Source organism: Cryptomeria japonica, chromosome 3 (genome assembly GCF_030272615.1).
Source record: "Cryptomeria japonica chromosome 3, Sugi_1.0, whole genome shotgun sequence".
Lineage (NCBI taxonomy): Eukaryota > Viridiplantae > Streptophyta > Pinopsida > Cupressales > Cupressaceae > Cryptomeria > Cryptomeria japonica.
Window position 1 is genome coordinate 801,303,907 of NC_081407.1, and position 72,089 is coordinate 801,375,995.

The following is a 72,089-nucleotide window of genomic DNA, read 5'->3' on the forward strand; positions in this document are numbered from 1 at the left end:
GAATAAAAGTGATGTTATTCTGAGTATATAGAATTATCTTTGAAGTCTGGATACACTCATCCAAGGGGGCCCACTTGGTGAGTATTCATGTGTGTTTGTTAGTTTAATTTTTCCTTTTGCTGTAGGAGATGTTCTAGTGATTGACTGTTCTTGCAGCCACTGGAACCAGATCTTGTGACTGTTCCTGCAGCCAAAGCAAATAGAGTAATTCATGTTTGTCAGCTCTAAACTTAGTTAATAATTATTTAATTAGAATCTTCTATTAATGTTAAGTTTTTCTATAGCCATTCAGATGTTATGTTTTCATTTATTTATTTTGAATAGATTTAGTTGTTGTAGTAGTGCAGAATAACTATCACGGGAACTTAGTGCATATATAGTGCAGACCCATTTCAAGTAATACGTCCCTAGGTTAACAAGTAAATGAACTTCAGTTCTGGAGATAATAGCTACACAAAATGAATGACCAATCTTTGGGTTAAGATGTTAGCTCTAGTTATTGTTCCTATTGGCGAGGCAAATATATATGAGTTAATGCTTAAAAGGAAAGGTTGATAGATAGGATTAGACAAGCTTGTGAAATGTGTCTTAATCTAATGGTGTGAGACAGCCAACTTAACAAGTATTAAGTGACCCAAGACTCAATACTTAAATGCAAAAAGATAAGATAAGGTATAATGATAAATAACACTTTCTAAAAAGATTCCTAAGACCTTTAAGTTAACTTTAGCGTATGAATAAGACCTAATTGTAAAATAGATAGGTAAAATACCTTATTCACACCAACACTCCCCCTCAGGTAAAACTAAACAGTAGTAGCTTATTATGTAAATGATAGAAAATATGAACATGATTATGGGTCCCAACTACTAGGACATGTAATGTACGCATTTATAATATAGTGTCTCACAAAAGATGAAAAGGAGAAAACCCACTCGGACAAAACTTCTATCCAAAAGAGAAAAGATACAAACAAGTATAAAAGTGATGAAAGAATGATGTTCATTGAGGACTCAATAATATCCTCAAAGACTACATCCATCACAAATATACAATCAATTATCCCTACATATGAAGGAAAGAGAGAGACTATGTAGCCCCCCATAATGTATAACATCTGATAGTAATGGTGAATGCTTTAGAAAATACGATTCAATACCTAAAATAATACTTCTCCCTTTGGGAAGAAGATATATCAAGAAAAAATGTAGGAATGAATTGCATTCTGGATAGGAATTGGTAGGAAGAAGAATCCAAATTTATGAAGATATCTCTAAAAATATTCTTAGGTGTTGCCAAGTCCTTGGTAGATAATGATGCCACAATCCAATTAGGTGCATGCCCAATCAATATAGGTGACAAACTAGGATCAAGTGCTAATTGATGTTGAAATAGATATACATAAAAATATGATGTGACAATATTTGTTCCATGACTATCACCGATAAGGAGAGATAACCCCTCAAATGTTTCCTCTATTTTTTATATGTGAGACTCCAAATATAAGTTTGAATACCTATTAAGTAATTTATCTCACAAGATTGAACCCGAAATAATCTAATTTACCTATCGTAAAGAATCATTACAAGATTTTAATGAAGCATCTATAGAATCTAATGAACTAGTAGAAGATGGATTTATGATCTCAATTAGAAAAGTGGGAGCTACAAGTGAGGTATCTTGATCATCAAGACACAAAAGTGATACATCATATTCAAGCTCCTCTAAGGTATCATCATCAAAGGGTAGATTATCAACATCATCAAGTGAAATGAATAAATTTGATATGGGATCATTTAGGAATGGAGGATTATGTGAATCTATATAGATCTCCCAAATGTCGGTCTAAATTACGCTTGGGCACCTGATTCTTGAGATACGATTGTAGCTCTATCTAAACATTCTAGCACCAATACTTGTACCAATCAATCCTATGGTATGATAATTTTTATTATTAAAAATTGATTTCTTCCATTTTATCTCTCACCTAGAGATGAGTTCATAAAGAGAAGAAAATATATTGAGTCACTTGCAATGTGTCAAGATGCCATTTTTTGAAGACTCATAATTTTCCTTAGTGAGAATGATTATAAAAGGGTGAGTTGCATAACCCATTATTATTACAATTATGTAATCCTCAAATGATAAAATTGGATATAAAAATATGAAATAGGGTTGAAATGAAGTGATTTGATAAAACCAACATCTTCCCAAGTGCTAGCATATCTAAGTAATCATCCAAAATGTAAATATGGTAAAAATCAAATAAAATATATTTGTGGCTAAATCTTAAAAAAATGCATAGATGGCTTCATAGAGCTCCTTAATACCTTTCCAACAATGCAAGCATTATAAAATTGAAGACTGTCATAAAATTCAATGAGCTTGGAAGCCAAAAATAAGATTTGACTTCAATCAACATTTGATTGCATATGCAAAAAAATAGAAAAAATAGCGTGCACCATTGTGAAGTGCTCAAATCTAGCTTTTTATTGATTTTTTGCTTGTGAAACTTTGACACTTAGGTAAAAGTTATAGAAAAAATAAAAAAGGGACCTATTCAGACACTTCAAGAGCTAAAATTAGCACCTAGGGATAAAACTTTGCTTGCCCATACAATCACTCTACACACCCAAGGGTTCAAAAATATCACTACATCCTTGGTTTGTGGGTTGTTGGAGCCCTAGTGGTAGCAATGTGTGTGCTGCCCACTAGCCACTCGAGATAAAACCCCCACCTTCACTTGTATAGAACCTTCACTAGCATTGGAAAGGAATCAAGGGCCAAAGAATAAAATTAAACCAACATAATTTATAAGAATTATTTTTAAACATTGGATTTATATATATATATATATATATATATATATATCATTTGACACAACATTGATGTAGAAGGGGATTATATATATATATATATATATATATATATATATCAATATCATTTGACACAACATTGATGTAGAAGGGGATTTCAGGCTATGCAATGATGACAAAATGTTGGTTGAGGGACAACATATGTAGAAAATATGTCAATGATGTATTTTTAATTATTTAATCAAGATAACATTTCCTCTTTTCATCTATAATAATTAAATAATTTTTAATTATTTAATTAATCTATCACTTTTCCTCCATAATTATTTTAATTATTTAATTAGTTCACCCATTATTTCTTTTGATCTGATATAATTAAATAATTTTTCAAATTATTTAATATAACTAAAAAAATAAATTAATTTATCTAATTTATTTTTTCTAATTTGATTCCCTCAAAATTAAAAAAAAATAATAATATTTTATTTTATATTTTTTTGCAATTATGGATTTGAATTAAATAAATTTATTTAATTCTTCCAACTACCCCACCTCATCAATCCATTCTCTCCTCGGTTGTTCTCATATGTTGATTCTTCTAATTAATTGTCATTATTGATCAAATATCAAGTGAATCATATAAATAAAATCCTTCATCAACACATTAGATCCCTAGGCTATCTATTACTCAATCAAGAACTCTTATCTACTATCTCATATCTTATCATTTAGCTTTCATGTTTATCTATTATCTTTAAGCATATATCATTATCATTTCAATCTCATGTTTTTCCTACTATCATTGTGCTATCGTAGTTATGCTATTTTGAAGAAAAGTCTGCATATCAAGCTGTCCAAGAAGTATCAAAGAAAAAATAAAGTAAAACAAAATCTTTGCAATGGTATAATTGTTAATTACTAAATTTCATACATAGATTTTTACTTAATGATATAAATGATTATTATAATAATATAAAAAATTGCATCCATAGAAGAAAGACAACTAATACTTATTGATTTGAACCAAATTACTTAAAGTGTGGCTCAATTAGAAAATAATGGGAATGAACCAAAACAAACCCTAATAAAATGGAGCAAAGTTTAGAATTATACCCCTTAACAAAGGCACAAATTAACTTTATTCTTGGCCAGACTATTTTTAGGTTTACTTGAAAAAGGGGAGCATGGCTCACCCACTACCAAAAACATTGCTAAAGTGTTGTATTTAAATCCAGCTAATGGGGAGCATTGCTTGACCTATAAAGAGACCGAAATGGCTATTCAGTCGATATGATGGTCATTTTATTAGTGTTAAAAGTGTTTGAATATTAAAAAAAAATCGTTCTGAAGAGATAGCCCCAATGCCACAAATACAGATATTTTCAAAGTTTATACAAAACATGGAGAGAAATCCTCAACCCAAGAAGAGATAGACCAGTTGCTAACAAACAAGGGAGAATGTACAGAACCAACTTGATATACAAAGGAATAGATCAAAGCAAACAAAAGGTGTTACAGACCTAGATAAAACCAGTTCAAAATATTTTCATAATAGTGTTCCTCCATGATTTTGATATGAGGGGATTGGAAGGAGGCTTGTCCATCACTTGCCAACAACTCGTTCAAGTCCACTGCATCCTTCAAAAAATTATTACACCTTGTGATTTCTAGAACTGCATCTACAAATTGGAAATAATTGAGTAAAAGTTGTTGATGATGGTGGTGAAATATAATTTACAAAGTGTGTGGATCTTGTGGATGGCCCGAAGGCAGAAGTTTCTCTTGTGGCACACCACTAGAAATGATTTTCCAAAGTCGGAGGCAATGGATGTTGCATAAGTGGCTGATGTTGCAGCTGCTATCTCTGGAGCTACAATGAAAACCCAGATTAAAGTAGACTGAATCATTGTAGATGGTGCATATTTACCTGAACTTGTTGAGGAATATCTAAGCCACCACAGCCAAGAGTGCCCTGAGATTGTATATCTTCACAATTTGTCCATAGATTTACCATTTTGTTCATAGGTGAAGCAAGCAATAGTATCTTAAACACCCTGCAGAATAGACATAACATCACCATGATGATTGCCATGAGATATGCTATGAGAAAAAACTAATGTCATAGCAGTGAATTAAGTAAATGACTTTCCAAAATCACTAATAGGGTGACTATTAACTGCTAAGGAAGATGTATCTCATGGCAATTAGACATAAGGAAAATATTTTGGGAGAGACTCTTGTCAATCCACAGAATGGTATGGAGACAACCTTCGGCCAAATCAATAATTCATGTCTAATCCAATTTCTTTTGCAATAGATGATGTTCTGATAGGACTGAACCCTTGGAGTCCAAGCAACGCTCCTTCTACATGTTCAACTGGCTGAGAATTTTGGAAGTTCCATTCACAAGTGATTCCCTAAAACGTTTCTCAGCTTCTAAAGAATCCATATTTCCTTTCTGATCATACTAGGAAAGCTCAAAGCCACTGCCAATAATATTGTCTTGCCCCTTTGAATGGATGCCAAATTTATTGGCAAGTGTTACAATATTAGCCTCCCCTATCTTGGTTATGATCTTTGTATGCTCCTGACCTTTATCAGACTGCATTCATAGCATCAGATTCCTTAGATGGGATTTCAAATTTGATGTCCTACCGATAATACAAGGGTCCCTATATCTCTTATGTAGCACCACCTGACCTCCATGACCCACTAAAGTGATCAATAGAACCCTAACTTGAATCAACTCTATACTAGTGATGTAATTCTTCATTCTTGGAGACTTCAGTGTCCAAGTCATTATCATCTAAAGGCAACTGTTCAATACCATACTCTTTAAAGGTCAAAGCCACTAAAACATTTCACTTCATATGTGATATTATCATCATAACTTTTACCAATGTTTCAGTGATCTGCTTTTTTTCATGATTTTGGATAGCCATACGCATATCCTCTCTAGGTACCAACTACCAAAACAACTAACTATCTTGCCACTGTCCATATTTTATGCATAAGACTGATAGAAAATTGCTTGCATTCTTGAATTCTATTGAGCTTGTCTCACTGTCTCATATTCCTTAAACCAAGCATTTACTAGTGCTTGCACCTGGGTAAGGTGCAATGTGTAACACTGATGGTAGTTTATATTATTTGCAATTTGTGATTAAGATGTACAAATCCAAAACATTTAAGAAAAACATGTGGCAGGAGTGTTTGTGTGGAACATGTCTCTCAACTAATGTACATGAGTACATTGAATATTGAATAACGAATTGAACTGCGATTATTTTAGGGGAGCCAATCTAAAACAATAAAAAAAGGGGAAATTATAATATCAACATGTATTGAAGATAATGAATGTCTCACATTTGAGAGTCTCCACATATGATGTGAATGTATAGTATGTTGGATATTGTTGTGGCTCCTCATGTGCTTGGTGTGGCCCACACGTTTACACCATCCCGTCCAACCTCGGTAGCAGTCAACACCTGCTCTACAGATCGTTCAGCACCATCATACATTTACCTTTTATTAGTGTAGAAAAGTGACATGATCAAGATAAAGGTCAACAAAAAACAATACCAAGCTCCTTGAAGTTTCCTTTTAATTTATTTGGCTATGGCTTCTGCAACTTTTCCTGTGATTGGAATTATTAAGGGATTATTTTACAGGTTTCTAATGCATAGATGTAGTATTACCATACAACAGATTTAAGAAATCATTCAAATAGGTTATGGATATCCATCAAAGCATGATGGAAGATTTTTGTTAGGAAAAAATTTTGCCTGCAAGCAAGAACTAAAAATAGTATTGTTGCCTATACCGTAAGCAGCTATTTTCCCCCTTATTTCTCGCCAGTTGGGGTTTTTTTTGCCCACAAAACGTTGTTGGGTTTTTCTGTTTTGGTCTTTCTGGTATGACAAAAACATGTATGTAAACCATTCTCACAAATTAACAGGTCTGATTTACAAACAGATTCACCAACATCAACAAGTTCTTACCTTGATTCACTGTTAATGAATAACCATTTGGACTTCGTCCATTGATAAGAGCACCATCAGGATTGCCCAAAGCTTTACCGTATTTAAGCCTTCTCCTAAGCGTCTGCACACAAGTTTCAAATGCTCAGACAGATTAAACCAACTTAGGCATTGTCTTGCAATTAAATGTTCCCCATTGTTATATCTTGACTACCCATGTAAGAAGGGCATAATCTATCAACCATTCACAATCAACGAGATATATTTTCTAGATCATTAGAAAGTCTGAATAAAACAACATCCCCTGTATGTACTTATTTTCCCCTGTATTTTCCTATTTTTCATAAAGTTTAATGATAATGAAACCTATACAATAGCGCCTTACAAAAACAAAAATTTCTTCCATATTTTCTTTGAGCTAAATCTTTGCCATCGTATGATCTAAAAAGTCTCTTTCATGAGGTAAAACGTATGCAATCATTGGTTTTAATAGTCAGTTTCCTGGAGCTGAGATTATTCCTTTCACACTTTTTGGGTTTACTCCTTGAATGAAGAACAACATAGACAATATTTGTTTCTTTGACCTAGATGGTGAAAAGAGATCCTTGGTTAGCCCTTTACATAGGAAGCAGAGCTCTTTATAATGTCTGAAACAATGATTTTTTGCATAATTTAGTTAGAGTATTTAGTATTTCTTTATTAATCTTATTTTTTCAATGAAGGAAGACTACATGGGTCTACTGATATATCTTCTACTCATTATTAGTTCCTGCCTGCAGGAAACTATAGCGGAGGCTTCAGCAGTAAACGGTGATTAATCTTTCCCTTCTCAGCCAATGAACTTGTGAGACAGTTTTGTATAATTTTATTTTCAACTATGTAGCATCAAGAAAGTTGCTCAATTTTTAGTAGAAATTTTGGTGCCTGATATTTTGGCAATCGCTGATTTGCATTGCACACGGTTGGTAGAGGCTTTCAGAGTGGTTCACAGTTTCCTATAAGAGAGAACGCACAATTAACAAAGTGAAACAGGAATCCTCGGGTATAGCTTCTGAAAATTGCAGATTGTCATTGGAAGATGCGTGGCCTGCATGCAAAACAACACGCCCCTTATCTATGTTTCAAAGAAAGATGTGTGGCATGCATGCAAAACAACACACACCTCTTATCTATGTTTCCACATTTTCCATTATATCTTACATCTATTAAAATTCCTTTGAGACACATTGATTGAATTTCCTTCACGTTTTTTTAGCAGCAGGAGTGCCTGTGGATATGGAGATTTATATAGGCAAATCTATAGAATCAATACAGCGGCTCTTAGCAGTGATCTATTTTCAAGCGGGCAGTCCTGTAGTGCCTATTTTGTACTAAAATGTGTAGATGATATAGTTTATTACCACCATGGAACATCAATTACAGTGACTAACTTCTGTCCACCCAGGAGATGCAGGAGGGTGGTGTAATCCGCCGTTAAAGAACTTCATATTGCATGTTTCTTCCTTTAAAAAGATAGTTGTGTGGAAGATAGGGAACATGCATGTCCAATACAGAAGGTAACCGATGGAAAACTATCAAATGTTTTAGGTTCTTATTTCTGGTAAGGTCTTTTTTTGGCAACTGTATCATTTTTAATATATTATTTTTCATTGGAGAACAAATTAACCATGAACCTTACTTATAAAGGTGGGCAACTGTACATTATTTGCATGAAAATTATTTGACAGAATGCGTCCACAAGAGGTTGCGTCATGGATGGCAATGATAGCAGGATATGATATTCATGTCCGTAACAAGGAAGCCCTTAAAGTATTTGATCATGTTGGCCATGATGGTTGCTCAACATCTTGTAACAATCATGTGATTCAACAGGTGATCATTTTTTGTGCATTTTCTGTCTGGTTTCCCTTTTCTTGCTCATTTGAAGAAACAAGCCTTGTTTTTCTTGAGGGATAAGCTGTAAACAACAAGGCTTGCTCTGACTGATGTTATAGAATTGTAAGACCCCTCAAGGTCCCATAATGTCCTAAAATTGTCAACCAAGTTGATAAAATTTCAATTTCAACATAGATTTTATCGAATTTTTAATAGTTTTGATTTTTCTAAAATTCAGTTTTCATTTTTCATCAAATTTAATATGCCCAATAAACAAATTAGTTTTTAACCTGGAATTTTGGTTAAATTTTGCCCACCAATACATTTCTATCATTGTTCAGATTTGGTAACAGAGTTTTATTTGTATTGTCTACATGCAGGATGGCAGAGGAAGTAACAAACAGTGACACATGGGGCCCAGAAATCCATACAATGGCTACAATTTCTCAATCTGCATTCGATGTAGACAACTATTGTAAAATTGTTGATAGTTTACATGAGAGGTAAGAATTATCTAACATATATTCCTGTAGACATATGTTTTAGTTCATGATGTTAATATACACTAGTTTAGTCAAAATTAATTTAGATTTGACTGTGATTTTTTTCTCCCATGTTTGGATCAAATCCCTGATGATGCTCAAGAAGTAAGAGATAGAACCGAATCATTTTTGTTTCATGATAATGAATTAAATTTTCAAATTTGTGGAAAAACTATTTAAATTTTTCTTAAATCAAAAGTGATTTTCTGAGTCACGTCTTGTGATCCATGATTAGAGATTTTGATTCCAAAAACAATTTTTTTTCCAGAATTTGTGTTTAAACAATCAAAGTGATCTTGTAAACTAATCTATAAATTACTTCTATTTGGAATCTTAGGTCCCTCACCTGTGTATACATATTGTAAGTTCTAATTTGATCATGTAGCTCGAATTCTTGACATATTTTACTCGTACAAAATACGCCTTACTCTACCCATGATTCAAGTTCTGATCTAATCATATGGGTCATATTTGTCTTTTATGCTTTACTTAATATATATTTTGAAGATTCCTAATTAATGGTCTTTGCAAGGTGGGTAGGGAAGATGAAGCTTTAAGGTTAGTATCTGGAATGAGACATGCTCTTTGTTCTCCAAATATTGTTACATATACTACATTGATTGGTAGTCTCTGCAAAGTAGAAAGAGTAGATGAAGCTCTAGAATTAGTTGCTAAAATAATTTACAAGATGGCTATTTTCTTGGCACCTACACTTATACTAGCCTGATAGATGGCTTTTGCAAGTCTGGAAAAGCAGACGAAGCCTACAATCTGTTTTTAAAAATGATAAAGTTTGGCCCTTTTCCCAATCAAGTGGCATTTAATTCAGTCATAAATGGATTGTGTAAGGATAGTAGGATGGGCGTGGCTTGACATTGTTTTCATAACATTTCTGAAAGGGCTTTGAAGCCAAATGTCATTACTTATAATTCTTTTATTCTCAGCCCATGTGAATCGCATGAGGTGGAAAGGGCTCAAAAGTTGTTTAAATATATGATGAGGCAAGGCTGCTCCCCATGTGTTGTTACCTACAACATTCTGATTGCTAGTTTATTTCATAGTAATAAGGGAAAAATAGGTATTTAGCCTTCTTTCTGAGATGGAAAACAGGGGACATCTTCCTAATGTAATTAGATATAATACTATAATGCGTGCATTCTCTAGAACGAGAGGCATGATTAGGGTAGGAAAGATGTGAGAAGACATGGCAACAAGCGATTTGAAACCTGATGAAGTGACATACAACACAATAATTGATGGTTTGTGGAAGGCAATAGATATTTCTAGAGCATATTCACTTATGAATAAAATAATAGATGAAGGCTTGACTCGTGATGCAATCACTTATAACCGTCTGATTGATGCCCATTGCAAAATTGGTGAAATAAAAGTTGTCAGATGTTTGCAGACGAAAATAGTTCATAATTTTGAAAACATAATTCATATTACTATTCCATCTTCAATTAGTGCAAATCAACCAACCTCAAAGTTACAAAACTATGCATATAACAAAAACAAGCAAAGACTCCTGGCAGGAACTTCGTTGCTTGCAGCTCTTGTTGGAAATGGATTATCCCACCTTATCTTCTAGCATTTCTCGGGCTTGTTAACAATCACAAAGTGTTATAATTATCTTAAGATTGAAAATAATAGTGAGGTTTCTCCTTCCACAATGAACCAATCTTCAGAAATTAGTTGTTGGGCATGCTATATTTAGGGATTTTTGGCATGAGAGGTTTGTGATTTTGTCTAAGTGTTGAGTTGGCATTGTTTTCTATACACGCCATGAAGGAGAAACTACCAGGAAACTTTCAATAAATGTGTCTATTTTACAAAGTTGAGAACAAGACACAAATTTTGGCCTACACCACATATGATAAGTTGAACTATGCAGAAGAAGCTATAAGCATACCTCTATTGCATTATGTTTCTTTGAAAATTGCCTGCAAGTTTTCTGATTTGTTCTATTTGCTATCTTGAATTTAAGATTTCTGATTTGTTCTGTCTGCTATCCTTGATTCACTTTCTCTACTAATAGTGCTCTTAAATGATTGTTTTTTAACCTTCTAAAAGCTTGTATTTATATTGCAATTGGAGGTGGTTCTGCGTGACTTTCAGTATGCCTAATATAATCTCACTTGGGGCTGTGTATTTGAGGCGGTGTCTAATGCATCGTAGTAACAAGATGCACATAAAGTGATAATTGTAGCATCCATAAGAATGACATTTCCTTTCCCGACAACCACAGTAAACCAGTGGCTTACTTTTACAAACAATTATTATTCTGCCCTTGCATAACAATTCCCATGGCCCGGTTCATTATACCCTTCATTCTCCAGGAGACAAAAAAAAAATAAGGCAACTATCTTCAATGAAATCCAATAGACATATTAATAAAAGCATATAAAATGGTAGAATAGCACAGTTCACCTATCCATTTAACAAAAAATAATTCTCAAAAGCCTCAAAATGCTACCGGGTGTAATCAAAGATTCAAAAGAACATCTAGATGTCTGAAATTATAAATGTGAGTTTGTTTTCTTCTTCCCTCTGAATGACTTTATCAATTATAGAAGGCTCCATGTCCTTTTCTAATGCTCCCATATTATTTGCAATACTTTCCAAAATATCCATAGCAGCAAATTCAAAGGGGTCATATAGATATTATCATGCAAGGAATTTTAAATTTGGCTTTTAGTATTAGATAGCACTACCCAATCTTGTACCTTGGAGAAAATATGTTATTCCCATCTGACATAGTTCATAGAGATTACATTCTAAATCATTTATTTATTAATTATCTTATCTCTTATACACCGTTTTAGAATCTTGATGTCTTGTATGCCCTATCCAATCATCGTCCCATACTTTACCAAAGAAATCCTTTTATCTCTTATACACCGTTTTAGAATCTTGATGTCTTGTATGCCCTATCCAATCATCGTCCCATACTTTACCAAAGAAATCCTTTCATCTCATTCTTATTAGAAGACTTAGTTTTCCCTTGTCATCAATTCCAAACTTCTATTCTATGTAATACAAACCATTATCACAATCCTTCTATTCAATCCACCCATCAAAATATTACCCCATGATATAGCCAAAAGCAGTCTAATTGAATACAACAATCCTAATCTATAGAATCATGCTATATGATATAGCAAATCATCCTAAACATCACTTACTTTTGTTCGTAGCCTTGTTAGAAGCTTTGATCCATTTCGTCATGTTACCATTGTTGGGTATGCCATTTTCAATCTTCACATTATTTTCAATATATAAATTTCTCACATCAATAATGCCATTTCGTCATCACCATTCAATCATTCAATCAATGTTCTTTTAATTTTCAACTAATATTTCAAATTTTAATTGCACACATATATATACAAACAACTATTTAGAATTCACAATGCAAAAGACTTCAAAAAATATACCATCAAAACGACATAAAATGTAATCTAAAAAAACTATTAGACCTTCAAAAAATATACCATCAAAACGACATAAAATGTAATCTAAAAAACTATTAGACCTCTAAAAGTACTCAAATAGTTAATGTATATTTTCATCAAATAATATTATAATATACTTACAAAGTCTTCATGCAAGGCTTCTGGGTGATATATGGGACGAAACCTAAATTCAAATCTGTATTCGTATTCTAAGTTTCTTGCAATCTCTCTGCGTTTCACCCATTACTTTTCCTTATGTTTTTGCAGCCCTGTTTAATGTTAAATTGAAGATCAAGCAAGCCGCTTCCTCAAATTCGAAAAATAATGGCCGATGTGGATGAAATCCGTAGAGTGTATGAGATGCTGGATGAAAATGGAGACAGAGTGTTGAGCGTTTGTGAACTGTGTGGATTCATCAACAGAGTTGGATTACCAATGTCGGAAGATGATATGAGATCTATACTGAACAAATCTCTTCAAGAGGATTGTTGTTGCCTGCAATTTGAGGAATTTTTTGAGTTTCATCAATCCATCTTCAATCATAAAAATGATGAAGAAAAAGACGAGTCTGAGGATTTGATGGAGGCGTTTAGAGTTTTTTATCAAAACAAAGATGGGTACATTTCTTCTAACGAGCTTCAGAACGTGTTGTCCATAATGGGATTGATTCCACAGGGACAAGATACGCAGAACTGTGAGAAAATGATATGCAGATTTGATTCGGATTGTAATGGAGTGCTGGATTTCTCTGAATTCAAAAGTATGATGTCCTCTAAGATTTCTCCTTAAGGAACGGTTATTCCTGGTTGTCAGCGTTTATGTTTCTTTGAAAGAAATTTAATCGTTTTGACGCCTTTCAACCATTTTGACCGGCGATCAGACTTTTTTCCGGACGTGAACACTTCCCGGCATGACGGCGTGAGACAATTTGCCCGCGGCGGGCTACCCCACCCAAGGATGGCAACATTTACCTAGTCCTTACGATGCATCGGCATGTAGGTATGTAGTTATATATATATGTAACATGTAATGTATAGTTAACATGTATTGTATGCATAGGATGTGATAGACGTTGTCCCCGGAGATAGTCTATCGGCTAAAAATAATCATTCTATCTAACGGTGTCTTTGAACAACCATTAAGACTATCATTGATTTGTCTTTTCATGTCGTTGCTATGCATGAACTTACCCTTGATTGTAGACTATTAATTAACTTATGTATTACTCTTGTCGTCTATGACTATGTTCATCACTCTTGTCTTAGAAGCTATTCTCTACATCTTAGAAGCTATTCTCTACAATATTCACATTAATCTTGGTTGAAGCTTTCCCTCACTACCAACACTGTCCTTGAAGCACCTTGAACTTGCACATGCTATGTTGTTTCTCACTGTTATTGCACAATGATGGACCTCTTGATTGTTCACCGAGCACCGTTGCTTAGATAGCAATCATGATAGGAGCACTATTTTTTATCATGCCAATATCAAATCACTATTCAAAACCTTGGTCTAAAAGATAAAGCCATTATAATAGAAGATTGAGTAAGATAGACATTGTCACTATAGTGACGATCATGTTTTGAGGTCTTGCATATGGTATATATAGCAGATCAAATCAATTACAAGTGTGTGTATTTTAAGTGGAATGTGAAAGATACAAATTTGAGGTAGTAGAAGTGTGACGTGAATTTTTTTGAGCTTACTTGAAAAATGGTTGCTATGGCAATGAGTTAGAGAAGCTACATTTCAGGTAGATTTCTAGACGCAGAGATGTTGTAGGCTTGTTCATTGTAACTCATATTTTCATACATATCTTGCTTAGAGATAGTGAGTCTCTTCAACAAGTCCTTCATAACTTGTTGCAGCGTCATAAATTGTATGCCCTTAATTGGGTGGTACAATTCCATGCTTAGGTTAGCACCCACTTTAATGTGTTTACATTTTGCATTTCAAATTCCCTTTAAACATTTAATTAATTAATTTAATTAAATCTAATGTCTTCTTTCATCACTATACATATCATAAATTTGGGCCCTTTACCCTAAGTGTGCCCCTTTTTATTTCATTCTCCCAATTAATCATTTCATCAAATACCCTAATTATGTCTTATTTCGACCTTCAAGGCCCGATTTTGCAGATCTAGACATCTCAAATTTTCATATACTCTTGGAATTTTCTTTACAATCACAATATCTTGTTTCCCCAAAATATGGCAAAAAGTTGGTTGAACCGTGTGTTCAGACCATGTTGGTACCAACATGGTCCTGACTTTTTCTCCCCAAATTTCAAAAGCATGTTTTGGCATTATTTTAGTATTCAAATCCAAGAGATTGGTGAAAAAATATTATTTCTAAGTCGGCCTATGACTCAAAACAAAGTAAGGGTCTCCTACATAAAGTCTTCATTTCCTCATTTGAAGGATCTAAGATCTAGTGATTGAAGGAGCCCCTTGTGAAGTGAAAGTGAGGGTTATGTGAAGTCTACAACAGAAAATCAAACATTCATGAAGCATTTATCAAGCCTTCATCAATAATTTCCAACATCCATTAGGAGCTTTGAAGACATTAAAGAATAATAGGAGATCACCGACTAATGATTGGTTTGTACCTCTCCCTTAAGGTTTGGTATGATTTCATGTTATTTTCATTTCTTTGCATGAGCTTCATTTCCAGATTTACATTCGTGATTTAGATCTCTAGTTCATTTATGATTTGAAGCATTTACATTTACACTTACAATCATTTAGGGTTTTCTCTCCAAAGCGTAGGGTAGAACTATCTTTATTCATGTAGGATCTTGCATACACACAAGACTCTTGCACGCATATTTTCAATACATTATTGACTATTTGTGGAAGTGGAAATCACCAAAACAAGGGGTTTGACTAAGGCAAAAACCTATATAGCCACCTAGATACCATTGTTCAAGTTGCAGGTGTAGGTACAGAAATCTGGCAGATGCACAAATTTCGGGACTGACGAAAGACACAAAGACAGTCTCAGGGCCAAAATTTGATCTCAGATTCTCAGAGACAAGGGCGTGGCACCTTGGCATGCCCTGGTTACCAGGGTTTTGCAGTTCTAGGTGCCAGATTTGCATATCAAACCCTCAGGATATCAGATTCAGAAGTTCAACTTTCTACCAATACAGGGATAGGGGCACCCAACGCCCAAGGATCTGCCAATTCTGCATCAATTTCAGCAGCAGGTGCACCTCTAAATCCATTTTCCAGCCCTATTTTTTGTCTTTCAGTTTCAGTTTGCATAGAATCTACATTTTTCAGTTTAAGTGTGCTTTGTTTCTCATCTCCTAGTTTAGTTGATTGTTGCATCGCATTTTGCATATCTACTCTTCATTTATAGAAAGGGAATAGAAATCCTAAGAGATAGTTTGTGGCTCTCTCTTCCTCATAAGAAGTAGTCAAAGTGAACTATCTCCCTAGGCTCTTTCATATTCCACTGTGTGTACATGAGAGTGGGATTAGGTCTTAGTCACCCAATTCCATTTTTATGCTCCACATTTTGGTGAACTCGGCGTGAATACCTTTAATCCTGATTTATGTTCTCAGATCTGAGTGTTTATGCTATTTCAAATTCAAATTTTCATTTACAAGTTTGATTTTCTTGCAAGTTTCAAAAATTTAGAGGTTAATTTCACTTAAACCCTAATTTTTAGATTCAAAATTGAACTTGTGGATTGCTTAATTTGGAACAATATTTTCATATTTGATTTGGGAACACTTTGCACTTATAGATCTCATTTTATAAATCAAAATTTGGAGTGCTTGCAACATTATAAAAAAATTTGGAGTGCTTGCACTTATAGCCAAAGCTAAGAAAAAAGGGAAAGATTTCCCCATCCTTCACTAGGGCCTCATTCTCCGCATCTACAACTTTCACCTTGCCCTCTACCTGCCCCATTCCATCTCTGTCTAGAACGTGACTAATACTAGCCCTTCGACCCACCCTCCTGCTAATATGGATGCTAACCCTCCTCGGCTCCTGAAAATTGGCTCTTGCAGCAAGAAAACCAAAAAAACTCCCCAGAGGAGGTCAGAACTCCCAAGAAAGTCAAAATTCAAGAGATTGACTCTAATATGGAATTTACCGAAGAGGCTAATACCCCCCGTCGCTCAAGCAGGCTTGCCTCAAAACCCTTAGAAAAATCTCTGAGAGACACCTCCTCTTCGCATGACGCCGGCAATTCCATTCTAACTGATAAAATGGTTCTGCCCTACCATAACCCGACCCCCCATTCTGTGAGCTCCACCCGGGTTTCTCAGAGCTGGAGAAGAAGATGGAGGCCCTCTCTAAAAATGTGTAGGTTATCACCAGCAGACTGGAGGCGGTGGAGTCCAAGATGCATGATGTCTCTAAATTTGCTCTGAATGTTATAAGATGCTCGGCGACCACTATGTGCCTCATGCAAGAAAGCACGCCCAAAGGTAAAGGCAAGGATGATGAGGACTACAAAACCCTGTTCAAATTCCTCACCAAGGAATGGGCTAGAAAGTTGCTCCCCAATAAGAGCCATGGGAAAAAGAAATAATTTTCTGAATGTGGAGGAATACTAGTTTTTTGTCTACGTCTAGTAGCCTATGGGCGGATAGCTTTAGTTTATGCTTTTGTTTATATTTCTTTGTTTATTGCCATGCGTGGCAAATGACTAAAACTCTAGTTAGTACTACGTTAACTCTGATATACTCTTGTAGAATGATTTTTTTTTTTGATAGAGGCAAAAGGTTGTGACTCTTTTTATTATCGATGGATAGTGGTCCTGCCACTGGCCTTCTATTTGTTCCTATGGGTCAGCCCCCTTGTTTTTTGGTTGCTTTTAATATCAAAAACATCATAAAAAAATTAAAAAATTTGACAATGCTTTTTATTTTGCATATGTTAACATTTGAAAAAGGAAAATTGTTGGCATAATGCATTCATTTCATAGATGTGGTAATGGGTTGGCCTCCCTTGTTTCAGTTTACCCCTCTCTTAAAGATCTGCCTATTCATGAGGACATTTTAATGCAAAAAAGAGTTGTTACCAATTCCTTCAAAACTCACCCATGTTGTGAAGATGAAGATTTGAAGAATGATGTTGATAATCCTCCTAAAAGGTGCCTTTCCCATGAGGCTATCCTAGAGGAGGAGAAGGAGGAGGACATCATAAACACCTTTCTTAATGTCACCTTACCTTCCTTGTGTGATGCTTCTCTTAAAGAAAAAGTATTGATGGACATTGACTTATCTTCTCCTAAATTTGATCTTTCCATTGGGTGCACATTAGTGCAACAAGAGGTTATGAACACTTATTTTAAAGATCTCCTTCCAAAGTATGAATCTTTGAGGAGTGATGTTCATGTTCCTCCTATGAAACACTTTCCCCATGAGGATAATTTGGTGCAAGAAGATGGTATTATCCCTTCTTTTCCTAGTGATAGCATACCCTCTTTTGATTTCAAGAAAATTCCCACTATAGATGATGCATTAATGAGAGTTGCTTGTCCTTTTCCTAAAGCTTGGATTAACCATAAAGATACCTTGGAAGAAGAAGATGAAGTCATAAGCAATTTCCTTAATTCTCTCTCCCCTAAAGATCCTACTAAAGACATGTTGATGCAAGAGGATGAATTTAATAACACGTGTTGATGCTCTCCCTTCTAAGGATGGAGCATTACTAAATAGTGTCATTCCCTCTCCCAAAATTGGCCTTAACAATTATGATACATCTTCGTGCAAAAATACATTTTTAACACCTCTCGCGATGATCTCCCTATTTGGGGTGAGCCTTTGGAGAATAATGTTGATTACTCTTTTACTATGTCCCTCCCTCGTAAGAATACCTTGGTCAAAGAAGATGACATCATGATAAAAGAGGGTAATATGATTGACAACTCCCTTAATGACACCCCACCTTCTATTCATTTCAATAAACTTCCCTCCAAGGATGACACATTTATACATAATTCTCTCCCCTTTCCCAAACTTGGTCCTACTCATAAGGATACCCTAGTTCAAGAAGAGATTGTTAATATCTCTTTCAAGGATTTTCCTCTCAAGGATGAAACTTTGAAGAGTAATGTTGATCCTTCTCCTAGAGAGTTTGTCTCCCATATAAATCCTTTGGTGATAGAGGATGATATGATCCTTCCTACTAACAGTATACCCTCTTTTAATAACTTTACCTTTAGGAATGAAACATTAATGCTTGTAATGTTTCATCTAGTCTATTTCCCAAAAAAATTCTTATCCATGATAACATTTTGGTGCAAGAAGAGACTATCAACACTTCCTTCAATAATCTTTATCATGCGAATGATGTTCGTCCTTCTTCTAAAATTCATAAGGACACCTTGGAGCAAGAAAATGATCTTAGGTCACAAGGGTTTGATATTCCTAAACCATCTTCAATTAATATGATACATGTGAATTATTATAAAACACATAATAAACCCATCTTCACAATTCAAGATGCTAATCCTTCTCCAAATTCTCAACCTCTAAAGAAGCCTCTCTTGGTGGTTCAAGGTGGTTATAGGGATGATTCATTTCGTACTCCTAACTGTAAACGAGTTATTACTATGCAAGGAGGTTATCCTACTAAGAGCCCTTATGAGTATGCTAAAAAAATCACACGAAAAAGTTACAATGTGATTGCTCACACATATAATACAAGGAACAATAGGCAACTGAATCCTCCTCTGGTTATCCCTTCTTCACTTCCCACTTCTCAACCTATTCTTCCACCAACACCTCATATATCACAAACCCTTAGTAAGGAGTATGATCTTACTGAACAGCTTAAAGCTACTCTTGCTACAATATCTCTTTGGGATTTGATTCAAACTTCATCAAATCATCATGAAATGTTACAAGATGCTTTAAAGAACTTAGATGTCCCACCTGTAGTAACACCTAATAATATGGCTTCTTTGATTGATCCTATAAGAACTCCTAAAGCTCAAATTGTATTCACACAAGATGAGTTGCCCTCCCATGAGATTCAACACAATTATGATCCTCTTATTATTGTTGTTATTATGTTGACAATGGATCTGGCCTTAATATTTGTAGCGTGGATATATTGCATAAGATTATTGTGGATCATTGTTCTATTCAACCTAATTCTCTTACTATTTGTGGCTTTGACAATATTGCTAAACAATCTTTAGGTACTATAACCTTGCCTATTATGGTGGGACATGTTATTTTGCCTACACTTATGCATGTCATGCCCGATAAGCTCACCTATAATCTTCTATTAGGATGACCTTGGCTTCATAATATGCAATTTTTCCCTTCTACTCTTCATTATAGTGTCAAGTTCATCTACAACAACAAGATGTATACTTTGTATGTTGATACTAATTTACATGTCCCATTGCAAACCAAATCTTCTTGTTCAACTACTTCTAATCCTTCTTCCAATTCTCCTACATCTTCAAATATATCTATTTCCTCGAATACCCTTGTTCCCTCTAGTGATTCCAAGACTCCTGAAAAGGATTATGCTCAATCTGAATCTTCTCCCAAAGATATATTTTCTCCCGAAGGGGTACTCTCAGATGACGATTGGGGATCTCTAGACTTTAACCCTACTTTTGTGGGATAATATAGGGTCTCTTGGAAAGGGTCTAAATTTGAGAAAGAGAAAGATAAGGATCAACCTAAAAAGCAACCCACCTTGTCTAAAAAATTAAGTAACAATTTTGTAGCTACTTCTAATTCAAACAATTCTTCAGAATTTTCTTCTTCATCATCTAATTGTGACATTGAGACCTATGAGGCCCCACCATCTCTTTCTAAATTGGCATCCCTTTATGGTCATAGCTTTCACATTTTAGCTAAGAGTGGATATAATGGCAATGGTTGTGGTACAAATGAACAAAGAATTAAGGTTCCTTTAGAAAATAACATGCATGAAGCTTCATTTGGACTTGGATATAATCCTTCAAAGCCCACCAAAGCATCTAAAAGACCATATCTCAATGTGAATGTTATATTTAGTAATGATAATGACCTCATCTCCATTAGATCATCCCCTATGTCTCTCAACACGCATCCCTCTCATAAGGAAATTTTGGTGATGGACAAGTCTCTTTATGAATTTCCTCAAGAGATTTTCAATCCTGCTTATGAGGTTTTATCTTCTATTCATTCTAATATCTTCTCTTCTAGAAATAAGGCCCTAATGCATTATACCTGTCCTTCTCCTAAGGTTTCTTGTGTGCAAGAGGAACATGACTTAGTGGCCTATTCTTCTCCTACAAACTACTCTCTTGATCAAGACTTTTCAATATTTATCATCTTATACATGTTTTTAATCTCTCAGAAGGTAGAGCATTTAACATGTCAGATTCAAATTCTTCATCCAATTTTTCATATCTTCAAATAATATTAGTGGCTATTATTTTTCTCATCATTATGTGGCATTGGTAGCTCACTTACGGGGGGCTCATTGTCATTCATGATGGTACACTTTCACGTACAATCATACTTTGGAAGCAACATAATAGCCTAATTTTGTCCCATCTCTTGCCTCTATGTATGGGCGCCAGAGTGATTTCAAACATTTATCCTTCTTAAGATTAAAATTTTTCCCTTTGTGAAGTAGTGTCTTTTATAAGGATTTCTTATCGATTGTAGAGGTGTATATTCCTATTGGGAACTGCCTCTCTCATATTGGAACAAGTATCCCTAATGAGGGTCTTTAGTACATATCCTTAATTAGGACCTCTTCCTTGGTGTTGGAAGTCCATAATCATTCACCAATTTCTTTGCTTCATTGAGTGGTATCTTTTATAAGGAATCCTTCTATGTTGTGAACATGTGTATCCCTAATGAGGATCTCTTTCCTTCTCTTAGAAGGGTGTTTTTATAAATGATCTCTTTTTGATGTCCTTGCCTCTATGCTTGGGTGGGCAAGGGTGATATTTCAATCTTCTACTCTTTCTCCAATGATTCACCTTTCCTTTGTGGAGTTGCATTTTTCATTTTATGTCATCTCTTGCATAGAATATGGGTATTCCTTATTTAGGACCTATTCTCTATGAAATGATGCATCTTTCATGAACAATCTCTCCTTAGTGAAAGTGTGTAATCTTTTGCTAAGAATCCTCTTTTCCCACATATTGGAGAAGGTGTGTATTCTTATTTTCCTTCTCCTCTTTTTCAAGATGATATCTTTATCAAAGATTCCCTTTTGTTCTTAAAGGTGGATGTCTTTTGCATAATGATCTCTTTTCTAAACCCTAACTCCGCATTCTTCCACTTAATCTTTCATCTTGTGTTAGAGAGCTCCAGTCATCACACTCTTCGTTGATTTGGAATTGTGGCTTAGTTCTCTTTCTTACCAAATGATTCTCCATTAGTTTTTTATCTTATCTCAAATCTTATTGTGAGCATTTGTCATCAATTTCGTTTCACAATTCGATGTGATAAAATGATACCTTGTTTTACCTCACTAAATTAGCAAGCCAAAACAGGGGGGCCATATAGCTACCCGCAAATTTCATCACTTCCCTAGTAAGCATTAGGTGATTTTGTAATTTTATCCAATACATGGTTTTGTAGGGTGCAGTTCCTAATAGTGTACTGCAGATACCGCTGGGAGCTTTGTCTGACACCTTATGGATATATCCTTTTTCATGAAATGTTTACTTTTCTATACTTTAGCTTGCATATGCACGTAGTGTCATATCACCGCTAAAGTGGGGACTAAATGTAGCATCATAAATTGTACACCCTTAATTTGGTGGTACAATTCCACGCTTAGGTTAGCACCCACTTTAGTGTGTTTGCATTTTGCATTTCAAATTTCCTTTAAGAATTTAATTAATTAATTTAATTAAACCTAATGTCTTCTTTCATCACTCTACACATCATAAAATTGGGCCCTTTACCCTAAGTGTGCCCATTTTTATTTCATTCTCCCAATTAATCATGTCATCAAATACCCTAATTATGTCTTATTTCGATCTTTGAAGGCCTGATTTTGCATATCTAGACATCTCAAATTCCCATATACTCTTGGAATTTTCTTTAAAATCACAATATCTTGTTTCCCCAAAAATTTGGCAAAAAGTTAGTCAAACCGTGTGTTCTGAGTTTTTCTCCCCGAATTTTGGGAGCATGTTTTAGCAGTATTTTACTATTCAAATCCAAGAGATTGGTGAAAAATATTATTTCTAAGTCAGCCTAATGACTCAAAACAAAGTTAGGGTCTCCTACATAAACCCTTCATTTCCTCATTTGAAGTATCTAAGATCTAACAATTGAAAGAGCCCCTTGTGAAGTGAAAGTGCAGGTCATGTGAAGTCTATAACAGCAAATCAAGCATTCATCAAGAATTTATCAAGCCTTCATCAATTATTTTCAACATCCATTAGGAGCTTTGAAGACATTGAAGAATAATAGGAGATCACCGACTAATGATTGGCTTGTACCTCTCCCTTAGGGTATGGTATGGTTTCATGTTATTTTCATTTCTTTGTGTGAGCTTCATTTTTAGATGTACATTCATGCTTTAGATCTCTAGTTAATTTGTGATTTGAATCATTTACATTTACAGTTGCAATCATTTAGGGTTTTCTCTCCAAAGCGTAGGGTAGAACTCTCTTTATTCATTTAGGATCTTGCATACACACAAGATTCTTGCACACACATTTTCAGTACATTATTGGCTATTTGTGGAGGTGGAAATAACCAAAACAAAGGGTTTGACTAAGGAAAAACCCTATATATCCACCTAGACACCATTGTTCAAGTTGCAGGTGCAAGTACAAAAATTCGGTGAACACACGAATGTCGAGACCGACGAAAGATAGAGAGATAGTCTCAGGGCCAAAAATTGATCTTAGATTTCAAAGACAGGGGCATAGCACCCTGGGATAATACTAGGTCATGGTGCCTTGGTCCCCAGGGTTTTACAGTTTCATGTGCCAGATCTGCATAGCAAACCCTCGGGATCTCAGATTCAGAAGTTCAGCTTTCTGGTAGTATAGGGACAAGGGCGCCCAGTGCCCTAGGATCTATCGATTATGCATCAGTTTCAGCAGAGATGCACCTCTAAATCCATTTTCCATCCCTTCTTTTTTTCTTTCAGTTTCAGTTTGCATAGAATCTACATTTTCAGTTTAAGTGTGCTTTGTTTCTCATCTCCTAGTTTAGTCGATTGTTGCATCACATTTTGCATATCTACTCTTCATTTACAGCAAGGGAATAGAAATCCTAAGATATATTTCATGGCTCTCTCATCCTCATAAGAAGTAGCCAAAGTGAACTATCTCCCTAGGCTCTTTTGTATTCCACTATGTGTACATGAGAGTGGGATTAGGTCTTAGTCACTCAATTCCATTTTTATGCTCGACACTTGCCCCGAGGAAGTGAGCCTTAGTTTGAAAGTCCTTTCTGGGAGCAGTGAGCTTCTTTGGACAGTGAACCTTGAAACAAATAGTGTAATGTGTGTTCATATAGTATGGGTTAACTCTCATTGTAGTTTTTCCCTTCTTGTGTTTTCCACATAAATCTGGTATTCTCTTGTGCATGTGTGTTCACTGCTTTATCTTTCATTTTTGTTGATCAAATTAAGGATTTTTTAATTTGATTGTCTTATAAAGTTTTAACTTTTATTCAATAATTATTCGCCCCCCCCTCTCAATCTTGAGGTTTGTTCAATAATTGGCATCAAAGCCAAATTCCTCTAAGGAAGATTGACCGATTGAGGAAAGGTCTGATATGGCACAAGATAGATCACACAAGGTACCTAAGTTTGATGGAATAAACTACACTTTTTGGAAAGTTAGAATCAAATATTAGTTGACCTCTTTGGGGTTTGGAGTTTGGAACTCTGTCAGAGATGGTTATACATTTCCCCCTACTCTTCCAATAGATACACCTGATATCAAGTTGTATAAGAACAATGGAAAAGTAAGGAATGCAATCATGAGTAGATTAGTAGATTTTGAACTTGTGAAGGTAATGCATTGTGATATAGCTAAAGAGATGTGGGAAGAACTTAACAACATTTATGAAGGAGTGACAAGGTAAAGCAAATCAAGTTGTAGAATCTCAAGTGCAAGATTGAGGAAGAAGATAATGCACTTGAACACATTAAAACTAAATCAATGGTTGAGGATATAATTTAGTTTGAACCAAGCCTAGAAGCAATGGAACTAGAAGATTGGGACTTCAATTCAAATGATTATGAAGTAGATCTTGAAGGAGAGCCTCGATCTTCTCTCAATGACCTAGATGCTACAAGAGTAGAGTGCAAAGGATACAGGATTAAATACAATAAGGAAGATAAGACAATTGTCAAGATAAAAGCTCAAATTTAAGGAAGCAAAGAATGTAAAGTCAAACTCAAAAAGGTTGAATATGAAATTGCCAAGCTGAAAGAAAGCAAAGCATGTGAAGACAAACCAAAAAGGGATAAAATTGTCAACCTAAAGATTCAAATTGAAGGAAAGATTATTTCTAATTGTTTAGATTCCAAACTTCATGACAAAACTATGAAATGCTCTAAGCTTGAGGAAGAGATTGTTACTCTAAGAAAAGAATTGGAAAATGCAAAAGAGACAAAAGCTTAAAACTCAAAGGTGACAGTGATATCCTTGATGGGATACTTAGTTTTGACAAAGGAGAAAGTTCTAAAATAGATAAGGATGAGAAAAAGGAAGAAAAGGTTCATGATTTATCTAAGACAATAATTGAGAAGGTGAATTTTGAAAACAAGTCCAAAATCGTAAAAGGAAATTTAGAAGACCTACTCCTAAACAAGTTTCTCAAACTAGAAGTAAGATAAGGAATTATTATGTCATGACATCCCATTCTTTCTATGGTTACTACTACACATGCAACATGTTTGATCATAGGGCTTCCGATTGTAGATCTAATGTGAGGAGAAGTGGTATCACCTATTATAGTTTCAATAAGTCAAGATACATTGCAAGGTTTTGCATGGCGAAGAATGTGACACCTTCCGACAAGGTTGATCCAGTTCAAACAAAGAAGGAAATAAATAAGATATGGAAAAAGAAGGAAGAGAATGAAGTAAAGGATGGTTAGTCTAGAGGAATTATTTGGTAATTAAAGAAAAGCATAGAGTCAAGGGGAGTTATTCACTGCATATGTCTCATACCCCCTAAAATTTTGAGTCTTCTTTCTTGGGAAGCTAATTGTTCAAGTTGTGCTTAAGAGATACATAATTACATTGAGGTGACGATAAAGACAAAGAGATATATTAAGATAGAGAGATTGTGTTGTGGTCTAATCTCCTCATCACAACATGATATCAAATTATGGATCAGAAGTTTTAGAGAAAGTTGGAGGTGACTATGTGTAGGCTCCTGAATAAAACAGAAAGAGAGGATGATTCAAGTAATGTTGTGGATGTTAGTATAGAATGTGTTGATGGTTTGGCTGTCCTATTAGTTAGGAGAGAGTGCAGAAGAAAGAGAGAAATTATGTTGATGTTTACCCAATTGGGGGAGCAAGTATAATAGTTCTAGTGCAAATTGGAGAGATTATTGGTAAGCAAACAATGTAGGATCAAGTGAAGACCCTTTTGTCCTTTATATCAAAGGGAGAGAGATAATGATAAAAGGGGGAGAGAAAAGTGTAGATGGATAGAGAATGCAAATGAATTAATGTAGGTCCTACTGGAGACCTTTACCCTTTGTCCTTCATGTCAAAGGGGGAGAGAAAATGAAAAGAGAACAGGTGATCAAATTTATGATGTGTGAGTGTCACCATCAATGACAAAGGGGGACATTGTTGGCAGTTGTTTTCATTGATGACTAGGTGATGTTACTAGTGTTACGGTGATGATGAGCTTTGTGGTATATGTTATTGATAATGGAAGTATATGTTGATGATGATGGAAGTATATGTTGTTGGCATGTTATGATTGTTGGATGGTGTAGATTGATGTCTTAGGTGTTGATAAGGTGTTGTGGATTCAGATGAATGTGTAGATGGTTGATGGTTGAAGATATTCCTTGTTTTGGATGCCCACCTTTTCAATGTTAATATCAACACTTGATATGTTGTGTTGGTCCTAGGTGTTTTTATTGATTAAATGTGCAAATAAACTATAAGGAGATGACCAAATGGTTGTTGGATGTTTTATTAGTTGCATAGTGTCATTGATGATGTAGTGATGAAGTATGTGTTGATTGATGTCAACCCTCAGTATTGTATTGTGAAGATGCTCTTTGTCATGGATGTCCATGTTCTTGGTGTTGATGTCTATACTTGGCATGATGTTGTTGATTATGTGATGATGGTGATATAGAGTGATGGTGGTTGTAGAGATTTTATCATGATATCATATTTAGATGAGGATTAGAAGCATTAAGTTGAGGATTAGAAGTATTAAGATGAGGATTATAAAAATGATGATTAAGTGGATATGTTGTTGATGGTGCTAATGGTCTTGTACTTGCTACAAACTATTGTAATGCATTTCTTATTGCTCCCAAGTGAGAAAATGGTGCTACACGGTGTTTTGAACTCCATAAGTTGATGAAATGTATGAATGTAGGGAAGTATGTTGAGGACATTCTAGAAGAATAATTTGCATTCCTCCGCATTTGGTATTTTAGTCTCACAAGTTTGGATATAATGTGTATGTTTCATGGATGTTGCAATCCTATCTTTTCAGGCCCCCAGTGTTGCAAAAGATGTGTCTAGTTATTGCAATATGTTGGTAGGTTGATGGTTTGTTAAGACTGTTCCAAAAAAATGTGTGCTTCGCATTTCTCTGCATTATTTTTTTTTTTGCTATGGCTTGAGCGACGTGCTTACAATGTTTTCCCAATGTCTCAGTTTACCTTTTAGGTGATGAAGTGTTATGCAAGTATGATTGTTGATGTTTTGTTTCATGACTGTGCTCCCTAACACTTCGGTAATGAAGAACTTTGTATCAGTTTGGTTTTGCAACCTTATCTTGGCTTGATGGTATGAGAGATGCATTTGGAAGTGTTGATGGATGCTAATGGAGTGTCTTTACGTGGTCTGCATAATAGCAATTGATCTCTTTAATGTTACATTGTGTTTGGAGTTGGTTTTCAAGGTGGTTTGTAGTCATCTGGCTGACAGGATTCTTCTTTTGTTTGTGTCATTCTTTTGGGGGTCTACACCTATATTGGAGATTGTGTTGAATTGGTTTTGGGTTCTACTGTGTCGTGTGGGGATCCACATTATTCAATTTCATTTGGGAGATGTGTTTTGGGCCAACTGGTTATTTGATATGGTTGATGTAGCTAATTCTACTTCAAATAAAGAAAGTGAGGTGGAAGGTAAAGATGTGTTTGGATCTTCAAAATTTGTAGCTTATGATGTTGATCATGAAGGTTGGGTTGAAACAAATATTGATTTGAAGATCATGAAGAAAATGGGATATGAAGGAAAAGATTTGGAAAATCATGGGCAAGAAATTAGAGATCCCAATTAGCCAATTATGAGGCCAAAGAATGAATGTCTTGAATATGGTAGGAAAGATAAATCTGATGTCACCTGTAACGCCCGTCAAAATACCCTAGAGAAATTAAACTACTAACACATTAATGAAGACAATTTTTTTTTTATTTAACATCTATGATCAACTAATGCAACACATAACTCCATTGTTTAATTACACTCATTAACCAATTAACCATAATGAACATACATCATTGCACATCACATTAATTTACGCAAGCAGAATAAACATAAACAACATTAATCTTTCCCTACGACACTTCAACGTCATCACTTAATCAGCTACCATAATGACATCCTACTCACATACTTATCACAATTAATCTTACATCTAGTGCATCAAAATCGTTCTCTTCAATGAGATATGCAACCTACTAATTATTTACCCAATATGATATGCATACTATTCTAGCATCTTTCTAGCATGATACATTTAATCCTTTCTGATGCAAGGCTAACCCCCTTAGATCTACATTCATTTTATGCACCAAATCCAAATGTGTCTTAACCCAACAATTCCTATCTACGTGCTCTTTATCCTTTTTCCATGATAATGCAATCCTAATGCATAGGTATATTCCATCTTTACTAATCCATTTAACCATACTGCAAATGCATCTAATTTCCTATCACGATCATCTCCTTTATCATTAATTACAATGTATAATGCAAGTATATTAATGCTTTCTTACTTAATAAATCAGCATACATACTATACATGTTTCTTATCTTTCAATGCATCTACATGATTCTACTTCATCATTAACTAAACCTAATTTACATTTCCTCAATATATTCAACTCTTACAATTAAATCATTCCATTCTTAAGATTCCTTCATACACATTTATTTACATTCTAACCATAACCATAGAATTCCCTTATTTCATCTAAGACAATTATACTATAATGAGATCCATTTCTATTTGAAATACAAACCATTGCAATTCCAAGTACATAAAGTCATTTCCTTCCATTATACTAATACAACATGTTACAACATATACCCCATTACAATTTATGATATAATCCTAATTTCATTTTCGAACTACTCACAAGTACAATTACATTGAGTACATCAAGAGCATAGCTCTCCCTAATACAAGATTCCAACTATTACATACAAGATATTACATAACATGAATCCATCATATCCATTACATAAATCTACTTCAAGGTACATCCATAATACCATCAAGAAGAATAATCCACATCCACGCATGATGAACTCCAAGAGAACATCCCAATGGCTAAAAAGCACCAACCTCCCAACCGTGTGGAACCAAATGAACCACCCCTCGTGCTAGGAGATGACACAAGGTCCCAACACACACTCTAGACATAAGTTGTCACTAATAACCAATGAGACTAAACCACACAAGGATTCTCATGCAAGAACGAATCACAACACAACAAGAATAAACTCCCACATGCTTACAATTCATCAAGGCATAAATGCAACCAACTAGGCATAAACATAAATCATCAAAGTAACACACATAGGGGTGGAGTGTCATCACATGCCATCCTCAAACACAACAAGCATTACAACATAAGACACTAGCCTGGTGGACATGTGGAGCCATCTCAACCTATGAAAGCGCAAGGGAGATTGACTTGCCATAGCAATGGCCTTCTCATGCTTATCCTAAAACATCCTCCCTAGCATCAAGTCATGAGGCTCACATCAATTATTATCTTTATTAATGAATCTAACTGTTGAAATGTGGTGACTGATCAGCAAAGTATTGTACACTCAGCACGTATCCTTGCCGGGGTCTGGGGTCGGGTCAGGCCCCGAGCAAGGGTTCGGGGGTGGCAGCCCCCGAAAAAGCGGGGGTTTGGGGGCGGGAGCCCCTGAGAAAAAAAAATTTGGGTTTTTTTTTTTTTGATGAAAACCAACATTGTAATAAAACCCTAAAAAGGCCGACTTTGTTTTTGCCCTAAAAATGCATGTTATAAGTGGCTGGGATGCTTAAGGCACTGTAAGGTTGATGTACTGTTTTTGTTGGATAATAAGAAAGATTGGACGGCTATGTATGGTGGACGTAACCCATTCTGGGTGAACCACTTTAAATCTTTGTGTTATCTGTGTCCTGTTTTATTTCTTTATCTTTTGTATTTAAATCTACATATAATTATTAGTTCATATTTGCTTCGGATCTGCTTGAAACCCTAACACTAACTACCCAACCCATTAGGTTACCACTTGTTTACAAATCATGATAAACTCCCAATGTGCCCTGGCGACCTAGACTTCATGCATCCTTACAAGGAACCTCATGCAAGCCTATCTCTCGTGAACCCATTCATCACAAGGAAGCCCACTCCCCCTAACATGGAACCAACAATAATAATCCACAAGATGCTCCAAAATCAAAATGCAAATCTGAAAACCATAATCAATAATATGCAGCCAATAACTTTCATCCATGTACAAGAACATACAAATGCCTATAGGAGAACAAAACCAAAATAACAACCAAAAGAGCCTCTTGAAAAACCAAATACATCAAGGCCATCAAACTTTTTATTAAAAATAGATACATTCATAGCAAGGCCTTTCACTTGCTGGCTCAAGTATCACAATTCCAACACTCTTCTATCATGGCTCTTCAACATGAAAGAGAGCCTATCCAAACAACAACCGTGCAAAACACAAAGGAAACCATAAGAGATCATCAAAACCAATCAACCATCACTAGAAAACATCAATCAAGCCCTCAAAATGCCTCTAGTACTTATCCAAACTGAGCAAATATCAAACAAACTGCAAACTAGACCAAAACCCTAAAATATTGCAAAGTGGTGCATTTGTCCATTGAAGTGGCACATTTGCACCTTAAAGTGGTGCATTTGTACAATCTTATGGCGCATTTGTTCATTCTTGTGGCACATATGTTCATTTTTGTGGTGCATTTGTCACAGAGATAAAAAATTGCAGAAAACAACTAAGTACGGAATCCAAAATGCAAATTACACAGATAGGGTAAAATGATGAAACTAATATTGTGTGCAGAAAAAGTGGGTCAATGAAACTTAAAATGTGAAAATGTGGTATCAAAGAGGCTTGTTCACACACCCACAGGACTTCTTGGTGCAATTTATGGAGCCATGAAGAATGACTCAACTTCCCAAGGTTGGTTCCATGGTTCTCTATCTCACAATGTCCCTCAAACCAATGCCTTTGCTCTCAAATCACTGAGCAAAGTGGCTTAGGGATGGCAAATTCAAGAACGAGGGATGCTTATTATTGATTTAGTTATGAAAATACATCCTATCTATGCATGATTCTACAAATGCAATAAAATAGGCAATAAGATGACAAGATTAGTAGCAATACTATCCTAACATGATATACTAGTTTATGAGTTAAGCTAATGATAAAGGAAATAGTCTAAAATGCTTATTAAATTAATTCCTATTACAAAGAGAAGCTAGATGTGTTAATAAAATTGAGCATAAATGAGATACTAAAATCTTGCATGGATGCTAAAATGGAGGAATGGGAGCTCTATTTATAGTGAAAATAGGGCAATGGATGGTCAGAATTGAAAGAGTTAATCAAGGGTCAAGTTTAAAAGTTGTCAATCCATGTTTTTAATTTTCACCAACGAAATGGTGACAATTGTCAACATAAGGTTGGCTAAGAGGAGAGGTAAGAAGCCTTAAATGCTTGAGAAGACCTCATGGTTACCTTAGGAGGTAAGCGTTAAGGTTAGGTTAGGGTTATCCAATGGATAAAGCTTTTACCCAAAGAATAAACTCTTGTGCAAAGGTTTAAAGGGATAACCATGGTCAAAGCAATGAATGCTTGATGAGACCCCTAGGTTAGATGAGGGTTAAGTTAGTCAAAAAGTCTCTAACCATGCCACTAAGGATTAGTTAACCATAAATGGTTTGAAGACTTTGGGGACAAATTTGTAAGAGTCCTTCCAAATTTGGGGGTATTCAACAAGTTAGCTTGTTGAATGGATAAAAGCTTTAATGCCTTTTGAAGACTTTACTCCAAATTTGAGAAGTGACCTCCTCAATTTTAGGGAAAAGGGATAATGGATGGGTTTAGATTAATTGGTTAGGATTAGATGGATTCTAGAAGAAATTAGGAATGGGGTTTAGGATGCAAGTGGGAGATGTAGGATTTTGCAAGTGGATGAGGAATAATAGGATTAATTAAAATAAATTGCTTTATTTCAATTTGGTTGCAAGTTGGGAAATTAAATAAATTAGATTTATTCAATTTGGGGTAAACTATTAATTAAATGTAAATTTAATTAAAAAGTAAGAAGAAGGGTTTTAATTAAATAAAATGATTTATTCAATTAAATGATGTAAAAGGTTCTAGTGAATTTAACTAAATAAATTGAATGATTTACTTAATTAAATAGAAGAATGTGGGTGATTTAATTAAATTAGATTTAACTAAATAGAGGAATGAACATAAAATATTCACTTAGGAATATGGTCATTTTTATACGTCTACATTTTGCCCCTCTTTGAAGTGACGTGTGTGCACATGTTGATTCAAAGAAAATGATGTGTCGTTTTGATTTAGTTAAGATCAATTTTTATGTTGCTTTGAGATTTTCATGTTGTGCCCCACATTTGATAATCGATGCCCCAAATTTGATAAAATGATGTTGATAATGCCCCCTTGGGAGATGAATCAAAAATTTTAAACATTGGATTTGATTTGGATAAATTTAATGGCATTTTAAATTTTGGTCTATGTTGAATGTGATAAATTGATTCATCTCCCGATAATGATATTGGGTAGGATTGTATGAGACACCGCGAGCAATTTTTGCGTTCCTCCACGTAACCCTAATTTTTATTTACCCTATAAAAGGGAAAAAGTGATTTCTTTTTGTCTCATTTGTGCTTGTTGACTTTGGAGAAAGTGACACTTGGAAAAAAGTCAACATGTCGATTTTGTATTCTTCTCATCAATTCAAGCGCGTGCGGAGGTATCGAAGGCCCATCGTGTATGGACCACCAATAAGTCAACCTTTTTTACCCTTTTTGGATTTTTCATTTTGTCATTTTTGGTCATGTTTTCAATTTGTCATGCGGATTTTACGTTTTAGTGCGTCGGGGTCAAAGCGTAGCGCATACGATAGGTTTCGTAGCGTGTAGGTTTCAATGAAATAGGGTAGCATCCGAAAAGTTTAGGGTAGCACATCGGTAGATTAGGATAGCGCTTAGGATTAGGTTAGTGCATCAGGGTCACAGGGCAGCATAGGGGGCAAAACTAGTAGCGCATAGGGTTTCTAGGGGGTCGCATGGATAGGGCTAGGTAGCGCGTAGGTGTGACCTAGCGCATTGGGTTAGATACATAACGCACAAGCAGGATAGAATAGCGCATTGGGTAGTTTAGCGCTTTGGGTAGTTTAGATGACGCTTTGGGAGAAAAGGGTAGTGCGTAGGTTCTGGCTAGCGCATAGGGTAGATTAGGTAGCGTGTGGAGAGGACAGGGTAGTGCATGATAAGAAGTTTAGCGCGTAGACAAGATTGTTTAGCGCATAGGAAAAATTCTGGTATAGTGTGATTTGTGAATGAAGAAAATTGGTAGGTTGATGTCAGTTCTGCCGAGATAGGTACAAATTGTCGGTATGTGTATCTGATGTCATTGCTGTGATAAATTGTCCAATATGAGTTTCCATATAACTTGATTCGATTTGCGATTTTTCAAGTTGATATAAATTTGATGCTGATTTGAGATGATGTGGTTTTTGATATGGAATTTTTTGATATGAACTTGATTTGATATGTGATTTGTTTTAAGTTGATATAAATGTGGAGTTTGAGTTGTTTTACAAGTTGTATTGATTGTGGAACTTGAGTTGTTTTACAAGTCGATATGGATGTGAAACTTGAGTTGTGTTACAAGTTGATATGGAACTTGAGTTGTGTTACAAGTTGATATGATATGATGGATCAATTTGATGTGGAACTTAATTTAAATTTTTCAAAGTTTCAAGTTTTGATATGAATTTGATTTTGATATCTATGTTTTGATGAGGAAACTGATATTGGACTTGCTTTTCTTTTTGACAGGAGTATCTTGGGGTGGTTCAATCACGTGAGCAATTTCTAAGACCGTGGTCCTTGATACCATGATTGACACGTGCTGATAGGGATATCATTGAGAGGTGTGGCCTGTCCTCATTATTAGAGATGCCTCGGTTTATCGTAAACCGGGGTTTATTGACAGCATTACCTGAGAGGTGGCACAGTGATACGAACACCTTTCATTTGGTGACAGGCAAGATTACAGTGACGTCTGAGGATTGTTACTGGATTCTACAAATTCTTGTGGTAGGTGCATTGCTACCCTATAAGCAGACTAAGGAGGGTGGGACTGAGGCACTTCATCAGATCTTGCAGGATGATACTGTTTGCGGGTATGAGATCCCCTGGTAGGAGTTCTTGGATTTGGATTACGCTCCTCTACCATCAGTTTTGGCAGGTTTCATAGGTGGGTTCTTATGTCCCAACCGTAGGTCAAAGGGACTAACAGTGGGGTGGGGAATGGTTCTGGAGGATATGGTGACGCAGGGTCGCCGATTTGCATGGGGGTCAGCTATGTTGGCCCACTTATACAGGGATTTACATCAGGTGGTATACTTAGGTTATGGCAGTTTATCAGCTGGGGTGACACTACTACAGGTATGGGTGTGAGAGCATATTCCTGCAGCTAGGCCACTAGCGGACAGAGAGAGGCCTGTTGGGTGTGCGTACACATACAGGTACCGAGGGATAGTTGTCCAGCGTAAGCTAGGCAAACTAGAGCACTGGAGGAGAGTTTTGGATGATATTGATACGGTCGTCTGGCAACCATATACATGTTGCGAGGTATGGGCAGAGGATGGGATGGAGATGCCCTACGTTTATATGACCGGATATTTGATAGGGCGGACACCCTTTGTTATTGAGAGGTTTCTGCATAGCCGAGTGTTGCGGCAGTATGGTCGACAACAAGGGATTCCACAGGGAGCATGTTTTTATGCTTGACGGAGACAGGATATTCCGAATTGGGGACCTATGATTGATAGCGAGGCGGTAGTGGAGGAGTTCTTTCATTTAGCCAGCCAGATTTGGGATTATGCCCCTGAGATAGTGGATGCAGGGATGACTGACGAGTTTGTAGCACATGCAGTGGCCTGGATATCAGATCCAGCGGAGATGATTCCCGCCTTTGATGACGAAGAGGATGATCGGCGAGGAGAGGTTGGTGAGGAGATAGAAGAGGGAGGTGGTGATGATGGAGGAGGTGGTGATGGAGGAGGTGGCCGAGGTCGACGAGGGGAAAGGGGGAGATTAGATTGAGGGAGACTTGATCAAGGGAGTAGAGGAGAGAGAGGTGGAGATGGTGGTGCCAGAGGGGTATGGGGTGAGAGGGTAGTGCGGTGGGTGGCGGTGGATAGAGGGAGAGGAGGTTTGGCTATCAGAGCTGGAGGTGAGGAGCGAGTTGGGGAGGTGATAGCGAGGGTGGGAGGGCATGATGATTTCAGACGACTGACTCAGAGGAGGAGGTATGATGTTTTACCTCCACCAGCACCAAGGACAGGTAGAGGGACAGGGGGTACCCCTTCACAGGTACCCCTACAGATGCGGATTTTGACGCATGTGGAGGATGCATAGATTAGATCGTTGCAGTTGTCAGTGCAGTATTTGCAGACACAGTTGTTGGCGCATCAACGTCAGTTTATTTAGCTGACTACAGAGTATGATATGGAGATAGAGCGGCAGGGTCGAGCAGAGGAGCTCGCGGTGAGTTTGCAGAGAGCGGCAGCAGGTGGCCCGATGAGAGACACTTTAAGAGAGTTGGTTTTGAGAGACAAGGAGGCAGAGTACTATAGGAGACATTATGAGGATGTGGTGCCCCAAGAGCGCTGAGTGCAGAGTTTTACACAGTTGAGATCTAGTCGATCCCAAGAGACGAGGTCGAGGACCTTGAGTAGAAGCGTGACAGGTCCTTCTAGAAAGGATCCACCTGGAGATCCAGGTGTTGGGACATCTGCAACAAGACCATATCCTTCAAGAGATAGTCATATCTGAGAGACGTTGTCTCTATTGTATTTTGATCATTTTGTTGTATTTGTATAGACATGACATTTTTTTGTACACTGATCATTTTGAGATATATATATATGACACCATTTTCTTTTATCCTCATGTGATGTGTTATGGATTATACTTTCTATATGCTTTTGTGTATTCTATGATGATGCAATGCTTAGATAGATGCATGTGAGTGATATTTGATGAATATGATGTGATAATGCATGATGTTATGAGATGTATCTTGAAAATGAGATGTATGATATGATATGTTGTGAGACGCATCTTGAAAATGAGATGTATGATATGATATGTTGTGAGATGTATCTTGAAAATGAGATGTATGATATGATATGCAACTAATTGATTTGATATGCAACTAATTGTAAAATGATATGCAACTAATTGATTTTGAGCATCCTCATTCTGTGTTTGTCATCCCTATATAGCCACATGTTGTTTGCTTTCTTTGTATGTATCATCATTGAGCAATGATTTATTTTGGGATATGTTGAAAATTTATACAAGCATAATGGTATAATTGAACCATAATGACCTGAGAAAAATTTACATGATTTTTTATTTTGCAAGATAGCACAATCGTCAAGGTATAATTGAACCAGGATGACCTGAGTGCGGATTACGTATAAACAGACAAGATTAAACCATTTGTATGCGTAAAGTGGAATCATGTCTTCAGTGATATGTTGTGAATCAACTATCGAGACAAGTATTTACACAGTACAAATGATCATCTCACAGACAGAAAGCTAAGAAAATATTGGAGTTCCCATGATATTCTCTAGCTTTGAAGCATTGTTGAGAAAATTTAGAGGATCCAATAATTCAAAAAGTTCAAGTGCAAAATTAGTCAAAACTTTATGCAAGATGCAACATTTGATACTTCAGAAAATCATCCATCGTATTTTGTGAATCATATTAAGTGATCAATGTGTGATTTTGCGATTGTGTGAGTTTTGTTTGGTGGATATGATGTTCTGAGTTTGCGACTAGTTTTGACATCTTGAATGTGTTGCAAGTTTTGATTAATATTTCCCCTAGCCAAGTGTGCATCTTAATGTGGATATGTACAATGATTACCAAGCCAAGGTGAGATGTGGTGAAAGGATATGCAGATAAACCAGGATAGTGACTAGGCTAAGTATGTCCTAGATGGATATTGTGATAAAAATGTCGGGCGATGGCCGATAGTGCTTTACTGTGGATATAATGGTATGGATATAGATAGAGGAGTTGTCCTCTCACAATAGCACATGTTGCCAGGTTTTCACCAGTTACTTTTATTGTACCTTTTTATTTGTTTTTTCTTGATTTTTTTTTTTTTAATTTGTCTGTGCATTAGACTACTCAAGTGTAGTATTTCTTTAGATGGATGTTGTTAGTTGGTTCTTCGAGAACATCTCCTTATGAAGTTGTTAGCTGATAGGCACCTAATCCATAGGATGATATAATGACATAGGGACCTAACTAGTTAGGTTCAAATTTCCCTTTCTTTTCCCGATCTTGCTGATTTTTAGGATTTTCTTTGAGTACTAGGTCACCAATTTTGAAAATTCGGGGAATAACCTTGTGGTTGTAGCTCCTGCACATGCATTGTTGATATGCTTTGAGATGAGTATAGACACATTGGCATCTTTCATCTAGAAGTTCAATCTCTTGCAGTCGGTTAACTCGATACTCTTCATTTGCGATTAAGCCTTTCAAAGAGACTCTGAGAGATGGAATTTCTACCTCCGGGGGTAAAATAGCTTCTGATCCATATACCAGTGAATATGGTTAGCTCCTGTAGGTGTGCAGATGCTAGTTTTGTATGCCCAAAGTGCTGGATTGAGTTGTACATGCCAATCTTTGCCTGCATCATTCATTGTTTTGTTTAGGATTTTCAATATTGTTTTGTTGGATGCTTCTGCCTGACCATTCCCCTGTGGGTAGTAAGGTGCAGAAAAACGATGTTGGATTTTGAATTTTTCACATAGTTCTCACATATCTTGGTTCTTGAAAGGTCGTCCATTATCTGTGATGATGGAACTTGGAATGCCATATCTACAGATCAGATAATTAAGGATAAAAGAGGCAATTTGTTTCCCAGTCACTGTAGTCATGGGGACTGCTTCAATCCATTTGGTAAAGTATTTTGTTGCAATTATAATGAATTTTTGTCCATTTGAAGATGAAGGATGAATTTTGCCGACCAAGTCTAGTCCCCGCTGACAAAAGGGCCAGGATGTTGTGAATGGTTGCAGTTCCTATGCTGGTGCATGTATAAGATTGCCATGGATTTGGCATTTAGGACACTTCTTTGCAAAGTGATAAGAGTCTTTTTCCATTGTCGGCCAATAATATCCCATTCATAGAAGCTTTTTAGCAAGAGTAGTACCACTTGAATGTGTGCCACAGATACCTTCATGAAGCTCGTGTAAAGCGGAGTCAGATTCATTATGATCAAGGCAATGAAGAAGAGTACCATCTAGACCTCGACAGTACAAAGTATTAGCAGTGAGAGCATAACAGGCGGCCTGTCGGATAAAGTTACGTTTTTGGTTTCGGGATTGGTCAATGGGTAGGATATTGATCTTAAGATAATCGTATATCAGTCCATATAATGGAGAATCCGAACTGGTCAACACATAGATAACATGGGAATTAGAGTGGTCATAGGCTGGGGAGAATAGTTGCTCTACCAAAAACTTGTAACGACTATGTTGCTCTGGAATTTGCAGTAGTGAAGCGATAGTAGCTATTGCATCGGCTACTCTATTGTCCAACCTGGGTATTTTCTCAAAGGTGTTGTGTACAAAATTTTGTTTGAAATCATCCACCATTCGCTTGTATGGTAGCAGCTTGTCGTCCTTTGTCTGATAGTCATTGTTGATCTGATTGATGACTAGTTGTGAATCTCTGTAGACTTTTAACTCTGTGATTCTCCATTTTACGATCATTTTGATGCCTATAACCAATGCCTTATATTCAACAATGTTATTTGTGCATGGAAACATAAGCCTATATGATCTTGGTATAGTGTGTCCTTCAAAAGTGATGAACAGAATGCCAGCACCTGAGCCATGTTGTGTGTAGGATCCATCAAAGTATAAGGTCCATTGTTTGGTGGAAATAGTAAGAACATCTCTGTCCGAAAATTCGATCTCCATAGGTTGTTTTCCAGGTAGTGGTGCTTCAGCCAGTTGATCTACAATTGCTTGTCCTTTGATAGCTCGTCGTTTTGTGTAGTGGATATCAAATTCACTGAGAGTCATGAACCATTTAGCCAATCTACCTGTAAGAGTTGCCTTGCTGAGTAGATATTTGAGAGGATCAATTTTTGCAACTAGCTTAATTGTGTGAGCTAGCATGTAGTGTCAGAATTTTTGAGAGGCAAATACCACTGTTAGAAAATCCTTCTCAATGAATGTATAGTTTAATTCATATCCTTTCAATGTCCTGTTGATGTAGTATATAGCTCGTTCCTTGCCTTGTTGATCTTCTTGTGCTAACAATGCCCCCAGTGATATGTATGTTGTTGAAATGTAGAGAATGAGTGGCTTCCCTGGTATTGGTGGTACTAGAATTATTGGGTTCATTAAATACTACTTGATTTGATAAAAGGATTCTACACATTTGGCTTCCCATCTAAATGGCACATTTTTATGTAGCAAATGATTGAACGGGAGACTTTTATCTGCTAATTGAGCAATGAATCACCTAATTGATTGGAGTCATCCTTGTAGAGATCTGAGCTGATTGATGTTCTTTGGTGGTGACATCTCCATAATGGCTTGTACCTTTGCTGGATCCACTTCAATACCCTTAGTTGAAACTATGTAGCCTAGTAACTTGCCTGATGTAACCCTGAAGACACACTTCTTAGGGTTGAGCCTGACTTGGAATTTCTCTAATCTGTCAAAAATATTTTCTAAGATGCTTAGATGTTCTACTCTGGTGAATGATTTAGCTAGTAAATCATCCACATAGTCCTCCATGAAGGTATGCATCATGTCATGAAAAATTGTTGTCATTGCTCTTTGATAAGTTGCCCCAGCATTCTTCAAGCCAAAAGGCATGACATTCCAATAGTATGTTCCCCAAGTACGGGTAAACGTCGTTCGATCTTGATCCTTTGGGGCTATCTTGATTTGATTATAGCCTAAAAAATTGTCCATTAGTGATAGCATTGCATGGCCTGTTGTGAGGTCTATGATTATGTCGATACTAGGCAAAGGGAAGTCATCCTTTGGACAGGCTTTGTTGACATCTCTAAAATCAGTGAATATTATGATACTACCATCTGGTTTTGATACTGGTACGATGTTGGAAATCCATTCAGCATAGTCGATAGGTCGGATAAATCCGACATCTAACAGTTTCTTCAGTTCAACTTTGACCAGGAGTGTTACATGTGGATTCATCTTTCTTAGTTTTTGCTTGATTGGTTTAGCTCCTAGAGCAATGGATAAGTGATGCATGATTAATTGTGGATCAATTCCGGGCATATCTATGTATGACCAAGCAAAGTTGATTTGTGTTTCTTTAAAAAATTTAATAAATTCTGATCTTTCTTCCTCTGTCAGAGATTCTGCAAGGTGTATATTTTTGGCTTCTTCTATAGTACCAATGTTGATTGATTGAGTGGGCTCAATCAATATGGGTGATCGCTCATGATAATGCTGAGGAAGAGTGTCAAGTCTCTCATCTTTAGGTGCCTTTAAAAGGTTTTCACCCTCAGATGCGTCCTTTATTTTTACTTTTTTGTGATCTATTGCTGCCATTGACTGGTTTTCAGTAGCAGATCTTTTATTTTGCTCATTTTTGTGACTAAGAGACTTGGCACTCCCCTGGTTGTAGATGTCGTTACTTTGTTCACTGGTAGAGACTGTTTTTGGGTTAACGGTACACAAGCAATGAATAATGGATTCGTCATTTGGGAAAATTGGTATATCATGAGTTTCAGGTTCATCCCAGTCTATGAGGTCAGGAAAGACAAGTGGTAAGGAGTCATTTGGTGGATCAAGTTTTGTTGCTATAAGTGTCAGGATGGAGGTATCATCGTGATTGGTCTGGGTGTTAAAGAAGTTTAGTATTTCGTCGAGGTGTTCGATGGTATCATCTTCTGTATAGACTTGCTCATAATGTCACTGCTCGTTTTCCTTGGCATCATAGATATTTTATGGACCAAATTCAAGTGGTCTAGATTCTGTGTTGCGTTCTTCTTGAGAGATGGGTGCACTACTGTCTTTTGCACAAATATCTTCAGTAATGTTAGAACAACTACCCCATTCATATTCATTGGAATCAATCTCAGAGGTAGTATCCTAGATTCTAGCAGTGTTGTGGACTGGTATGTTGTAGGGTGAGAACAAGTCTTTGATGATCAATACAAGTTTGATAGTTTTCTTTGACTCTGTGTCAGATCCTAGTTCTATTCTTTGTATTTGTTCATATACTGTCTCTCCTTGGGGAGGGATGATGTTATCAGGAGGTGATTAATCTTTGTTGGATATTGGTTCTTGAGAATGATGTACTTCTATAGATACTGCCTTCTTTTGAATGATGGGCTTCTCTGGATGTTGCTTCCTTTCTTGATATTTACGTTCTTTGTGTATTGTCTCTGTTGACTCAAATAGCGTCTCCTACCAAGAGTCTTCCTTGTACTTCTTCTTTGCTTTCCACTAAGGTTTTTGATATTTGTGTGGTGTCTTCCTTGGTGGTAGAATGTGTTTGTAGCCCAATCCTATTTTATCTTTACTGAACTGTGAATGAGGATCTATTGGTTTTGTCACGTCTTCCTGACATTTTTCGATAGGTCCTTTGCCATTGTATCCCAAGAGTTGCATGATTAGGTAACCTTTTCCATATAGGTGTGTTGGTATAACTACTTCCACAGTAGTTGCTCTATCATTTTCTTCTTCATCCTTATATAACCAAGGATGTCATTTTCCTCTGATTCATGTGCTAGAGTGCCTAATTGGATAAATGTACCATCAAACTTGGTGATAGGTTGTGTTGCTTGATATGTCGATGATGTAGGTAATCCATGAGATTTAGGGGATGTTGGTAAGTTGGCTAAACACAAAGGTTCCAAAGAGTATTCTCCCATGCTCTGCTCTTTGATTTTCATTTTCTGCTTGAAATCCATAGATAATGATGTAGACTTTTCCTGCTAAAGATCTGGTGCTGAGTAACTTTGTTTTTCTCTATTATGTGGAACCAAGCTATCTTGGGTTGCCCCCATTGCATTACAATGTTGAAAAGGATTGTGATCTGCTGATATAGAAATCTCCTGCCCATTGTAGGGGAACTTAACACACTGATGATAAGTAGAAGGTACTGCTTGCATTTCATGTATCCAAGATCGACCCAATAAGATATTGTATGTGAGGTCTATGTCCAAGACTTGGCACATAGTGTCCCTTTGTATCGGTCCTACTTGAATTGGCAACATTACTGTTCCTTTAGATGATCTTTCTTCATCATCATATGCTTTGATAGTGATCTTTTTGTGTGGATCAATAGACTCCTCAAAGAAGCCTAATGCATGGATAAGTTTTAAGGTACAGATATTGAGGCCAGCTCCTTCATCTATTAATACTCTTTTGACTCGATGCTTGTAGACCAAGACTTCAATGTGGAGTGAAGTATTGTGTGGATGGCTCAATGAGATCTTATCATGCTCAGAAAAAGTGAGATTATGAGGCCCTGTCATATGAGCGACCATGGCTTGGAATTTGTCAGCATCCAGATCTTGAGGTACATTTGTTTCTAATAACGCTTGTTCCAATATGTCTTTGTGTTTTGGAGAAAGTTTTCGCAACTCTAGTATAGATATTTGAGCTGGAGTTTTGCACAGTTGACTGACTAGATCATATTGAATTTTGGGTACAGTGTTTGTTGTTGACATATGTCCCTTCAAGACATATTTTTGAGCTCTGGTTGTTACGTTGACAGATTCATGTTCACGCCTATCTTTGCTTGTGATAACATTGACTTGATTGTCTTCAGTTGATATGTGATTGATGGTGTTATTGTATATGTGATTGATACGAGCTCCACATGTATCGCTTGAGGTTGAAGCTCCATCCTTGTTGTAGTTTGGAAGAGGATTCTTGAAAGCTCTGTGGTCACCATTTGTCTTGAGACCATTGACCGTTAAATCACCTCTATCAATCATGTCTTGAACAATGTTTTTCAGCCTCATGCAACCATTTGTTTGATGACCTTTTGTTGCGATGAAAATCACAAAAGTGTGAGTCATTCCACCAAGGTGGTTTGATTTGTGGTTCAAAGTTGTTGATTGGTAGTAAAGAGATAATTTTGTTTACCAGGAGTTCTCTGAATGCTGACTCCAGTGATTGCCCTAGTGGTGTGTAAATGCATTTCGAAAAGTTATTTGTATTACCCCGTGAGTTTGGATTAGGTTCTCGATTGGTGTTATTGTTTTGGGTATTGTTGGTGTTGTTCATGTTGAGTTGATCTTGATTGGTATTTGGTGCATAAGTGTTAGTGCTTGGGTTAGCACCTTTGGGATTCTTTGTAGCTTGAGGATTACTTGATAACGCGAGCATGGGTTGAATCTAGATTTGTCTAAGTTGTTATTGTTTTGGTTGTTGTAATTTGATGAACTTGTTCCTTCTTTGAAAAATTTCAACGTTCCTTTCTTAACACATGCCTCTTCTACTTGGATGCCATTCTCAATCAATTTAGAAAAAGATGGTATGCATTGGAGTTTGAGTCTGTAACTCATCTCACTATTCAAGTTGTCTATGAAAATTTCCATCTTTTCCTTTTCGGGTACATCACGAGGATATCTCGAAACCATACGCCGCCAACGTTGAAGGAATACCATGAATGTTTCATTGTTTGTCTGTTTGGTGTTACAGACGTCTAACATGGTGATAGCATGTTGAATGTTATAGGAATATTAAGTTATGAATTTGTTGACTAGTTCATCGAATGATCTAATGGGAGGTGTGATTTTGGATAAGCATTCCATTGTTTGCCCTCCCAAGCTTCTCGGGAATAACCTCATCAAATAGGTATCATCATGAGCAAATTCAAGACTTGAATTGTACAGAATTCTCAAACATGATCACAGGGATCGCTTTTTCCATCATTTTTGTCAAACTTGGGAACATCTAAGTTTGGAGGAAAAGGCACCATGTTCAATTGTCTATCAAACGGATAAGGACAAATTTCAATTAATGAATACCGTATTGTTGTCCCTTGTTGCATGTCTTGCATTTGTCTTTGTAACATTTGCATTTGTTGAGTAAGAGCAATCAAGGGTGCATTATTTTGCCGAGAGAAGAATTCTTCCCTTGCATTAGTTCTAGGCTGAAATGGTGTATGGAACGGTATGTTTTGCTCGGGGATGTTTTGCTCGGGGATGTTTTGTTCTAGTAGATTTTGTTCAGGAATATCTTGCTCAGGGTCATGTGCTTCTTCCTCTCTTTGTCGTTCTTGATATTCGTAATGTTGAGATCTTGTTCTAAAAATGTCTGCGTCCAAGTCCTTTGAAAGTTTAACTCCTTTGCTTGTGATCATGAGTAAGCATTTTTCCTTGTCATTTTCCATGAGTCTTTCCACAAGTTTTTCAAATGAAGCGCTCTCTTGACATTCTTGAAGATGTTCTTCAAAAATTTCGGTGTCCTCTAGATTTGGACGCTCGAAAGGATTTGATAATCTTCGATTCATGTTGGATTCTGGTTGCATTTCGCTTTGTTTGTTTCGTTGAGAGCGAGTAACAGTGGGCATTTAGAAATATTCGGGGGTTGGTGGTGGTAACCTTGATATGTTATAAGTGATGCACTTGTCGAGAAAGAATGCTTGATTGATCTTTCCTCCACGATTTATTTGTTGGTTGAATGCAGATTTTTGACAGAATGCTCTACTCCTCAATGGTTCCTTGTCAGATTCGTTTGTTTTGTTTTGAAGATATAATCGTATATGATGGAGGAATGCTCAATAAGATTTGAAGAGTTGACGATTGATGTATAAAAATTTATTTCTTTTGGCAAATTTTGAAGAACTTGGTTGTTGTTTCTTCAACTTAGTGTTATGATAAATATTATTTCTTCTCAGAATATGAGGATTAGTCATGCACAAGTGATCAATGGTTTCCTTTGAGTTGTTTTGGATTTAGTTTAGCTTGTTTTGGGAAACTCAAGTTTTGTTTTATCAAAGTGAAGGTTTAGATGCCCCCTCACGACAAAGTGCGTCAAATGATATGGAATACGAACTTTCCTGATATGGAAACTCGATTTGACAACTTGGAGTTTGAAACAAGTGTGTTTTGGGATAGAAATCCACTTGATTTAAAGGACCTGTTTTCCACTTATGATGATGTTTCCTGATTTTGATAGGAGAGATGTGTTATCCTGCGACTAGTTTCAAATTTTGGACAACTTTGTTTGATGGGAAACTTGCTTTGGAAATAGTTTTGATATGCTGTTTTTGGTTTTCTGCTTGATGAAGTTCAGGTTGATGAAGGAAAACTTTCGAGAATGTTTTCAAAATTTTCAAAATTGACCTCTGTTTTGCCCCCTATTTTTCTAGTTTTGACTATGCTTTAAAATAGAGACGTGATGTGCTACAAAAAGTTCTCAACGTGCTAGCGAAAAGACCCCACACGCTACACTGCCTCCTGATACGCGCTAACTGGTTTATAGTGTTTAATTTAGCTTCAGCTTTAGTTTAAAAGGTTATGCGCCAATATGGGCCGCCTATGCGCTAACAGTTAAACCCTACATGCGAAAGTTTGACTTCCACGCGCTAAGGTGATGCTTCAATGCGCTAAACTATTTTCACAACGCACCAATTGCACTGTTTGTTTTTAGATTCTGGTGAAGCGCTACTGTTAAGACTTGATGCGCTAAGGAGAAGGTTTAATGCGTTAAAAGATGGTCCCCACGCGCTAAGAAGTTGCTCTTACACGCTAAACTGCCCTGACATATTTTGACTTGGTTGTTTTCTGCAATTTGGAGTTTTGCCTTGAGTTTTTAATGTTGATAGATGATTTTCTGAAGTACCAAATGAAAGCATGACATCAAAGAGACAACCATTTTGCTTAATCTAAACAATAAGTGTATGTTCTGTGAGGATGTGTTCAAATCCCCAAGGTTTCAACAGGTTTGGATATAAAGATTACACTTCAAAAAGACTCTTTATTCAAAGGTCATAAGTAATACCATAGCCCACTAGTCTCGATACTCCGTCAGCTCAAACGACCGTGTCACCCCCTAGGGGGCGCCCGTTTTTTTGCCTTTTGCCAGAAATTAACTCAAAGTGAACTGCTTCACAATTGAGTAGTTATCTTGGGAGATATATGGTGAGTGATCTTGGGGGCAGATTTTTCCCCACCCTTGCACTATGATATTACAAATGTCTGGTTACTGACTCGGCTCAAAGTTTCTATTTCTAAGGTTCGTAATCAAGCTTCCTATTCAGTCGTCAGTGATAAACTCCCTCAGGAGGCTTCCCAACCTTTAGAACAAAGGTTTTACGTATCTCAAGGATACTGGAGGAAGGCTAATCGCTGTGTGCAACCATTGAAAATGACTTTCGTCACTTTCCACTTTTGATTATAGTGGGTTGGAACACTTGGTTTCAAAGTTGTTTCCCACTTAGGTCGTTCCCTTCACACCGGCCAAAAAATGGCTTTAAGAGTTTTTCAACCCCTCAGGAAGGCAGGCCTACTAAAGGATTTATTGTTTGAATTAAAGAAAGCTTTTAAGAGTGGTTTGGCTTTTTTATCACCCAATTAAGGGGAGAGCATATACCTTCCACTTTCGATACAAAGCACACAAATTATTTTTAGCCCTTCAAAGCAATGGTTTGCTAATCCTATATGGAGATGTTGCTCCATGAAAACATGGTGTTCTTTTTAACCTTTCAAGGCAATGATTTTCTGGTCTATAAAAGAACTTGGTCAACAAAATAAATGCGATGTTTCGTCAACAAAATAAATCGATTGAAAGGGGAAGATCTTCCCTCTTTAGTTGCAAAAGACTTTTGGACTTTGTGTGATTCTTTACTTTGCTAAAACTTAAAATGCATCCTTTTATACACCAAAGAATGGTGAAGTTCATTTTAATCCATTTGTTTTCAAAACTTGAAAGATTGACTTGTTCTTTTTAAACCCAATTTGAAAATTTTCTCTCCTAGAAAAGCAGAGAAAAATTGTTTTATGGTTCTTTTTAAGGCCCAAACAAAATGAGTTCAATTTTATCTAACAAGAATAAAAAAAAACTTTATATTTTAACTAACTTAACTAAGTTAGTAAAAACTTAAACTATTTATGATCCTAAAATTAAGCTCCCATCTGCAAGAAACTTGTTAAAACCCTGCAAGATACCAGTAAAATTGTTAGAAAATCTGTGGGTTTTTGTGGACTTCAACGAGTCTAATTTCACATTCAGTTACAATTTTTAGTTTTGCCTTTGTCTGTGATGCGCTACAGAACAAACTGTACGTGCTACTGTATAGTCAGGATGCGCTATCGGACAGACCCGATGTGCTAAGTTATTTTTCAAATGCGCTACTCTGTTATTCTCCCGTGCCGAGACCTACAGGAAAATGTTAGTGAGGGTGATGCGCTAAGATATGATCTTCATGTGCTGGAGAATGAGTCCCACGTGCCAAATAGTGAGCCGGATGCACTAAAAGATCCACTAGATGCGCTAAGGGATGTTCCCTATGCGTCGATTCCTGTTTCCCACGTACCTGCAAAAGTGTTTATTTTTAAAAACTGATTTGATTAATGGAGTAGTGCCCCACGGTGGGCGCCAGAAATGTGTGCGGAAAAAGAGGGTCAATGAAACTTAAAATGTGAAAATGTGGTCTCAAAGAGGCTTGTTCACACACCCACGGGACTTCTTGGTGCAAGTTATGGAGTCATGAAAAATGACTCAACTTCCCAAGGTTAGTTCCATGGTTCTCTATCTCACAAGGTCCCTCAAACCAATGTCTTTGCTCTCAGATCACTGAGCAAAGTGGCTTAGGGATGGCAAATGCAAGAACGAGGGATGCTTATTATTGATTTAGTTATGAAAATACATCCTATCTATGCATGATTCTACAAATGCAATAAACTAGATTATAAGATGACAAGATTAGTAGCAATACTATCCTAACATAATATACTAGTTTATGAGTTAAGCTAATGATAAAGGAAATAGTCTAAAATGCTTATTAGATTAATTCCTATTACAAAGAGAAGCTAGATGTGTTAATAAAATTGAGCATAAATGAGATAATAAAAGCTTGCATGGATGCTAAAATGGAGGAATGGGAGCTCTATTTATAGTGAAAATAGGGCAATGGATGGTCAAGATTGAAAGAGTTAATCAAGGGTGCTCAAGTTTGAAAGTTCTCAATCCATGTTTTCAATTTTCACCAATGAAATGGTGACAATTGTCAACATAAGGTTGACTAAGAGGAGAGGTAAGAAGCATTAAATGCTTGAGAAGACCTCATGGTTACCTCAGGAGGTAAGGGTTAAGGTTAGGTTAGGGTTATCCAATGGATAAAGCTTTTACCCAAAGGATAAACTCTTGTGCAAAGGTTTAAAGGGATAACCATGGTCAAAGCAATGAATGCTTGATGAGACCCCTAGGTTAGATGAGAGTTAAGTTAGTCGAAAAATCTCTAACCATGCCACTAAGGGTTAGTTAACCATTAATGGTTTGAAGACTTTGGGGACAAATTTGTAAGAGTCCTTCCAAATTTGGGGGTATTCAACAAGTTAGCTTGTTGAATGGATAAAAGCTTTAATGACTTTTGAAGACTTTACTCCAAATTTGAGAAGTGACCTCCTCAATTTTAGGGAAAAGGGATAATGGATGAGTTTAGATTAATTGATTAGGATTAGATGGATTCTAGAAGAAATTGGGAATAGGGTTTAGGATGCAAGTGGGAGATGTAGGATTTTGCAAGTGGATGAGGAAAAATAGGATTAATTAAAATAAATTATTTATTTCAATTTGGTTGCAAGTTGGGAAATTAAATAAATTAGATTTTTTCAATTTGGGGTAAACTATTAATTAAATGTAAATTTAATTAAAAAGTAAGAAGAAGGGTTTTAATTAAATAAAATGATTTATTCAATTAAATGATGTAAAAGGTTTATAAAATTCTTAGCTTCGGCCTCTTACCGATCAAAAAAAAATGATGTAAAAGGTTCTAGTGAATTTAACTAAATAAATTGAATAATTTACTTAATTAAATAGAAGAATGTGGGTGATTTAATTAAATTAGATTTAACTAAATAGAGGAATGAACATAAAATATTCACTTAGGAATATGGTCATTTTTATACGTCTACAAATATCACTGGAAACGCATAGAAAAGACTTTCTAAAGGGTGAAAATGAATTCAAACAACAAAAATCAAGACTCTATGTCTTACCAAAAAACGTATCACTGACTTATGCACAAAATCTCTTTCCAAAATACACAAAAGGCTATCCAAAGCTCAAAAATCTTACATAAAACTTTCACAAAATCCTACAATCTCCTTTACAAACTTAAGACTTCATTCAAAACATAGAATAATCATTTAAATACATCACATGAGGCATTTAAGAGGAAGGGAAAGAGATTTTGTGAGTCTCCTTCACGACAATACCAGTCTGGGAGGTCACAGAAAGCTCCAACCTCACCCAAAATCACGAATACACAAGGAACTCAACAAGGAGATTTAATCTCCAAGGAAATAAGAACCAAATCTAATAATGTGCAGATAAATAAACCCAAGAGAGAAAATACAATACTCAGGCCGCCCATTCACGACAATGCTCACAAACAGTATTTTCCCCAAATCCAAAACAAGCAATATAACCAAACACCCATTGATTTCTCTTAAACTATATCAAAACCAAATGAAAGAGAGAAGTAAATGTCATTTTCCAACTCTCCAAACAATGTAGACACGGAGCAAACAATCGTGGAAATCTGAAAACTAAAACAAGAGGAAAAAAGCTTCAACCTGCACCTTGTGTGATGGAAGGAAGATGATGAAGAGTCCACAATCACTCCAAAAAGCTCCAGCAAAACCAAAATCCCAAATCCAAGAGCCAAGAAGCAATGTTGCAGAAAAATCCAAGAGAAGGTAACTCCTGAACCATCACAGGCGTGAAATAAAAAGCCATAAAAAACCAAAACCCTAGCCACATTCTCGACCAATCAAAATATTTCATTTTGTAATATATTTGACCTACCCAACATAGTTTTAAAATAATATTTCCCATTCTAATTCCACCAATGGGATTAAAAGGTAGGTGCAGGAAATATAAACATATTATAATTGTATAAGTGGGGTATGTTATTTGTTTATAAGCTAAAGTATTTTATACACCCCAAATAATTAATAAGCAAGCTATATAATTAATCAAACCATAGGCTATAATTATTTAATTTAAATAATCAAAAGGGGCATTAATAATTAAATAAATTTAAGCTCATAAAATAATTAAATACCCAAATAAAATATTAAACACTAAACAAATAATTAAACTATAGTCAAAACAAATAAATAAATAAATAACCATCAAACAAATATTAATCAAACAAGTATTAAATAAATATTAAACAACAATAAGGATTAAACAATAAATATCAAATAAATATTTAAAGTCATCTTAAAATAAATAAACATAAATTATCAAATAATTAAATACTCAAGCCAATAAATTAAATACATTAAAATAAACATTATTGATTATAAAATCACACCTCAAGATCAAATAATTACTCTAAACATATTTAACTAGATTAATTAAATAAATCAACAAACACATGCATTCTCACAAAACCACAACTTGCTAACCGACATGGCAAATTACGCCAAGAGGTCGACAACTCACAGTGAACAACTTAGACCTAGAGTATGTGTACAGAACTCATGTCATCTCCGAACCACATAAGCCGTTAGAATTATAGACACGCTCAGACATGTGAAGCCAGGTAGAGTTGATGTCTAATACCTGCAAACCCTGCAACCACAAAACAACGATACAACATATGCATATATCTCATAACAGACAAGTGATAGGGAATCGCGACGACACATCATGCTCGCAATGAGTGATGTGACATCATCCCTCTCATGAAGACGGTCATACAATAATCAAACGCACCTCATAAACATCTCATCATATGTAATCATGAAATAGGGTTAGTGTAACCATAATCAAAACCATGATAAATCTAATCTATCAATAATCCATCGCATAGTAAGCATATAAAATCCATCGAGCACATGTATCCATCAAATCACATGATCAGTAATCATAGAGTCATTATCATATAAATCATCCCAAATAGTATATGTCTAATAATGTATAGCATCATAATGAGTAACTGAAACACATGAATAATCATCATCCATATCATCATAAATAGTCTAGATAAGTCTATCATGCATGAAATAAAAGTCAACTCTAGTCAAAACAAGTCAAGTCAAGGGTGGACACTACATCAACAATGTTATAGGTTCATGCAAATCAGCTCAAAGAATTCAATGGTCGCATTGTCATAGAAAGGGACATAAAGCATAAAAGTGTTGGGATCTTCAAACTTGTTCACTTTGTGGGTTGAAGAATCACTGAGAAAAATCATGTTGGAACAAAGAGTGGAATGGACAATCTACGAAATGTTGTATGCAAATTAATTATGAATGGATTTATGGATCCAGATGGAGAAAGGTAACAAATATATTCAGAAGGTTTTATAAGCCTAAATGTTTGAATGTAAATATAGGTAGTGGTAAATCAAAGTTTGAATGTTTAATTCAAGTGGTTGATGACTACTCATTATGATTGGCACATTGAAAGGTGTTGTGTAATTTGGAGGACTATGAGTCTTCTCTAGAGAAAGGGAGGAAAATCTTTGTGATCTCTCATGAGGGAGAGAGATGACTAAATGGGTACTTGACTTCTATAAGAAATGTATTATGGGTCTATAAGACTAGATGGATGGAAATGTTGCACAATCAGTTGCAAAGGTCTGGATTTTGCTACATTGACTTATCTTGTACAGCAAGGTCACATCAAGTTACAAAGATTCAGTTTTCAAAGCTTAGAGACCATATAGTGAAACTCAACATCGAGGGGGAATGTTTTCAGATTCTACAGCAGACGGAAATATGTTTGTTTTTTTCATGCAAAATTGACAGAAAAATTCATTCAAAATTTTAAATATGTGCAAGTGCTTCAAATGCTATAATCTTCAAGAAAAGTCAAACTCGGCTTCAATTTTTAAAATGCCCACATTGCAGCACTTCTAGTAGACGAACTCATTGAGAAAGCGGATAGGTTTGCTGGAGTGTGCTCGGGTATATAAAAATAGCTGTACTCTGAAGCTCCTAAATATTTGTTCATTTTGATTTCAATTTTCACAATTCAATAATAATGTGATCTAAGAGCACAAAAAGAAATTGTAAGCCCACTTCAAGAAATGAAATACATATGTAGCGATAGAGGATGGACTGAATAATGAGGCATTGGAATTGCAGTAGTAGATCTCACAGATACTATAAGAAGTGCTTCTGCTATTCTGCTGCTTCAAGGCCTTTGTAAATGGGAACCTGATTTCCAAATTTGATCATGAATGTCCATGTCTGTTGCATTATGACAAACTAGTCTACATTGAAAATCTTAGCATTGCATGAGACAACACTCTTTGTGGCATTCCATCAAACAGTTCTCGTGCCTTGTCTATGTTTTTAGATCTTGTAAATGACATTTTATCGAACACTTCACGTGCCCTGTGATGCTTATATTCCTGAGGCATTTTGTCAAACAGTTCGTGTGCATTATTTATGCTTCCATTTTTTACTTCACAGCTACATATTAGCTGAAGCTGAAACATCTGACAAAATTCCTCTATCCATTATGGTTAGAAGAATGTCCTTACCCTACACAAAACTCCCTGGGAGAATGCCGGATGAGGTGAGGAAATGGGGAATTACCCTGCCATTACATTGGCTGAAAGTGTGAACGAAAAAAAAAATACATCAATTTATTAGATAGACGTGAGGCCTCCCTCCTCTGTGGGAGGTGCATCCTCTTTTGGGTGCAGCCCTCCGCCACCGTGGGCTTGCCAAAGCCCTCGTATAAAATACAACCTGCCACATTGAAACTCCACATTACAAAATCAAATTTGCTTTTGCAAAATGTTTGGGATGCCATTTTAGTTCAGCAAACATAGAATCTTCCTGTGCATCGTATGGCTGCAAACGAAGTATTGAAATAATATGAGTAGGGTTTGTATAAATAGTAATATAATATCCACTGGCTGTTTTTTATTATTATTTTAATATTGAGCTTTACTTTGAGAGAGACTGGGCTGAATTTTGATGTTTAATTGTGAATTTATTTTTATTTTTTTGTTGGCAGTTAAATTATATCAACTCTACACAATTGTTTACTTAGTTGAAATCAATCTCGGCTTCAATTTTGAAGATGCCAACATTGCAGAAGTTCAAGTAGATTAACTCATTGAGAAAGCCTATGGGTTTGCTGGAGTCTTCCCGGCTATATAAAAATAGCTGTACTATGAAGCTCCTAAATATTTGTTCATTCTGATTTGAATTTTTACAATTTATTAATAATTTAATTGAAATTGTAAACCCTCCTCAAGATATGGAATACATATGTAGAATGATAGAGGATGGACTGAATAATGAGACATTGGAATTGCTGTAGCAGATCCCACAGCTGCTATAAGAAGTGCTTCAGATATTCTGCTACAATGGAGCTTGCTTCAAGACAATTGTAAATGGTAACCTGATTTCCAAATTTGACCGTGCTGTGATAAATGTCCATGTCTGTTGCACAGCTCCAGTTTGCAACACGCTGAAACGAGGTTGGCAAATGTTGTTGAAATTGGGTTTATACTCTAGATTCCATGTGCCAAAAATATCTTAAAATGAGTGGCTAGAATGTACAATATACAAGTAAAAAATATCTGGCAATCTTGACACTAAGAGATGGTTTAAACAGCTGCCATTCAACCTAAACCATGTTTAGTAAATGCATTAGATTTTGAATCTGTCTTTCAATAAATAAAGATTGAAGCTAATGATCTATGTTATTTTTTCACAGATGGGTAATACAACTTGTCCATTGCTTGGGAATTTTCTAGCTTGCTGGTGAAACACATGTGAAAATATTGTGTAAACTAGGCTGAAATGTATGTAGTGAAGTCTACAGATATGTTTATAGGGTAGGGAGCTCAGCTGAAAGAATGTTTTAAAGGATTGTTTCTAGGATATTTTAGATTACAATCAGAACTACCCAGCTGATTCTAAAAATAATCTAATTACATCCACAATTTAAACACCTACAATATACAGCTGATTCCAAAAATAATTGTGCAAAACAAAACTAAGCTGCAATGCAACTCTCATTAATTTGGGATCTCTTCTGCAAACTTGATTTCAAATGAGTCACTATGCATTGAAAGCTATTTGGAAGTGAAAGTGTATGTGTGCAAATAAGTTTGAACTTATGTTGAATATCATAGGTTTATATTCTGCGATCATGCTTATTTAATTCCTTAAGGAAATTGTCAAATAACTGTCCTGGATGATCTAAAGCATTGTAGATCACATTTCTTCGAAGCATTATGACAAACTAGACTGTATTAAAAATCGTAGCATTGCATGAGACAAAACTGGCATTTCGTCAAACAGTTCTCGTGCCCTGTTTATGCTTCAATTCCTTAGGCATTTTGTCAAACAGTTGGTGTGCATTGTAAATGATTCCACTTCTTCACTTCACGGCTATGTTGCAGCTTCATCTATCCTTTATGCTTAGATGGACACCCTTACCCTACACAAAGCTCCTGCAAAATGTTTGGGATGCCATTTTAGTTTTGTCACTGTAGCCTGCAAACTAAGAATTGAAATAGTATGATTAGGGTTTGTATAGATTATAATATAATATCCATTGGCTGTTTTTAATTATTTTAATATTCAATTTTAGTTTTTCAGAAAATAGGATAATTTTGAAATGTAGTTTTATTTTCCTTACTGTTTTATATAAAAATTATACAATTGTTTAGCTATTTTAAATGGAAGTACAGTTATGGGCTGAAATATTTTGAGCTAAGATCGAGGATTAGGGTTATTCATTTGACAAAGTTATGATGTTGGGATTTTGCACTCAATAAGCTTTGATATCTCATTCAATTTCACAAATAGACCAACAAACTCTTGATAATTAATTATAAAATTATTAATTATATTTAATTTTAAATTTAAAAATAAAAGATAACAATTTTAATCATAAAATATGATTTTTATATTATAAATGATGAATGTCTACTAAATTATTAAGTGTTAGTTTAAAAAGAATTATAAATTTATATTATCAAAATAAGTGTATTATAAAATCATTAATATGAATAGTAATTAAAATTAATATAAAGATTAACATTCAATGAATTTGTTTATTGAGGAGTTATTATTATTCTCTCTTTCATTTCTAAAACATGATTTAATTTTTGTGAATATCTTTGTTACGTAAATGTATTTTTTCCTTCCAATTTTTACTTTTTGTTTGTTTCATTGGTATGAGTTGACTATGTTATCATTGACATTTAAGAGAGGTTATATTGTGATTATTTATATTCAGGACTGTTCTTTAATCTTGTATTTGTGTATTAGGGTTTATTTGTATCATTATCATGTGTTTGTTTGACTGTGTTATTAGTTTTGCTACAATACTTTTGGTGTGCTTGATATGTTAACATGTATTCTCACATGTGTATGTCACAATTTTAATGCAGAAAATTTAGTATCTCATTCATTAACTAACAATGTCCTTGATGAAATAAAACTTTTCCTTAATATTTACTTGCGCCATTAAATAAAATGCATACAACAAACATGAATCAATCTAGATTAAGGAAATAATTAGCTAAGAATGATAAAAGAATGTTAAAATTGTGCTATAAATTAAGAAAGTAAATGTAACTTAAGAGAAAAGTACTTAGATCTGAAATGATGAAGAAGAATAACTCTTAACTTAATATTGGAATTTGTTTGCCCCATGGTTAAAAGGATTATTCCTTGTCTATATTCGGCCTCAAACTAGGGTTGGACTATCAACTTTGTTGTAGGTCAATCCTATCTATGATTCTATGTTGTTTCCATGAGTGTAGATCTAATATGTGACATGTAGATCTGATCTAGAATACTATGCACTTTACCTTCTAATTCACTATTAAGGACTATTAGTATTGAAAAATACCTTAAAGAGGTTGTCAATAGCATCATGTGATGATGTAGATTATGTTCCTATGAGTGCTTCAAATCTTTGCTCAAAATGTGAACCCAAGACATCAAAATGGTAATTAGGATGTGGGAAATGAATGTACAAACATAAGGGCTGTATTAAATGTCAAATGTGTAGAAATGTGTTGAAATGGATGAGTCATGGTCCCATATATATGGGAATGTTTGTAAACAAATAGGGATGACAAATTTAGGATCCAAATAAACCCCATTTCGCACATGATTGAGATGACAAGTTCTATTGTTTAAATGGCTAAAAAAATCCCTTGATTTTTATTAGTACTAGGGGAAGAGCACCAGTAGTCGTCATAGCTAACTTCGTGCACCCACATATCCTAAATGGTACATCAGATTTTGATTTATTTTTTTTTAGTTGTCTTCGTATGAGACTTAACTGCTTATAGCTATTGATCTGGCTTCTGGGTAGTAACGATGCACGCTGTGGAATCAGTTATGCGCACAAAGGTCAAAAAGTACACATTTCAAAGTGTCGTCTGATACCTAACTGAAGATGTTCCAATAACCGTCAACTCAAAATCGCTAGTACTTGTTGACAAATGTCCCAATAGTGGTGCACAAATGATCCAATAGTGGTACACATATGAGACAAATGTTCCAATAGTTGAGCACAAATGGGCCAATTAATTACAAAAAATGATCGGCTATTGGTACAAAACAAATTTATTAATGGTGTTTTCACGATGACAGCTAGGGGAAAGGACCCAGTAGTTGAGCATGTACCAATTGTTGTGAGGGTTGTTGATACCTTTTGTTCCAAAAATTGAACAAATAAAACCTATTGTTTGAAACAAAAAATATCAATTTTTGTTAGGAAATGTACCAACAGTTGTTAGGAAATGTACCAATAGTTGTTAAGAAATGTACTAATATTGTAAAAAGTAACCAATCAGGTGATGCCATGTCAGCTGCACAACTATTGGGGTCTCTTTTGCACGCCTATTGGTCTCACTTTTTTTTGGGGCTGTTTTGGACACCTTGGCAAAAAGCATGCTGATGTGGCATCATATTTGATGACGTGGCCCTGAAACCTTAGTTATTAGCAGGGGACTTGCCAAGTAAGCTGCTGTAAAAAAATCGGAGTGATTTGAAATTTCCAAGTAGGATTTTGAGAAGCGCGAAGTTAGGGTGCATGACTACTGGGTCCTTTCCTCTATTGGGGGGTCAACATGACAATAAGGTGACGGTTATTAGAAATATGTTATCTATTAGTGCTCTTCCCCTAATTATTTAAAAAACAGATTTTATATATACATGATTTTTTATTTTAATTTTTTTTAAATTATTACATTTTTATTTTTATTTTTTATACCAGGCTTATTCATTAAAAAAAATGAAAAAAAGAAGAGAAAAGAGAGAATAGGAAACTTAGATTTGCAAAAACAATTGAGTAAAACTCAGACAATAAAAAAACCATTTTATCATGCACATGAAAAACTTTCCTTTTGTGACAGCCAAAAATTGCAGGACTTATTTAAGAAAATTAAAAAAGGGCCTCAAATTGCAGCAGATCCAGATGCTGAAAAGCACAACTGATAATGGTTTGTTATTGTCTGATCATTTTTCAACAACTTTAATGAGATCAGTTGTATGTCCGATGTTAAGCAACAACAAGTTTGCATGCTTTCTCCCTACTGTACCAGCCCTTGTTGTATATGATAATTTTTTATTATACTAAGATACTACATTTGAAATTATTCCCATGTTCATTCTCTTAAAGTCTTTAGAATAATAGAATTTTGCATGGGTATCCTCAAAATCTCACTTCTGACATATAGCACAAATGATTTGATTTGCTGCAACAATATACTTCTAACTTTATTGCTCCACAATCTGAACTTTTATGCAGAAATTAAATAAATCTTAAAATATTATTTCATACCCACGCCTTTATGAGGATACCACTTCACATAAAGACTGGTTAACTGCCATTAAAATATGAATTGGACCTTTCTATCCTTCCTCCATCAATGGCTTCATATAAAATTCTGTTCTGACAGTTATAAGAATATGATATGCTAAACCCAAGGAAAAGTGAAGTGTAAGTCAGCATTCAACCAATCTCACTCAAATATGTAAAGTTCAAATTTCATCCATCAACTATAAAAATGGATAGATATAATATAAATTTTCTAATGAAACAATTTTTATATATTTATAAAAGAAGTAATTTAGATCAAATTTAATAAAAATATATGTTAATCTTAGTATAAATCAATTTAAATAAATAGTAATTGTGAGTGAGATAATTTTGACATTGTATTGAATTATAATTATTACTTGATTGCAAATAGTTGGATTTTTATTTGTATTCTATTTCTAAAGCATAATAGTTTGCATCTTTCTTGTGCTCAAAGAATTTGTCAAGTTGAATCTTGCAACATTCACAGTGTTTTGAAACATTCGGGAGATATTGTTGGATTGCAAGGGTCGTGTTCTCTTAGATTGCAAGGGTCATGTGGTTGTGAAAATGGTGGAGGATAGTAATCTTTAGGCATGCAAAAGCTCTAGAATGGCAACACAAGCTTAGATTTGTTTCAGGGTTCTAATTGAAGTGTCCCCACTATGATTATCCTTAAGTTTATCTAATGATTTTACTTTTGAAATTCAATGATAATTATTACGCATCAAAGACATTTAACTATAAATATATAGAAATAAAACATAAGAAATGTGTATCAAAACAAGTGATGGTTGTTTTGATAGAAAAAGAATGATAAAGAATCAACCAAAAAAGTTTTTTTTTTTAAATGTTAAATCTATGTATTTGAAATTAATCCATGTCTATAGGATTGACTCAAGACAAAGAAACAATAGAACAAAAATGAAGAATAAAACTGGACAAAAAAATTTATATATATAAATATGAAATGTAAAAAATAAATGAAAAAACTCTACAGTGAAAAAACAATCAAACCATTTTCCACCTTCAACTTTTTTCGGTTACTTTCCCAAAAAACAACAACATTCAGTTAAACTTTGCAGGGATTAGCAAACCCAAAATATGCATGCAACGTTATACAAAAATATCTAAGGCAAAACAAAAACAAAAAACCAATGCCTTACTTCAAATTTTTCTTTAAAGTAGATTATATATGGAATAGTGAAATATTCGCATTAAAGTTAATTTTATTTGGTTTTGTATTTGTTTTGGGGAGAGTCTTTTGATATATTGACATATTGAAATTTTGTAATGTCGGTCTTTCATCTTACACCATTTACTTATTTATTAAATATAATGTTATACAACTATCTCTTACTTCATGTCTATATTCACAAATTTTGATATATTTATCCTATCCATACATTTATGTTATACATGCATATGTACACTTACATATACAGAGTACCCACCTTGATCTGCACTCATATAGGTATTGAGTCAAGTCCATGGTTGCAAGATCAACTCCAAAGAATGGAATGCTTTCAAATTTAAATTTTAGCTAACTTTTATCCATTCTTTTCCTTCTAATGACTAACATACACAAATTTATGTGATTTAATTCTATGTTCTTATTTTTAAAGGCATTGAATGTATTCATTTAATCATCAACATCTTTCAAGCCATGTTTGCATAATATGCATTGCAAGACTTCAATTTGCACACTAAAAGGAATCTAGATTTGTAGGAACTCTCTAATAGTGTGTGGATATCTAAAGAGTTTTGTTATCTATCGTGTACACACATTTTCATAAGTTGACCTGACAAAAAATGTCCCCTTATTGAATAACAATAGTCCTTCCAATATATTTCTAAATACTACCGACTCTTAGATACTAATAAGGAGAGGAACAACAGAGAATCAAGGGAAATCAAAGGCAAAGTTTTGGATATTAGAAGATCAAATTTGTAGGCATAGGACATTTATTTTATTGCAAAATTCACCCCAATCCCCAAACTTGAACCTACACAATATTTGAATCCTAAGTTTAATGTTAGAATGAGATATTATATTCCTAACCTTGGGTCATTCTAGATCCCAAATTATTTATATGGATCGTTTACTCTTTGGTCATAGAGATAAATATCATGTTTTTATTTTTCATATAATTCAATTGTTGCTTAGGCCACAGATATTTGCATTTATTAGTCTATATTAATTATGTGTATTTGTATGCATGTTATTGGATTAGTCTAAACTACACAAGGGAGCAAAAATAATTTTATATTTTGAGTTGGAACCTTCCTACATGATCTAATTTTCATCTACGATTTTTAAATCAACATTAGGGTTTTTGAAACTAATGTAATTTTGACTTATCTATTTTCATATTTTCCTAAGATTTTGATCTTTATGTGCTCATATATTTTTCTTAAGGTTTAGGTATATATTGTGATTTATCTTTTATCCCATCCTTACACCATGTATTACTATGCATTCATGGCACCTTTTAGGGTTTGTTCCTTGGTTGATTTATATTTATTTGTATGATATTTTGGCATGTTTATATATTTCATATATTATTTTTTGAAATACAGATCGAGAACTTAGGTAAATAATTAATTATTTTCATTTACCTAATATGGAATATAGAGGAAGATTCATGGATGATTTTCAGTTAGAAACAGGGTCGCATAAATAGTGATGAACAAAGGCTTTATCACATTTTTAACCTTTTTCTTTAACCAAAGTTGTCTCCCATCTATGTTGTTTCCCCTTCCACACATTATCTTACAGCCTTTCATGTTTCCTTTGTTATATTTAAGTAAATTATTAGTCCCACCCATGTCCTATCCTTCCCCTTTATGTTTGCTAGGTTGCCAACCCTTTATCTTGTATTTTTTCCCTTAGTTCACCACTCCTTAATTTTCCCATGTGAAACCCACCTATCTACTACCCAAAACATAGTTGAATGATCAAATTTTCTTTCAAAATAATTACTTTCAATTGTACACTTGTCCACTAGTTATTCCATGAAAGAGTTAGGCCCAAAGCCTATTTGAGTCATTAAGTCTATTATAACTCCTTGGTGGGCTTGAATGTTTTAGATATTAACAATCATTTCAAGGAAAAAATAACTAATACCATAATCAATGAGCCTCTATCATTTTTTTTTTAATTTCTATAAATAACTCATTTGTTCCCTTATTTTATATAGGAAAACATAGTTTTGCATTGGTTGTCAAGGATTTCTATTTACACAAACAATATGGCTAAGTATTCAAAAAAAGGGATGACCCCGTAGTGCAACGAAAGTTGCAATTTCGTGTGAAGATGAAGGTTCTCGGTTCGAACTTGCGAACCTAATAGGTGAAAAAGATGTCCTCATGACATCTCTGGAGGCTTACACTACCAAGGGGTTCCTGACATGTTAGAGAGGTTTGGGGGGTGTTAATGCCCCACCAAATGCAGACGCAGGTAGTGGAGGTGCGGTTGGCAGGTAGGCAGTAGCGCTGGGACATGGCGGTGGATGCTCGGTGGTCGAAGGGTGTTAAGAGTCGAGGGATGGTGGAAAGAAGGTGGAAGGCAATAGCTAGAGGGGGCAAGGAAGTTGGTGGGAGGCAAAAGTTGGAGAGAAGAATTGAGGATGGTGGCCAAAGGTGAAGGGAGGTTAATGGATGCTTGAAGGTGTTATGGAGGTTGGTGGTTGGTAGTAGATGGAGGTGGAATGGAGAGTAGAAGTAGAAGGAGTTTGTGGAGATGAAAAAATGGAGATAAGGGTGAAGATAGGAGGCATGGAAGGAGTGAAGGTAGGTGAAGGAGGGTGTGACTGATGAAGTAAGGGAGAAGTAGAGCGGAGGTGCAAGAAGACAATGGTGAATGGATGGAGGTAGAGGTTCAAACTAAGGAGGTGTTAATACCTCACCATAATGTGCTCAAGGATGGGATCCCCCTATGTGGCCCTACTAGTTCAAGCTCCAGTCAAAAGTAGTCACCAACCAAAAAAACGTTAAAAAAAATTGTGATTGATTTGAATTCAGCCTACAATTAGAAAAATAATCATATTAATATTAGGTAACTTGCCCACTATATTTATTTGCAAGTTAGTACTAACTTTTCATGTTTCTAATGTTGCTTGCATTTATGTAACAAGGAATCCATAAAAATAGTTGCATATATCTAATTAATTACATGGATAAATCCTCCATCAATTCAAATACCCTTCCATGCCCATCCATCCATTTTTATCACTTTAGTTTAATGTTTCACTTTAAATGCTCTTCCTTGAGTAAGATTACATTCATTCCAACATAGTGAGCCTAGACTTTGAGGTTTTCAATATAATGCTCAATCAAAGGTCGGGATTATTGTTAAGGTATGATGAACAACCTTGTAAGGACATCTAATATCACTTGAGAAAGAAAAATATAGCCACAAAGAATGAATCAAGAAAATATTTATTCCAGGAAGAGTTGTAAAATTTGTATACCTCTCTCTCAATGAAACCCACGTATGAAGAAGAATTCATTAACTTTACTACTTTACACATGAGCAATCAAAGGTCGGGATTATTGTTAAGGTATGATGAACAACCTTGTAAGGACATCTAATATCACTTGAGAAAGAAAAATATAGCCACAAAGAATGAATCAAGAAAATATTTATTCCAGGAAGAGTTGTAAAATTTGTATACCTCTCTCTCAATGAAACCCACGTATGAAGAAGAATTCATTAACTTTACTACTTTACACCTTGAGAGTGTGGCCCATGAATGGTGGTGTCATTAAATGATAGCCCAAGTACATATCTCAACCACTTCCATGTAATATTTTAGCCAAAGATTGCTTGAGAGGTTCAACGCGAAGGGTCTAAAGATCTACTTCAGGAATCTAGTGCAATTGAGGAAAGAGAGTATAGTTGAGCATTATTTGGTATAATTTTAGAGGCTATCAATGATGATTCCAAATATAATAAAAAGGAGACTCATAGTTTTGTTTGTAGAAGGCCTCTTCAAATAGATGAAGGTTTTGGTAAGAGAGTTTGATCTGAATTCCTTGCAAGAATCCCTCAAAAGAGCTTTGAGTTTATATATATACTCCAAGAGTACACAACAAATGCTACAACAAAAGCCTCCCTATAATAGCCTCCCTCAAACTAAGGTATTTCCCCCAAGATTGAGTAAGTTGGATGAAATTAAGAGTGATATCAAGAGGAGGAAGTTGTGTTTCTCTTTTAGAGAGTTGTGGATCCCTAGATATAGGTGCTTGGGTAAAGGACAAATACAATATATGGAGGTGTTTTCACATAAATATTTAGGTCGAAGGATTAGCCAAAGGTATTTTAAGACTATATTAATGATATTGATGAAGAACACATAACCACAAAGGAGAGTACATTTGTTTCCCTCTTTGAAGCCCTAAAATATCTACCCTTCAAGGTTCATTGAGTGCTAACAGGAAAAAGGATGACCACTCTCATTGATAGTGGAGCCACCCATGACAATATTGGTGAAGTTTTGGTGATGGGGAGAGGAATTAAGCAATAATCATTTGAAGGCTTAAACATCATAGTGCCTAATGATTCCACCATTCCATGCAAAAAATTTCAAGTAACTCAATATCATGTTGGGAGGCCATAAGATATGCGACGAATTTTATATGATTATCTTGGGAGATACTATATGGTTTTTATAATAAAATGGTTACACTCTCTAGGAGAGTGAATCGGTTTTCTCACAAACTTTACACAACTCAAACTTAAATTCAGATCTGATAATGAACAGTAAAAGTATAAATCAACACCACATCAAAAACACACATAACACCAAGATTTTTGACGTGGAAAACCCTATTAAGGGAAAAACCACAATGGGAACCTACCCACAATGAGATAATACCCTGCTAGGAGTAAATGTAAATATTACAATGGGGAATGCACATGCATTCAAGCACACACCTAGATCTCACTGCTCAAATCACAAAACAAGAAGGGCTACAACCCTGAGGAAGACTCACTATCTTACAAAAAGATTCAGGTTACATCCAGAGGATTATGAACTGATGAAATAACATCTCCACATGTCTGGTTATAGTTCTGGTTAAGTACAAATACTCAAATTCTGCTCTTTGTTGGGTGAATATTTTGTCACCAGCGTACTAATGACAAAACATAAAATTCACACAACGCTATGCTAAGAAATTAATCTCTCCTCTCATCAAGGGGAGGTTCCCTATGAAATTTCTCCTCTAATTAACAAGAAATTAAATTGGTGGGTTGGCGTTGGGCATATAACTCTCTTTTTTCAGAGTTTATGTATTCTCCCTTCGCCTAGTTACAGTTTCTCTACCTCTTCAGATATTCAAAGTGTAGTCACATAAATCTGTCCACTTAATTAAATGAATACTTAGTATTTATTTGATTATTTAACCATCAATTAATAATTAATTAAATTAATATTTAATTAATTCATCTTAACCCTCTTCTCCTATTAATTAAATAAATTATTCAATTTATTTGATTTAATTCACTTAACCAAATTCAGACCATTAATTAAATAAATAAATCATATTTATTTAATTAAAATATTCTCACATTTAAATAAATTAATATTTATTTAAATCCCCCAAAATCCCACCTCTCACATTTAAATAAATTAACATTTATTTAAATCACCTTTATCCTCTACCCACTTGTATTTTCCTACAAAAGCAAGTTGCACAACTATTTTAAATAAATTATTTATTTAAAATCCTATTTATCCTCACCCACTTGAAACCTTTAATGGTTTCCCTTAAAGTATTCAAACTTGATGGCTTTAAAGTCTTCAAACTTGATGGCTTCCTTCTATAATCTTCTTAAGACTTTAATGGTTTTCCTTAAAGTCTTCAAGCCTTTAATGGTTTCCCTCAAAGTCTTCAAGCATTTTAATGCTTTATCTTCATTTTCTCATTTAAATAAATTAATATTTATTTAAATATTTATCCAAATTCAACTTACACCATTTAATTGAAATAAATGATTTTATTTTAATTGAAAATACCAAAATTTCTCCCACTTGCATTTTCCTACAAAATCCACTTGTATGCCTAAACCCCTTCTAGATTCTTCTAAACCCTTCCTAATTAGCCTAAATCCATCCCTTAAATATTGTCACATTCCTAAGCAAATTGGAGTCACTTCTCAAAGACTCCAAAGTCTTTGAAAAGCAATTAATGCTTTGTGTGTTCAACAAATTAACCCTCAAAGTCTTGGATAACCTTTGAAAGCTTCCAACCTTCAACCACTTAATCCCCAAAGTCTCCAATAACCATTAATGGTTAATTCAACCCTCCCACATGGTTAAAACATTTGTTTTGACTCAACCTCTACCCAACCCAAAGGTCTCATCAGGCCATTAATGCTTTGACCATGATTATCTCTTAAACATTTGCACAAAGGTTTATCCTTGGATTAACTCTTAATCCAGTGGGTAATCTTAATTTAGACTTGACCCTTGCCTTCTAGATAACCATGAGGTCTTCTCAGGCCTTTAATGCCTCCAACCTCTTCTCTCAACCCAATCCTATGTTGAAACTTGTCACCATTTTATTGGTGCCAATTGTGCACATGGATCCCCAACTTTCAATCCTAACCCTTGTTAAGATTGCTCAATCTTAACCCTTCATTTCCCTATTTCTTCTATAAATAGAACCCTTCTCCTCAAGCAAAGAGAAGCATTTAGAGTATTGTTGTTATACTGGCATTAGCATAGAGCTTTTTCATAGCATCACTATCTACTCTAGCATAGTATTTAGCTTTTCATTTCATATTTGAAGCTTAGTATTAAATCTCAATCCTCCATAAGCATCCATAGTGCAAAAAGCTGCTGAGAGCTACACTCATTTGGGACTTGGAGAGGAGAGGAACAAGGGAGGAGCAACTATGAGCATCTTGATTAGCTATTTCATTTTATGTTTATATGCTTTCTATTTCATGCTTAATATCTCTCTTGATATGCCTGTTTAGGATAATCTTTTGTTGCTAACACTAACGTTTGTTTCTTGTGCTCTTGTGTGTGTTTCCATCAAACAGGTTTTCTAATCCTTTTTGCAGAGCATCATTTGGTGAACCCGACGTGAATCCAAACACCAAAAAGATCATTTTTTTTTTTAACCAATAACATGTTTGAATGTTGAAAATGTCACACAGGTTGCGATTTTGACACTGTTTTGGTGCGTTTGGCATTATTTTGGCGCTATTCACTCTGTTTCAGTGCTTTTCCCTTCTCTGTCTTTCCCTTTCTTTTAGTGCGTTTATGTTAAATAGTGCCTCTGTTCAAACGCAGACTAGCGCTATTGTAACAAAACGTTGTACAAATCACCTTGTAACCAAAAAAAAAAAAAAACCAAAAAAAAAAAAAAATTAGGCTTGTAGAAGCCCACCAAATAGGCGGATTTTACTAACTATTTTTCTCTTTTGTGCAGATTTAAATTAGATTAAAAAGTAGATTTATATTTTTTTACTAACTTGTTTTTTGAAGTTGGTTTTAAAAATGAATTCACTTTTTATTTTGGTTTAAAATTAACTTCACATTTCAAATTTGGGCTTTTAAAAAAGAATCACACATTTGTTTGGGGCTCTTAAAAAGAATTTCATTGTTCAAAGGTAAAAAGAACCACAAACTTATACAAAAACAACTTTATTTTTTTTTGCAAGTTAGGAAACAAACTTCGTTTTGGTGCTTAAAATCAACAAGGCAAATTTTATTTCTTGCATCAAGATAAAACTCACAATCCACACTTCCATTTTTGGTGCAAATAAAATTCACAATCAACTTGTCTCATTTTCAAAGCAATTTTCCTTCAAAGCAAAACGTGTTTTTCATTAAGTTGACCAGGATTTTCAAAATTCTAGATTGCAAAACACATTGCCTTTGAAGTTAAAAAGAACACCATGACTGTTGGAGCAACATCTCCAAATAGTTAGATCATATTGCCATGATGGATTAAAAAGAACAAGTGAATTTCATGTTTGGCACGCTTGTGCACAAAAGTCAGTCGAGTGGACCTACTTCTAACACACACTATCCTCTCCCTTGGCTCTCGTGGTCCTAGGTGCAAGAGAAAAGTGTTAGTAACACTCAAAATTTTATTTTTTTAAGAGAGGCCTGCCAAGGGATCGATACTCTTGGGAACGACCTCGAGCGGTAAATCCTTCGAGCCGCTATAGAAATCAGGTGAGAGCGAAAGCTGTAGCCTTGGGTATAGCTGTTCCTACAGTGTAACTGGCCGAAAGGACAAATGGGCCCCACCACCAGTTACAAGGCTCTTAAGTGAGTCACTGCAGAATGAACTTATGTCCAAAGCCATCGAACATGACTAAACACCTTTAAGTAGTAGCTCACCCGTTCTATTGATTGAGGATATTTGAGATACAATTTAGTGCAAGAGCATAGAAGGTTTTGCTCCCAAGATACTCACCATACATATTTCCTTGAGTAGAAACATAGCTTTTTGAAAAGTCACTTGTGGCTTGATAAAAGTGGTGACTCCCCCATCATAGGGATCATCTATTTGTTATACTCGTGCAAGACTTAGTATATCACATCCTTACCTGCCATGGCGGGATTCATAAGGTATGTAGTACCAAAGTCGAAGAAATATCAAGATGTGGGCTAAATTTATCACAACTGGCCATTTGACCTTAGGGATAAAAAAGTGTTTGAAGTGTGTTCGTTTTACAGACCTAGTGCGAATTGAGCCGACTTCAGGCTTTGGAAATACACCTTAAAATAAATCTAAAGGAAGGGTCAAAAACAAGTCCAAGGATTGGGTTGATCTAGACCCATACTCATTTGTGCCTTTTGAGGCAACATTCTTGTGTTTGTGTGCTTGCTTTGTTTTCTTGTCAAAGAAAAATCAGAAAATCAATCCCAAAAACAAAGTATTCATCCAACATCTGTCAACACAACCAAAAACATCAAAAACAAGGTACAAACAAACAAAGAATCAAAAATTTATGACCATTCTTCACATCTTGCGAAAGAAGAAGTGTCATCAGAATATCACCTTGAAAAGGAGACCACTAAGCTCAAAGGCTTTGCTCAAAAGGAGGAAATTCTTCTATCTCAATAGACAAATCTTTGTCTCACATAGAGTCTTTCTACATCGCATGTGTCTCTATCTTCAAGGTAAAACAAACGAGTTTGATTCAGAATCACTGAACCGCAGAGCTTTTATGCAATATAGAGCTCTGAGTTATCACAAAAATCAAGGAGGAAAGATTAATCCCAACTTCTTCCCAAACATCTGTATCACCTACAACACAGCTCGAGAAGTGCCACCAACGCCTGAAAGGGAAGAGGTAGAGTTTGTCCCATCTGTGACACAGAGTTTTTATTGAAGTTGAAAACAAAAACATCCATCACCTCACTCATACATCATCACTTCATCATCAATCCATCCCAACTCTCAAAACATTAAGAGGTCTTGTCCCAAGATTCTTTTTTAGATATTGCTTGAAATCAAAACACATCACATCACTTTTTAGATTGTTTCTACATCTAGGATAAGCTCATCCTAAGAGACACATCTACGCAGGTTAAAACTAGTTCATGAGTGAATCCTCTCATTGCTAGGTAGTTAAATCTGTAACACATCTCAGATTTCTCTGCACCTTATCACATCCAAACTTATCAAACAAACAAGCAAATCAAAGAAGGAATTTCGGTTACATCTACCTTAAAGTGCTAGAGATCCACATACAACACAAATCACCAATCATCAATCTTTCATTTCATCACCAACTCATCATCATCTTCAATCAACTTCAAAACAAACTTGCAAACAAAATGGCTCAAACCCGATCGCGATCAAGGCAACGAGAAATAGAAATTGAGGAAGAAGAGGACAATCTCAATGAATTTCAAGAAGCACTTGGAGGAAATGTAAATGATGAAAACCCAAGTACTCCTACTCCGTCAACAATCGAAAGGGTTCAGCATAACCCTCATTTTAACAGATTATTTGATGAAATACTAAGGAGCAATGCGGATGCTCACTTTTTAAGACTCGCTCAAGAAGGAGCCAAACTCCCCTCTGACTTTGATCTTGCCCAATTAAGACAAGCATCAGAAAGACAAAGTCGCCATGAGGAGGAAAGGCGTAGAGATCCCATCAGATATAACATCCCTCGAGGTAACCCACCACCTCCTCCTCCAAATGAAATGGAGATGTTGCGGCAACAAGTCGAGAATCTCGCCCAACAACTTCATAGTGGTGTTAAGACCAATCAATTCTCACTTAACGACATCTGTCCCTATCCGTTTGATAGGAATCTTTATATGCCACCCTTTCCACGCGGGTTTGAAACACCAAAATTCGAAAAATATAGAGGAAAGGGAGATCCCCGCGATCATGTCCGAGAATTTCATTCCGCTTGTCTCGAAGTTGCATATGAAGACACATACTTAATGCGCCTTTTTCCCCAAAGCTTGGGAGGAACAACCACATCATGGTTTTCCCGACTTCCAGGAGGCATTAGAACATTTGAGGAACTCATCCAGAAGTTCCTATCTCATTACTCTTATAACATTGAATGTGACATCACCATGGCTGATCTATGCAATACCAAACAAAAACCAGGTGAACTATTCTCAGTATTCCTGCAACGATGGCGCCAAATGTCTAGCAGACGTTCTCTTCAGTTACCTGAACGAGAACTAGTGGAAATTTTCATTTCCAACTTAAACGAAGAAATGGAATTTCACCTGGATGTCAAAGACACAGACTCCTTTAACGATATGATCACCAAAGGTATAAAATGTGAAAGGGCACTCATCAAGAAAGGACTCATCAAAATCTTTAATGAACCAAAAGATGGTCCTCGCCCGCGATTCAATAGTGATAAACCAAACTTCTGGAACAAGAATAAGAATATCGTCAACGATGGGGTTGTGGATGCTCGAACTATCCAAAATGCACAACCTGTGGTTCGGTTTGCAGGACAAAATCCTCCACCTCAAAATAACACAAATGTTCCTCCTAATCAAGGTCGCATCACATCTCAGGATGAACCAAGACCTCGTCCACAAAAACAAAAACGTACATACACTCCCTTAGGGGAACCCATTGAAACAGTGTTGCGACAACTCCTTTCTCAGAATTTGATCACTCTACCTAAGCTATCCAACTATGAGCCTCAGGTCAAACCAGCATGGTGGAGAGATACTGAACATTGTGAGTTCCATCAAGGACGAGGACACAAGACAAGTAATTGTCATCGATTGAAAGATCTCATTCAAGATCTTATTGATCGAGGAGAAATTGAGATTGAAGGACATGATCCAAAAATGACAAATAATGATCATTTAATGTTTAAGAATCCACTTCCATCACAAGATCAAAGGGGTCCTTCCACTTCCCGGCGAGGCACTGATACCACTGATTATACGCAGGCTGCGTATAACTACACTGTAAATCACCTGTATGATGCCAGTGAACAAATTGCAACCATAACCTTCAAAAATCCCACCTCAAATTGCAATGTTGTTACACGTCGTGGCAAGGTCACCATCAAGGCAGCTCCACAAGGCACCACCTCCAATCCAAAGCAGTACAATCTTGTGGAACAATTAGACAAAACGCCTGCGCTCATATCCATTTTAGAACTATTACGCCTATCGCCATCTCATAAAACAATCTTGGATCAAGCACTCCAAGAGGCGTCAGTCCCTGCAAACCTGAACACGGACCAATTTCAAGCTATGGTTGGAAATCTAAAGTCATCACCTTGTCTCACTTTTTCCGAAAGTGACAACTCTTCGTTCCAGCAACCTCATAACGCCTCACTCCACATTGAAGGCTTTGTCAACCAACACAGGATCAAGCAAGTCTTGATAGATAATGGAGCAGGCCTAAACATTTGTACACTACAGTTGGTCACAGCATTGGGATATGCAATAGAATCAGTGGATCCTCGCAAGAAGATCACCATCAAGGCCTATGATGATGCAGAGCGTTCATCCAAAGGAGCGGTGGTGCTACCAATCCGAGTGGGCCCTGTGGTAAAACACATAATTTGTCAGGTTCTGGACCTTCCTCTGCCATATAATCTATTATTAGGAAGACCTTGGATACATGCCATGCAAGCCGTTCCATCTACCTACCATCAATGTATCAAGTTCCCACATAATGGTGCAGAGATCACAATCCTGGGTGATGCAAATCCCTTTGCATTTTGCCATAATATCAGCCATCAACCAGAGATTACTGTTCCTAATAATAGGGAAGCCATTTCCTCCACATCATATGTAAATCCCACCTCTCTTGCCAGTTCGAACACCCCTATACCCAAGCAAGAAAAGCTTAAGATGAAAATCGCAGAGGAAGGTCCTGGAGAATACAACTTGAGTCAGCTCTTTTGTGTGGGACAAATGCCCACTTCTCCTAGAACACATGGTAAACCACAGCAGTTGCTCCAGCAACCACTAATCACGCCTCCATGTGCCTTAACGCCTTTCATTCTTGGAAAGAGTCAAGAGGAAGAAACACAAGATGAGGACCTAGCGGACTGGATCTATAAAGATCCCATCACCACTGACAAACCGCAAGTTACACTTCCTACGGAACAATATGGCAAAGGCCTCCTCATTATGCAAAGAATGGGATATGATGGTCAGAGTGCTTTGGG

At 35.6% G+C, this 72,089-nt stretch overlaps 1 protein-coding gene and 1 long non-coding RNA gene across 4 annotated transcripts; one reads left to right on the plus strand and one right to left on the minus strand.

Annotated features, from left to right (window-relative positions):
- Positions 1-4,283: 4,283 nt before the first annotated feature.
- Positions 4,284-7,392, minus strand: LOC131036839 (monocopper oxidase-like protein SKS1). 2 transcript variants are annotated; one of them, XR_009104147.2, is made up of 4 exons: positions 7,182-7,392; positions 6,818-6,920; positions 6,183-6,309; positions 4,284-4,870 (listed from the first exon to the last, which is right to left on the minus strand). XR_009104147.2 is itself a non-coding variant. In XM_057968834.2 (4 exons), exons 1-4 carry the CDS (start codon positions 7,200-7,202, stop codon positions 4,862-4,864), a joined length of 255 nt encoding a protein of 84 aa, XP_057824817.2. In that variant the 5' UTR covers positions 7,203-7,392; the 3' UTR covers positions 4,284-4,861. The 2 variants fall into 2 exon arrangements, 1 of the variants encoding a protein (XP_057824817.2); XM_057968834.2 differs by having other exon boundaries at positions 6,183-6,304.
- A 149-nt stretch (positions 7,393-7,541) lies between these two features.
- On the plus strand, positions 7,542-54,700 carry LOC131036841 (uncharacterized). Of its 2 annotated transcripts, XR_009104149.2 has the most exons (5): positions 7,542-8,396; positions 8,524-8,668; positions 9,052-9,174; positions 53,930-54,086; positions 54,326-54,700. It is a non-coding gene; the product is annotated as an uncharacterized LOC131036841 (long non-coding RNA). The 2 variants fall into 2 exon arrangements; XR_009104150.2 differs by lacking the exons at positions 53,930-54,086; positions 54,326-54,700 and adding an exon at positions 12,936-13,810 and having other exon boundaries at positions 7,906-8,396.
- The last annotated feature ends 17,389 nt before the right edge of the window (positions 54,701-72,089 follow it).

Excerpts from the sequence above, each read along its gene's own strand:
- LOC131036839 (XM_057968834.2), bottom strand. The coding sequence starts at position 7,202 with ATGGAAGAAATTTTTGTTTTT. Across the intron at positions 6,921-7,181 it reads TGGAAGAAATTTTTGTTTTT|ACGCTTAGGAGAAGGCTTAA; the intron begins GTAAGGCGCTAT and ends ACTTGTGTGCAG. Across the intron at positions 6,305-6,817 it reads TTCATTAACAGTGAATCAAG|GTGTTGACTGCTACCGAGGT; the intron begins GTAAGAACTTGT and ends TCTGTAGAGCAG.